Genomic DNA, 72089 nt, shown 5'->3' with positions numbered 1-72089 from the left:
AACAGACATTGTTTAACAAAAAAATTTTTTATTATAAATTCTAAGAAATTTATTTATTTATTTATTGCATTTTAGGAAGATTTACAGTATTTTAACAGAAGGTAAATTATGATTACAATAAAATAAAGTCAGTACTAATTACAAATCTCCACCTATAGATAATCTATATATACCTTAAGGAGATAGGAGGAATAAAGTTAACATTTATGAAATTATAAAGAAGTTTCATAGTGAAACAATTAAAGAGCTTTAGTAAATTAAAAAATTAAGTATGACTATTCTAATGAAAATTCTAATGGAAATACTAATGGAAATAGCTGGATGTGAGTGTGCGTCTCACAGAGTCAATGGAAGAACAGAAAAGATCGATGTCAAACTGGGTTGAATATTGGTTGTAGGTCTGTGCACTTCGAATCATAAATGTATTTTTTCTATAGTTAGTATTAAGTGGAGGAATTTTGAAAAGAGGGCGGTGTCTGAACCATAATAAGTCAGTTTGCAAGTTGAACTTTGCTAACATCTCCGGACAATCAACGAATCCCCTAACAATCTGTAGTAAATAACAGACATCAGAAATATTCCTTCGATTTTCAAGGGGCAAAAAATGGTAACGTTGACAACGGTGATGGTAACCATCAGAACGCTGGTGGGCCTTAAAGTCAAGAAAACGAAGGAAACGTCGCTGGATATTTTCGAGACGAGTCTTGTATTCCTGGTATTGAGGATTCCAGACTTGTGAGGCATACTCTAGGTGACTACACACAAAAGAACAATATAATATTTTAATAGTTTTTAAATGTTTGAATACAGCTGATGTTCTAATGATAAAACCCAAGGATTTAGAGGCTTTGGAAACAACACTATCAATGTGTCTATCAAATAGCAATTTATTGTCATGGATGACCCCAAGATCCTTAACTTCTACTAGTCTAGAAATTGACTGAAATAGAAGGTGAGATTGCCTATCAATGGACTAGGTTTACGGCTAAAACTAATGTGATGACATTTAGACACATTGAGTTCCAACTTGTTTAGGACACAATAATGCTCAAACCTATTCAAATCGGCTTGCAGTAGGTTAATGTCATCCGTGTTATGCACAAACTTAAAGATTTTCATGTCATCGGCAAACAGTAATATTTTAGAATTGAGGAAACAATCACCGACATCCAATGTGAACAGAATAAACATTAAAGGGCCCAAGATCGATCCCTGAGGAACTCCCGAAGGAATGGAGACCCAATTAGACAAGAATCCTTGCAGTACAACAGCCTGACAGCGATTATCTATGTAGGATGCGAACCATCTGAAAAGGTCCCATGGTGACCTTTTCAGATACCTGCAGCCAATAATTTGCATAACAGAACACTATGATCAATTCTATCAAAACATTTAGTATAGTCCGTGTATATCACTTCAACTTGACCACCACTGTCCATTCCCTCAGTAATAAAATCATTAGCTATTATTAGGTTCGAGACGGTTGATCTGCTTCTGAGAAAACCATGTTGTTCCACCCCGAAAGAAGGTTTAAGCGCCGCATATAGATCATTGTGAACAAGTTTTTCAAGAATTTTAGCGAATAAACATAGTTTAGAAATAGGGCGGTAATTCTCAACATTAGATCTATCGCCCTTCTTAAATACATTTGTAATATACGCTCTCTTCCATATCTTCGGTACTATGCCTTCTGAGAGCGAACGCTGAAATATAATGGTCAAGGGTACTACCAAGCCAGACGCACAGTTGACTATAAAGACTGGGGGCAAGAGATCAGGACCACCACCCTTACTTAAATCTAAATTACGAATCAGTTTCTCGACCTTCGCATGTGTACGAAACTAACACAGTAGAGATGCTAACGGCACTAGTACAACGAACAGGACAATTATTAACATTAACAGTGTCATTAGGTTTTAGAAAATTAGACCAGAAATACCTACACCAGAATCTGCAGTAGCACTAGTTGTTTTGTAGCACATAAAATTGGGATAACTATAACTATAGAAGCCTCAATTCTGTCTATATATACCTCAAAGCACTTCTTTTCTACTGTGATTGCCCTTTCACGCAGAGTTGAGAATGACAAGTAATCGGCAATGTTACCATAAATTTTGTACTTACTGTGATATTTATATTTTTCCTTTAGTATTTTGATTAGAGCAGAACTATACCATGGTGGATACAAACATTTTGATACAAATTTGGACGGAATAAACTTATCACGTAGCTCATAAAGTTTATCATATAATAAAGTCAGTGCTTCGTCTACAGTACATTTACACAAACAAGAATGTCAGTCCATCGAATTGAGAACTGATGTTATAGAATTAAAGTCGGCGAGGTTATATAAAAATTTTAAGGTTTTAACTTGGTCTAGAGTATGTATTTCAACAAATTCTATATCTAAAATTAATGATTTATGATGTTCATCTTCTGAAACCAAGGGTGACATACACGCTTGAACATTCACAGGTGAGTTAGAGAATATAAGATCCAGTATTCTTTGATTAATATTTGATTGTGCGTTATATTGACAAAAATTACAAGAATTAATAATATCAAGAAAATTTTTCAGATAATCAGATTTGTATTCGATAGGTATCAATTCAGTAGACCCCTCAGACCTAACCCAATTGATGTCATCCTTGAAATTAAAATCACCTGTTACAAGAAATACGTCCGAGGGGTGGCTCAATACTAGTTCACCTAATTTATTCGAAAAATTTAACAACTGTGTTTTATAAGAATTGCCGCTTCCTTCATTACACAAATAAACCGTACATAAATGTATATTATAGTTTATAGAAGGGTTCCTACGTTTCAAAGTGATTGTCACCCAAATGTCCTCTGCTGAGCTCCTCCACTCCGACCTCTCAACAACCATAAGATCTTTCCGCACCGCTAACAATACTCCTCCACCTAGTTTCTGCGCTGTCCGCGCATAATCACGATCTCGTCTCCATATTATGTAACGAGAATCAAATAATTCACTGTTTAAAATACTGTCAAGAAGCCATGTTTCAGTGATTGCAATAAAATCATAATTATCAACAATAAGTTAGCCAGAAATACGTTCGTTTTAGTGCGCAGCCCCCGAGCATTCTGATAGTAACCAATAAGACTTTTGAACTAAATCATTGAAGAAACAGACAATAAAAACAATATATTTACCTATCCTATATATATACCTATTATCCTATCGAAGCATTCATATAGGATAGACAAAGCAACATAACCAATAAATACACCGACTCGCCATTCAAACAAACTGAAATAAGTACAATTCTATTCAATAAATATTTTTCGTTAGCGAGACAATAGATATACTTAAATGCCGTAAGCAACGTCTTGAAATAATAAATAATCGATCTTATATAAATAGCGTTAGAATCATTACTGGTATGCACTCCATTAGCAAATAAGCAAAAGCAATTGAAACCTGTTTCGATAGTCAACCCACAACACAGTCTAACAATGAATGAGAAAAAAACCGTACCATGCCGTACATCGCACACTCACCGCCAGCTGTTCTCAACATATTAAGTGCAGAGAAAAATAAATGTAATAAGACTTTATGAATTACAATATAAATAATAATGATTATATTATTTTGGAAATGTCTTTTACATTGCGGATATAAATTATTGGTGAGGTGTTGTCCTTCCGTATATGAATTACAGCTCTCTTCACCCAAATGTATTCAAAATTATGATCCTTGGCTACCTTGCGAGCTTTGTTCAGCAGATCTTTGTTTTTGGGAGTGAGGTGGTCGTTTATAAATATTTTATGATTGCCATTAAGGCCCAGATTGGTACATGTTATAGACGATTTTGATCTGGCTAGGTCCTTGGCTTTGGTTCTTGCTGCCGCGATGAAATCTTCCTTGGCGTAACGGATTAAGAAGCACAATATAATTGGCTTTGGTTGAGTACTATCTCGCACTGGCACGCGGGTAACAAATAGTATAAGATCCCGCTATACAACGACCTTCACCGAGATGCTTATTTAATGAAACTTATTTTATATTTAATTTAATATGTCAATAAATATAATCCATATGGGTTGCCTAGCAAATTTCAGTCCAGAGTATGTTTAATTAATATTTTAAAAAAATAATAATTTTATAATTTGCATGTAGTAAATTTTTTGAACTTTTTTCAATCAATATTTTTAATCAGGGTAGTATTATATATGTATCACTATAACCTTCTTTTATACTAAAGATGTATATACACTTTATTGTCACATAAAAAATATACACATAAATAATTAATTGATTAAAAACAACCTAACGTTTGCATATTCTATGGGCTTCATACTTTCGATTGGTATAGAATTTATCTAATAATCATACCGGGGAAATGTTTAAAAAAATATTTTTTTTTTAAATTAATTAAACATACTCTGGACTGAAATTTGCTAGGCAACCCATATGGATTATATTTATTGACATATTAAATTATATATAAAATAAGTTTCATTAAATAAGCATATCGGTGAAGGTCGTTGTATAGCGGGATCTTAGACCAAAAGTTAATTTGATTTTTCTGGACCGTGTAGTTTATTAATTGACCAATAGAATTAACTATATCGTGTAAGTTTTCCTTATCCCTCTGAGGAACTCCTTTAATCTCGACATTATTAATTCGTGACCATTGCTCGTTATCGTCCGCTTCGCTCTCCAGCTTATCCAGCCTAGTTTGGATAGTACCATACTGTTCTACGATGTTCTGATTGTCAGATTCAACCTTGGACAGACGGGATTCAAAATTCTCTATTTTAGTTTTGAACTCACCGACGAATCCATTGATTTCACTGAAAGAGGACTTCAGCTCCGATAATTCCTTTCTGAGTGATTTGACATCTTCTACCAAAGATTCTAAAGGGGCGAGTTTTAAGGAAACAGCTCTGATTTCATCGAGAATAGTCGATTCAACAGGCATCTTCACTAGAGGTGATGTAGAGGCGGATGTCGAGACTGCTTGAGGTTGCGCAGAGATTTTACAATTGGCACAGCACCAAGTGAATCTTCTATCACCTAGTCTCCGATATCTACCTCAGTAATGCCTCCACACTGAAAGTGAAATTCCAACTTGCAGACAGAGCAGGAAGCTCCGTCCCTGATCTCCACACCACAGCTACCACACAAGTTAGACATAGCGTAAAATAGATAGCGATGATTGAGAATCACTGTAACTAGTATTAAATCCGAAAGGTATGATTCACTTGCAATGTGCACGTCCGCACGCCGCAACGCTTGACGAGAACTGAAGAAATGAAGTAAGTGTTATACCACGTTAGAATCCTTATTAAATGCGCAAACTTTTAAAGCTGCTTGCCAAACTGGAGTAGTACATTTTTTTTTCAGGACGATCAATTGAACTAGTGCGAAAATTAATTTTGAAAACTTGGTACGGTATAAAATGAAATTTTCCTACAAGTTGGAGTGATCGGCACAGGATTTAGGATCATAGGTTACATAAAGCACTATTCGGGATGACGTAAGAGAAAAAAAATTAGCAAAAAGTAAATATTTGTAACAACAGGAATGAAAAAACTGTCACATGGTGTACATTTTCTGGAATAAAAAGAAAATTTCCATAACTTCAAAAATACATGACTTAATTTTTTTTTTAATTTTTCTGATAACTGGTGTGGCATTACCTATGAGAATATTTCATCTCGACGTCGACTTTTGGGACACCCTGCATAACTTATTATTCATTACTTATTACTTATTATTTATAACTTATTATTTATTACTTATTATTTATTATTCATTACTTATTATTCATTACATATTATTCATGGCTTATTATTCATAACTTATTATTCAAAACTTATTATTCATGACTTATATATCATAACTTATTATTCATAACTTATTTATCATTACTTATTATTCATTACTTATAATTCAAAACTTATTATTAATTACTTATTACTCATTACTTATTATTCATTACTTAGTATTCATTACTTATTATTTTGTTGGGTTATAAGTGTGCAGCGGTAGTCGCGTGCAGCAGTCCAGTTTATTAATTATTAACAATATAAAAACATAACAAGACCATAGCAACGCCAACTTTAAATAACGAACTATGACGATATAATATGTATGCAAATTACCAAAGAGTTTCCTCTTATACACCCCCTTGATTTGCATACACATTTAACAACAAATATGTACTAAATAGTCATTACAAAAATATACAGACATGCAATCTTAATCTACACCTAACATTGAGATGCAGCGGTAATGTTTCTGTCTTTGTAAAGCTTTTGTTAGCACATCCGCCGCCATCTCCTCGGTAGACACATACGATAATTGTATGTCAGTATTCTCCCTTAAAACACTTCTTATAAAATAATATTGAATATCGAAATGTTTAGTTCGGGCGTGGAAGACTGGATCCTCCGATAGAAATAAGGCACCTTGATTATCGCAGTACAACACTATGTTCCCGAAATCGCGCAACCCTATCTCTTTCATAAGACTATTCAGGTAAACTGCCTCTTTTATCGCCAAATTTAAACTAATATATTCGGCTTCGCACGTTGAAGTTGCTACGCATTTCTGTTTCTGGGATTTCCATGAAATCGCAGCCCCTCCTAACAAAAAAGCATACCCGGAGTATGACTTCCTATCTATAGGACAATTTGCCCAGTCAGCATCCGAATAACCAATTAAGCTCTTACCTGTTTTTCGATAAATCAGTCCATAATCGGCTGTCCTCTTAAGATAACGAAGTAATCTTTTCACCGCATTCCACTGTATCTGTCCAGGATTATCACAAAACGCTGCTAATCTTGTCACGGCGTGTGTGATATCCGGACGAGTTCCTGCTGAAAGATAAATCAAGCTTCCGATTAATTCTCTATATGGACATTCCTTCTCCAGCGGAATTTGTGAACCATCGGGTCTAAAATTCACCTCCATCGGCGTGGTCACTGTTTCTTTACAATTCTCCATGCCGAATTTTATCAACAAATCATTAATATATTTTTGTTGTGACAGTTTCGTGGCATACTCATTTTTGACAATGTCAATGCCTAAAATATATTTCGCCAGTCTTCCTCATGACATAGAGAAGGTGAACCAAGGGGTGAATCAGTCGTCTCCACGATCATTTCTCGAGTTCCTGAATAAGATGTACTTGGTATTACGTCCACCTCTACATATTTCGGCTTCGGTGTATCAACATCAGCAGAAAATTGATCTAGCTGAAAAGGATCATGAGTAATTGCCGATTTCCTGTCATCATTAGTATCGAGCCTCGTCTTGCAGAATTTCACATCCCTAGCTATAATGGTTTTATGGTCTACTGGTATCCATACCTTATATCCCTTTTGGTTCATTGGATATCCAATAAATATTCCATTGACACTTCTGGCAGCAAATTTGTCCTTGGTTGGACTCTTGTCTAGAACATAAACTTCAGCTCCAAACTTCTGAAGATACTCAATCTTCACTGGAGAGCCAAACCACTTCTCGTACGGAATTGTACCACCCAAACTACTCGTGGGACAACGATTCCTAATAAGACATGCCACCAATACAGCATCTCCCCAAAAACCTGCTGAGAGATTAGATGAAAGTAACATACACCTAGCCATTTCAACTAATGTCCTGTTCATTCGTTCTGCTACGCCATTCTGCTGTGGGGTTTGAGGTATAGTCAGTCTTCTTATTATCCCCTCTTGTTTCAGGAATTGATCAAACTTATTATTACAGTATTCTCCACCGTTATCAGTTTGTAAATACTTTATTCTCTTAGCGGTAAGGTTCTCAACATAGCTCTTGTATTCTTTGAAACATTCCAGAACACCACTCTTACTCTTCAGTAAGTAAACTTCGCACCATCTAGTACAATCGTCAATAAACGTGACAAAATATTTTGCACCACCGACAGTTTCATTTCGAATTGGCCCAACTACATCGGAATGGATGATGGACAGTTTTTCGTCACATGGTCCACTCGACTTGGAAAATGGGAAAGAAGTCATCTTACCCTGCACACAATACTTACAGTCGTATAAAATATTTATATTTGACATATCAACTTTAATGCCCACATGACCTAATACTTTTATTAAATCCTTCACATTTAAGTGACCTAAACGTTCGTGCCAGGATAGTAAATCGTTCTTAGTTTCGGAAATCGCAGAAACAGAAGCATGGCCCTCCCGCATATAATAAAGGTTGTTTTTTCGATCTGCTATGAACTTAATATTCCCTTCAGAATCGGTTACATAAGCTGAATCTTTCTTAAAAGTTACATTAAAACCTTTGCTTGTAATTTTAGATACGGAAATTAAGTTGCATCGCAAATCGGGAACATATAAAGTGTCTGATAGTTTTATCGGAACCTCCCCATTCAAACTCACAGTTCCTTTACCTTTTGCAAATGTACTCACATTGGTGGCCAAACTTAACTTACTACTGCAATTTGTCAAGGTGTCAAATTTTCCTTTCGATCTACAAAGGTGCGATGTACACCCACTATCTATGAGCCAGTTTCCTCCACATCCCGAACCAATCACTCCGTTACACTCTGAAACAGATAGAACACATGAGTTAAAATTCTCACTAGCACCTAACTCACTAACACATTTTGAGTCCTGCCTTGTTCCTTTACACGGGCATTCCGAAGCTTTATGCCCAAATTTATGACATCTGTAACATTTAAATTTAAACGCTTGATCCGGTTTATAATTCTGCGGATTTTTAGATGTAGAACTCTTCGTGGTTTTTCTCCTAGCGAACATTGCTGACGACCCCCTCTCTGTCTCCTTCCTTTGCTGTCGCCTAGAGGTATCTTCTTCAAGAATTTTAACTTTCAAAGAATTCGGGTCTGGCAATGAATCTCTAGTCTCCATCGCACATCTAAAGTTCTCATAACTTGGGGGCAGACTATAGAGTAAAATAATAGATGCAAGATCATTATTTATATTTATGTCCATGTCTAGTAACTTTTCTTTGGCTTCAAAGAAGCTTAACAGATATTCACGCATGTCGTCCTCCTCACACATCTTGTGTAATATGAGCTGCTTTAACAGTGTCGCTTTCTTAGCGGGACCCGAAGACGCGAAGATGCTTTCTAATTTGAACCAACATTCTCGCGACGTACTCGTCCCCTTAATGTGTCGTAGCTCACCTGGACTAATTGAGAGAATAATCTCCGCTCTCGCCTTTGCATCCGCCGCTTCCCAAAGCAACGCCTCTGCTGGCTCAGCTGGCTTCTTAATGCTACCATCCACATAGCCCCACACATCGCTCTTAATCAATAGAGCATGAGCCTGGATTCGCCATGAGTCGTAATTATCACGGCTTAATAATTCTATCCGCACACTCGCCATCGTTACTAGGTTAAGCACTCTAGTTCCCCCTTTTTTTTTATTAATTTACTGGACTATGACTGGGCCCATAACCTTTGTTGGGTTATAAGTGTGCAGCGGTAGTCGCGTGCAGCAGTCCAGTTTATTAATAAGTGACAATATAAAAAACATAACAAGACCATAGCAACGCCAACTTTAAATAACGAACTATGACGATATAATATGTATGCAAATTACCAAAGAGTTTCCTCTAATATAATGAGTAATAAATAATGATTATTAAGTTATAAATGATAAGTAATAAATTAATAAGTAATAATAAATAAGTAATGAATAATAAGTAATGATAAATAAGTAAAAAATAATAAGTAATGAATACAAAGTAATGAATAATAAGTAATGAATAATAAATAATTAATAATTAATAATTAATAATTAATAATAAGTAATGATAAATAAGTAAAAAATAATAAGTAATGATAAATAAGTAAAAAGTAATAAGTAATGATAAATAAGTAAAAAATAATAAGTAATGAATACTAAGTAATGAGTAATAAGTAATTAATAATAAGTTTTGAATTAAAAGTAATGAATATTAAGTAATGATAAATAAGTAATGCATAATAAGTAATGAGTAATAAGTAATGAATAATAAGTAATAAATAATAAATAATAAGTAATGAGTAATAAATAATGATTATTAAGTTATAAATGATAAGTTATAAATTAATAAGTAATAATAAATAAGTAATGAATAATAAGTAATGATAAATAAGTAAAAAATAATAAGTAATGAATACAAAGTAATGAATAATAAGTAATGAATAATAAATAATAAATAATAAATAATAAATAATAAATAATAAATAATAAATAATAAATAATAAATAATAAATAATAAATAATAAATAATTAATAATTAATAATTTATTATTAATAATTAATAATAAGTAATGATAAATAAGTAAAAAATAATAAGTAATGAATACTAAGTAATGAATAATAAGTAATGATAAATAAGTAAAAAATAATAAGTAATGAATACTAAGTAATGAGTAATAAGTAATTAATAATAAGTTTTGAATTATAAGTAATGATAAATAAGTTTTGAATTATAAGTAATGAATAATAAGTTTTGAATTATAAGTAATAAATAATAAGTAATGATAAATAAGTTATGAGTAATAAGTAATGAGTAATAAGTAATTAATAATAACTTTTGAATTATAAGTAATGAATAATAAGTAATGAATAATAAGTAATAAATAATAAATAATAAGTAATGAGTAATAAATAATGATTATTAAGTTATAAATGATAAGTAATAAATTAATAAGTAATAATAAATAAGTAATGAATAATAAGTAATGATAAATAAGTAAAAAATAATAAGTAATGAATACAAAGTAATGAATAATAAGTAATGAATAATAAATAATAAATAATTAATAATTAATAATTTATAATTAATAATTAATAATAAGTAATGATAAATAAGTTAAAAATAATAAGTAATGATAAATAAGTAAAAAGTAATAAGTAATGATAAATAAGTAAAAAATAATAAGTAATGAATACTAAGTAATGAATAATAAGTAATGATAAATAAGTAAAAAATAATAAGTAATGAATACTAAGTAATGAGTAATAAGTAATTAATAATAAGTTTTGAATTAAAAGTAATGAATAATAAGTAATGATAAATAAGTAATGCATAATAAGTAATGAGTAATAAGTAATAAGTAATTAATAATAAGTTTTGAATTATAAGTAATGAATTATAAGTAATGAATTATAAGTAATAAATAATAAATAATAAATCATAAATAATAAATCATAAATAATAAATAATAAATAATAAATAATAAATAATAAATAATAAATAATAAATAATAAATAATAAATAATAAATAATAAATAATAAATAATAAATAATAAATAATAAATAATAAATAATAAATAATAAATAATAAATAATAAATAATAAATAATAAATAATAAATAATAAATAATAAATAATAAATAATAAATAATAAATAATAAATAATAAATAATAAATAATAAATAATAAATAATAAATAATAAATAATAAATAATAAATAATAAATAATAAATAATAAATAATAAATAATAAATAATAAATAATAAATAATAAATAATAAATAATAAATAATAAATAATAAATAATAAAATAATAATAATAAATAATAAATAATAAATAATAAATAATAAATAATAAATAATAAATAATAAATAATAAATAATAAATAATAAATAATAAATAATAAATAATAAATAATAAATAATAAATAATAAATATGTTGGGTTATAAGTGTGCAGCGGTAGTCGCGTGCAGCAGTCCAGTTTATTAATAATTGACAATATAAAAAACATAACAAGACCATAGCAACGCCAACTTTAAATAACGAACTATGACGATATAATATGTATGCAAATTACCAAAGAGTTTCCTCTATTACACCCCCTTGATTTGCATACACATTTAACAACAAATATGTACTAAATAGTCATTACAAAAATATACAGACATGCAATCTTAATCTACACCTAACATTGAGATGCAGCGGTAATGTTTCTGTCTTTGTAAAGCTTTTGTTAGCACATCCGCCGCCATCTCCTCGGTAGACACATACGATAATTGTATGTCAGTATTCTCCCTTAAAACACTTCTTATAAAATAATATTGAATATCGAAATGTTTAGTTCGGGCGTGGAAGACTGGATCCTCCGATAGAAATAAGGCACCTTGATTATCGCAGTACAACACTATGTTCCCGAAATCGCGCAACCCTATCTCTTTCATAAGACTATTCAGGTAAACTGCCTCTTTTATCGCCAAATTTAAACTAATATATTCGGCTTCGCACGTTGAAGTTGCTACGCATTTCTGTTTCTGGGATTTCCATGAAATCGCAGCCCCTCCTAACAAAAAAGCATACCCGGAGTATGACTTCCTATCTATAGGACAATTTGCCCAGTCAGCATCCGAATAACCAATTAAGCTCTTACCTGTTTTTCGATAAATCAGTCCATAATCGGCTGTCCTCTTAAGATAACGAAGTAATCTTTTCACCGCATTCCACTGTATCTGTCCAGGATTATCACAAAACGCTGCTAATCTTGTCACGGCGTGTGTGATATCCGGACGAGTTCCTGCTGAAAGATAAATCAAGCTTCCGATTAATTCTCTATATGGACATTCCTTCTCCAGCGGAATTTGTGAACCATCGGGTCTAAAATTCACCTCCATCGGCGTGGTCACTGTTTCTTTACAATTCTCCATGCCGAATTTTATCATCAAATCATTAATATATTTTTGTTGTGACAGTTTCGTGGCATACTCATTTTTGACAATGTCAATGCCTAAAATATATTTCGCCAGTCCATAGTCTTTTAAATCAAACTCTTTGGAAAGTTCATCTTTGAAAGATTGTATGAGACCTTTATTGCGTGAAACTATCAGTAAATCATCAACATAAACCGCTAAGTATATAGACGTATCAATGGAGTTACCGTCCAAATAGTAGAGACACGGTTCCTTCAAAGACTGTTTAAAATGCATTGACTTCAATTTATTGTCAAGTCTTTTGTTCCATTGACGTCCAGCTTGTTTCAAGCCATACAGTGATTTCTTCAATCGACATACATCTCCACCTGTCTTCAGATCATTTAACATCTTACGAGCCTGCTCTTTTAAGCTTTCGTCTCTTTCTTCTTTAATAATTCTACCTAAGCACTCTGTCAACAATTCTGGAACCTCCATATAAATTTCCTCGTCAAGATATCCATTCAGATATGCAGTATTGATATCCAACTGGTGTATCTCCATGTCTAATTCAACCGCGAGCGCTGTAAGCAGTCTTACCGTGTCTAGTCGGACGACAGGTGAAAAAGTGTTTCGGTAATCGATGCCATATCGTTGACTGTAGCCCTTGGCTACCAACCGTGCTTTCTTCTTCTCGGTTTTGTCAACGTTAAGCTTCGTTGTCAATACATATCGGCATCCTACCGCTTTTCGATTTCTCGGCTTTTGAACAATTTCCCATGTTTCATTTTTTACAAGACTTTTGACCTCAGACAATATTGCTTCCTCCCATAGAGCACGTTCAGCGCTACTTAGGGCATCCCTTAAGGAAGTTTCCACAGTCAACGCAACATCCTCAGGTAAAGTTTCTTCTGCACGGCCATTATTATCATTGGGTATCATTTTATAGACCTTCTTAGGTCGGCCAACTTGGCCTTTCTGAAGATTTGGTCTTCCGGGACCTCTCTTATACGTTACCTCTGTATCAGCTTGCGCTATTTCACTATCTTCCTCATGACATAGAGAAGGTGAACCAAGGGGTGAATCAGTCGTCTCCACGATCATTTCTCGAGTTCCTGAATAAGATGTACTTGGTATTACGTCCACCTCTACATATTTCGGCTTCGGTGTATCAACATCAGCAGAAAATTGATCTAGCTGAAAAGGATCATGAGTAATTGCCGATTTCCTGTCATCATTAGTATCGAGCCTCGTCTTGCAGAATTTCACATCCCTAGCTATAATGGTTTTATGGTCTACTGGTATCCATACCTTATATCCCTTTTGGTTCATTGGATATCCAATAAATATTCCATTGACACTTCTGGCAGCAAATTTGTCCTTGGTTGGACTCTTGTCTAGAACATAAACTTCAGCTCCAAACTTCTGAAGATACTCAATCTTCACTGGAGAGCCAAACCACTTCTCGTACGGAATTGTACCACCCAAACTACTCGTGGGACAACGATTCCTAATATGACATGCCACCAATACAGCATCTCCCCAAAAACCTGCTGAGAGATTAGATGAAAGTAACATACACCTAGCCATTTCAACTAATGTCCTGTTCATTCGTTCTGCTACGCCATTCTGCTGTGGGGTTTGAGGTATAGTCAGTCTTCTTATTATCCCCTCTTGTTTCAGGAATTGATCAAACTTATTATTACAGTATTCTCCACCGTTATCAGTTTGTAAATACTTTATTCTCTTAGCGGTAAGGTTCTCAACATAGCTCTTGTATTCTTTGAATCATTCCAGAACACCACTCTTACTCTTCAGTAAGTAAACTTCGCACCATCTAGTACATTTAAGTGACCTAAACGTTCGTGCCAGGATAGTAAATCGTTCTTAGTTTCGGAAATCGCAGAAACAGAAGCATGGCCCTCCCGCATATAATAAAGGTTGTTTTTTCGATCTGCTATGAACTTAATATTCCCTTCAGAATCGGTTACATAAGCTGAATCTTTCTTAAAAGTTACATTAAAACCTTTGCTTGTAATTTTAGATACGGAAATTAAGTTGCATCGCAAATCGGGAACATATAAAGTGTCTGATAGTTTTATCGGAACCTCCCCATTCAAACTCACAGTTCCTTTACCTTTTGCAAATGTACTCACATTGGTGGCCAAACTTAACTTACTACTGCAATTTGTCAAGGTGTCAAATTTTCCTTTCGATCTACAAAGGTGCGATGTACACCCACTATCTATGAGCCAGTTTCCTCCACATCCCGAACCAATCACTCCGTTACACTCTGAAACAGATAGAACACATGAGTTAAAATTCTCACTAGCACCTAACTCACTAACACATTTTGAGTCCTGCCTTGTTCCTTTACACGGGCATTCCGAAGTTTTATGCCCAAATTTATGACATCTGTAACATTTAAATTTAAACGCTTGATCCGGATTATAATTCTGCGGATTTTTAGATGTAGAACTCTTCGTGGTTTTTCTCCTAGCGAACATTGCTGACGACCCCCTCTCTGTCTCCTTCCTTTGCTGTCGCCTAGAGGCATCTTCTTCAAGAATTTTAACTTTCAAAAAATTCGGGTCTGGCAATGAATCTCTAGTCTCCATCGCACATCTAAAGTTCTCATAACTTGGGGGCAGACTACAGAGTAAAATAATAGATGCAAGATCATTATTTATATTTATGTCCATGTCTAGTAACTTTTCTTTGGCTTCAAAGAAGCTTAACAGATATTCACGCATGTCGTCCTCCTCACACATCTTGTGTAATATGAGCTGCTTTAACAGTGTCGCTTTCTTAGCGGGACCCGAAGACGCGAAGATGCTTTCTAATTTGAACCAACATTCTCGCGACGTACTCGTCCCCTTAATGTGTCGTAGCTCACCTGGACTAATTGAGAGAATAATCTCCGCTCTCGCCTTTGCATCCGCCGCTTCCCAAAGCAACGCCTCTGCTGGCTCAGCTGGCTTCTTAATGCTACCATCCACATAGCCCCACACATCGCTCTTAATCAATAGAGCATGAGCCTGGATTCGCCATGAGTCGTAATTATCACGGCTTAATAATTCTATCCGCACACTCGCCATCGTTACTAGGTTAAGCACTCTAGTTCCCCCTTTTTTTTTATTAATTTACTGGACTATGACTGGGCCCATAACCTTTGTTGGGTTATAAGTGTGCAGCGGTAGTCGCGTGCAGCAGTCCAGTTTATTAATCAATTGACAATATATAAACATAACAAGACCATAGCAACGCCAACTTTAAATAACGAACTATGACGATATAACATGTATGCAAATTACCAAAGAGTTTCCTCTAATATAATAAGTAATTAATAATAAGTTTTGAATTATAAGTAATGAATAATCAGTAATGAATAATAAGTAATGATAAATAAGTAAAAAATAATAAGTAATAAATACTAAGTAATGAATAATAAGTTATAAATAATAAGCCATGAATAAAAATAATGAATAATAAGTAATGATAAATAAGTAAAAAATAATAAGTAATGAATACTAAGTAATGAGTAATAAGTAATTAATAATAAGTTTTGAATTAAAAGTAATGAATAATAAGTAATGATAAATAAGTAATGCATAATAAGTAATGAGTAATAAGTAATGAGTAATAAGTAATTAATAATAAGTTTTGAATTATAAGTAATGAATTATAAGTAATGATAAATAAGTAATGAGTAATAAGTAATGAGTAATAAGTAATTAATAATAAGTTTTGAATTATAAGTAATGAATAATAAGTAATGAATAATAAGTAATAAATAATAAGTAATGAGTAATAAATAATGATTATTAAGTTATAAATGATAAGTAATAAATTAATAAGTAATAATTAATAAGTAATGAATAATAAGTAATGACAAATAAGTAAAAAATAATAAGTAATGAATACAAAGTAATGAATAATAAGTAATGAATAATAAATAATAAATAATAAATAATTAATAATTAATCATTTATAATTAATAATTAATAATAAGTAATGAATAATAAATAATTAATAATTAATAATTAATAATTTATAATTAATAATTAATAATAAGTAATGAATAATAAGTAATAATAAATAAGTAATGAATAATAAGTAATGATAAATAAGTAAAAAATAATAAGTAATGAATACAAAGTAATGAATAATAAGTAATGAATAATAAATAATAAATAATAAATAATTAATAATTAATAATTAATAATAAGTAATGATAAATAAGTAAAAAGTAATAAGTAATGATAAATAAGTAAAAAATAATAAGTAATGAATACTAAGTAATGAATAATAAGTAATGAGTAATATGTTGGGTTATAAGTGTGCAGCGGTAGTCGCGTGCAGCAGTCCAGTTTATTAATCAATTGACAATATATAAACATAACAAGACCATAGCAACGCCAACTTTAAATAACGAACTATGACGATATAATATGTATGCAAATTACCAAAGAGTTTCCTCTAATACACCCCCTTGATTTGCATACACATTTAACAACAAATATGTACTAAATAGTCATTACAAAAATATACAGACATGCAATCTTAATCTACACCTAACATTGAGATGCAGCGGTAATGTTTCTGTCTTTGTAAAGCTTTTGTTAGCACATCCGCCGCCATCTCCTCGGTAGACACATACGATAATTGTATGTCAGTATTCTCCCTTAAAACACTTCTTATAAAATAATATTGAATATCGAAATGTTTAGTTCGGGCGTGGAAGACTGGATCCTCCGATAGAAATAAGGCACCTTGATTATCGCAGTACAACACTATGTTCCCGAAATCGCGCAACCCTATCTCTTTCATAAGACTATTCAGGTAAACTGCCTCTTTTATCGCCAAATTTAAACTAATATATTCGGCTTCGCACGTTGAAGTTGCTACGCATTTCTGTTTCTGGGATTTCCATGAAATCGCAGCCCCTCCTAACAAAAAAGCATACCCGGAGTATGACTTCCTATCTATAGGACAATTAGCCCAGTCAGCATCCGAATAACCAATTAAGCTCTTACCTGTTTTTCGATAAATCAGTCCATAATCGGCTGTCCTCTTAAGATAACGAAGTAATCTTTTCACCGCATTCCACTGTATCTGTCCAGGATTATCACAAAACGCTGCTAATCTTGTCACGGCGTGTGTGATATCCGGACGAGTTCCTGCTGAAAGATAAATCAAGCTTCCGATTAATTCTCTATATGGACATTCCTTCTCCAGCGGAATTTGTGAACCATCGGGTCTAAAATTCACCTCCATCGGCGTGGTCACTGTTTCTTTACAATTCTCCATGTCGAATTTTATCATCAAATCATTAATATATTTTTGTTGTGACAGTTTCGTGGCATACTCATTTTTGACAATGTCAATGCCTAAAATATATTTCGCCAGTCCATAGTCTTTTAAATCAAACTCTTTGGAAAGTTCATCTTTGAAAGATTGTATGAGACCTTTATTGCGTGAAACTATCAGTAAATCATCAACATAAACCGCTAAGTATATAGACGTATCAATGGAGTTACCGTCCAAATAGTAGAGACACGGTTCCTTCAAAGACTGTTTAAAATGCATTGACTTCAATTTATTGTCAAGTCTTTTGTTCCATTGACGTCCAGCTTGTTTCAAGCCATACAGTGATTTCTTCAATCGACATACATCTCCACCTGTCTTCAGATCATTTAACATCTTACGAGCCTGCTCTTTTAAGCTTTCGTCTCTTTCTTCTTTAATAATTCTACCTAAGCACTCTGTCAACAATTCTGGAACCTCCATATAAATTTCCTCGTCAAGATATCCATTCAGATATTTAGTATTGATATCCAACTGGTGTATCTCCATGTCTAATTCAACCGCGAGCGCTGTAAGCAGTCTTACCGTGTCTAGTCGGACGACAGGTGAAAAAGTGTTTCGGTAATCGATGCCATATCGTTGACTGTAGCCCTTGGCTACCAACCGTGCTTTCTTCTTCTCGGTTTTGTCAACGTTAAGCTTCGTTGTCAATACATATCGGCATCCTACCGCTTTTCGATTTCTCGGCTTTTGAACAATTTCCCATGTTTCATTTTTTACAAGACTTTTGACCTCAGACAATATTGCTTCCTCCCATAGAGCACGTTCAGCGCTACTTAGGGCATCCCTTAAGGAAGTTTCCACAGTCAACGCAACATCCTCAGGTAAAGTTTCTTCTGCACGGCCATTATTATCATTGGGTATCATTTTATAGACCTTCTTAGGTCGGCCAACTTGGCCTTTCTGAAGATTTGGTCTTCCGGGACCTCTCTTATACGTTACCTCTGTATCAGCTTGCGCTATTTCACTATCTTCCTCATGACATAGAGAAGGTGAACCAAGGGGTGAATCAGTCGTCTCCACGATCATTTCTCGAGTTCCTGAATAAGATGTACTTGGTATTACGTCCACCTCTACATATTTCGGCTTCGGTGTATCAACATCAGCAGAAAATTGATCTAGCTGAAAAGGATCATGAGTAATTGCCGATTTCCTGTCATCATTAGTATCGAGCCTCGTCTTGCAGAATTTCACATCCCTAGCTATAATGGTTTTATGGTCTACTGGTATCCATACCTTATATCCCTTTTGGTTCATTGGATATCCAATAAATATTCCATTGACACTTCTGGCAGCAAATTTGTCCTTGGTTGGACTCTTGTCTAGAACATAAACTTCAGCTCCAAACTTCTGAAGATACTCAATCTTCACTGGAGAGCCAAACCACTTCTCGTACGGAATTGTACCACCCAAACTACTCGTGGGACAACGATTCCTAATATGACATGCCACCAATACAGCATCTCCCCAAAAACCTGCTGAGAGATTAGATGAAAGTAACATACACCTAGCCATTTCAACTAATGTCCTGTTCATTCGTTCTGCTACGCCATTCTGCTGTGGGGTTTGAGGTATTTATTATTTATTACTTATTATTCATTACTTATAATTCATTACTTATAATTCAAAACTTATTATTAATTACTTATTACTCATTACTTATTACTCATTACTTATTATGCATTACTTATTTATCATTACTTATTATTCATTACTTTTAATTCAAAACTTATTATTAATTACTTATTACTCATTACTTAGTATTCATTACTTATTATTTTTTACTTATTTATCATTACTTATTATTCATTACTTATTATTAATTATTAATTATAAATTATTAATTATTTATTATTCATTACTTAGTATTCATTACTTATTATTTTTTACTTATTTATCATTACTTATTATTCATTACTTAGTATTCATTACTTATTATTTTTTACTTATTTATCATTACTTAGTATTATTATTCATTACTTAGTATTCATTACTTATTATTTTTTACTTATTTATCATTACTTATTACTTTTTACTTATTTATCATTACTTATTATTTTTTACTTATTTATCATTACTTATTATTAATTATTAATTATAAATTATTAATTATTAATTATTAATTATTTATTATTTATTATTTATTATTTATTATTTATTATTCATTACTTATTATTCATTACTTTGTATTCATTACTTATTATTTTTTACTTATTTATCATTACTTATTATTCATTACTTATTTATTATTACTTATTAATTTATTACTTATCATTTATAACTTAATAATCATTATTTATTACTCATTACTTATTATTTATTATTTATTACTTATTATTCATTACTTATAATTCAAAAGTTATTATTAATTACTTATTACTCATTACTTATTACTCATAACTTATTTATCATTACTTATTATTCATTACTTATAATTCAAAACTTATTATTAATTACTTATTATTAATTACTTATAATTCAAAACTTATTTATCATTACTTATTATTCATTACTTATAATTCAAAACTTATTTATCATTACTTATTATTCATTACTTATAATTCAAAACTTATTATTAATTACTTATTACTCATTACTTATTATTCATTACTTAGTATTCATTACTTATTATTTTTTACTTATTTATCATTACTTATTATTTTTTACTTATTTATCATTACTTATTATTAATTATTAATAATAAATTATTAATTATTAATTATTAATTATTAATTATTTATTATTTATTATTCATTACTTATTATTCATTACTTTGTATTCATTACTTATTATTTTTTACTTATTACTCATTACTTATTATTCATTACTTATTTATCATTATTTATTATTTATTATTTATTTATCATTATTTATTATTTATTATTGATTATTGATTATTTATTACTTATTATTCATTACTTATTATTCATTACTTTTAATTCAAAACTTATTATTAATTACTTATTACTCATTACTTAGTATTCATTACTTATTATTTTTTACTTATTTATCATTATTTATTTATCATTACTTATTATTCATTATTTTTTATTCATGGCTTATTATTTATAACTTATTATTCATTACTAATTTATCATTACTTATTATTCATTACTTATAATTCAAAACTTATTATTAATTACTTATTACTCATTACTTATTATTCATTACTTATTTATCATTATTTATTATTTATTTATCATTATTTATTATTGATTATTGATTATTTATTACTTATTATTCATTACTTATTATTCATTACTTTTAATTCAAAACTTATTATTAATTACTTATTACTCATTACTTATTATTCATTACTTAGTATTCATTACTTATTATTTTTTACTTATTTATCATTACTTATTTATCATTACTTATTATTCATTATTTTTTATTCATGGCTTATTATTTATAACTTATTATTCATTACTTATTTATCATTACTTATTATTTATTACTTATTATTTATAACTTATTAATCATTACTTATTATTCATTACTTAGTATTCATTACTTATTATTTTTTACTTATTATTCATTACTTATTATTTTTTACTTATTATTCATTACTTAGTATTCATTACTTATTATTCATTATTTATTATTTATTATTTATTATTTATTATTTATTATTTATTATTTATTATTTATTATTTATTATTTATTATTTATTATTTATTATTTATTATTTATTATTTATTATTTATTATTTATTATTTATTATTTATTATTTATTATTTATTATTTATTATTTATTATTTATTATTTATTATTTATTATTTATTATTTATTATTTATTATTTATTATTTATTATTTATTATTTATTATTTATTATTTATTATTTATTATTTATTATTTATTATTTATTATTTATAACTTATTAATCATTATTTATTACTCATTACTTATTATTTATTATTTATTACTTATTATTCATTACTTATAATTCATTACTTATAATTCAAAACTTATTATTAATTACTTATTACTCATTACTTATTACTCATTACTTATTATGCATTACTTATTTATCATTACTTATTATTCATTACTTTTAATTCAAAACTTATTATTAATTACTTATTACTCATTACTTAGTATTCATTACTTATTATTTTTTACTTATTTATCATTACTTATTATTCATTACTTATTATTAATTATTAATTATAAATTTTTAATTATTTATTATTCATTACTTATTATTAATTATTAATTATTAATTATTAATTATTAATTATTAATTATTAATTATTAATTATTAATTATTTATTATTTATTATTTATTATTCATTACTTTGTATTCATTACTTATTATTTTTTACTTATTTATCATTACTTATTATTCATTACTTATTAATTATTACTTATTAATTTATTACTTATCATTTATAACTTAATAATCATTATTTATTACTCATTACTTATTATTTATTTTTTATTACTTATTATTCATTACTTATTATTCATTACTTATAATTCAAAAGTTATTATTAATTACTTATTACTCATAACTTATTACTCATTACTTATTAAGCATTACTTATTTATCATTACTTATTATTCATTACTTTTAATTCAAAACTTATTATTAATTACTTATTACTCATTACTTAGTATTCATTACTTATTATTTTTTACTTATTTATCATTACTTATTTATCATTACTTATTATTCATTATTTTTTATTCATGGCTTATTATTTATAACTTATTATTCATTACTTATTTATCATTACTTATTATTTATTACTTATTATTTATAACTTAATAATCATTATTTATTACTCATTACTTATTATTTATTTTTTATTACTTATTATTCATTACTTATTATTCATTACTTATAATTCAAAAGTTATTATTAATTACTTATTACTCATAACTTATTATTCATTACTTATTAAGCATTACTTATTTATCATTACTTATTATTCATTACTTTTAATTCAAAACTTATTATTAATTACTTATTACTCATTACTTAGTATTCATTACTTATTATTTTTTACTTATTTATCATTACTTATTTATCATTACTTATTATTCATTATTTTTTATTCATGGCTTATTATTTATAACTTATTATACATTACTTATTTATCATTACTTATTATTTATTACTTATTATTTATAACTTATTAATCATTACTTAGTATTCATTACTTATTATTTTTTACTTATTATTCATTACTTAGTATTCATTACTTATTATTCATTACTTATTATTCATTACTTAGTATTTATTACTTATTATTCATTACTTAGTATTCATTACTTATTATTCATTACTTATTATTTTTTACTTATTTATCATTACTTATTTATCATTACTTATTTATCATTACTTATTCTTCATTACTTATTATTTTTTACTTATTTATCATTACTTATTTATCATTACTTATTATTCATTACTTATAATTCAAAACTTTATTATTTATTGTTTATTGTTTATTGTTTATTGTTTATTGTTTATTGTTTATTGTTTATTGTTTATTGTTTATTGTTTATTGTTTATTGTTTATTGTTTATTGTTTATTGTTTATTGTTTATTGTTTATTGTTTATTGTTTATTGTTTATTGTTTATTGTTTATTGTTTATTGTTTATTGTTTATTGTTTATTGTTTATTGTTTATTGTTTATTGTTTATTGTTTATTGTTTATTGTTTATTGTTTATTGTTTATTGTTTATTGTTTATTGTTTATTGTTTATTGTTTATTGTTTATTGTTTATTGTTTATTGTTTATTGTTTATTGTTTATTGTTTATTGTTTATTGTTTATTGTTTATTGTTTATTGTTTATTGTTTATTGTTTATTGTTTATTGTTTATTGTTTATTGTTTATTGTTTATTGTTTATTGTTTATTGTTTATTGTTTATTGTTTATTGTTTATTGTTTATTGTTTATTGTTTATTGTTTATTGTTTATTGTTTATTGTTTATTGTTTATTGTTTATTGTTTATTGTTTATTGTTTATTGTTTATTGTTTATTGTTTATTGTTTATTGTTTATTGTTTATTGTTTATTGTTTATTGTTTATTGTTTATTGTTTATTGTTTATTGTTTATTGTTTATTGTTTATTGTTTATTGTTTATTGTTTATTGTTTATTGTTTATTGTTTATTGTTTATTGTTTATTGTTTATTGTTTATTGTTTATTGTTTATTGTTTATTGTTTATTGTTTATTGTTTATTGTTTATTGTTTATTGTTTATTGTTTATTGTTTATTGTTTATTGTTTATTGTTTATTGTTTATTGTTTATTGTTTATTGTTTATTGTTTATTGTTTATTGTTTATTGTTTATTGTTTATTGTTTATTGTTTATTGTTTATTGTTTATTGTTTATTGTTTATTGTTTATTGTTTATTGTTTATTGTTTATTGTTTATTGTTTATTGTTTATTGTTTATTGTTTGTTACGTAGCCCTATACCATAGTATCTACATTTCGCAATATATAAAGAATAACACGTCCCTAACGTTACATGGTGTCAGCGGAATTCGTATGTCGCAACTTACACGAGTTACACGAGCCTCACGTTGCATAGTGTCAGCAATTGGTGCCTCTTCGAGCCTCGTTATTTCTATATTTTAAGTGCATTCAATTTCCTTACTTCGGGTTGTTTAGCCGTATTTTAATTATAGTTTAAATTGTAATTTTATTTTTAATAAATTAGTTTAAAACATTTGGTTTTTTTTGAAACCTTCGGCTGTGGCCTTCGTAATTGGCGCAGTCGGTAGGATTTGTTCATTAGAGTCAGTGAATCGATCATAGACCGAGCAAATCCAGAAACCTACAAGAGCCTGCAGCCAGAGGGAAATCCAGACATCGATTTATCAAAGAGACCAGATGTGGTGAGTACCTAACCTAGTTTTTATCTAGACTTGCCAAATTATCCTATAATTTTTTTTTAATAATCCTATACCAAGATTTTCCATCCTAGAGAATCACGGACCCCTAGGTTAGGTATTATACGTAGGAATTTAGATTTTGATTTAGGTAGAGATTTAACAGGAAATATGTCGGAGCAATTAGTTGACAACATCTTTAAAGCCTTACGATTAGTTCCCGAGTTTGATGGTAACCCGAATGTCCTCACTAGGTTCATTAATTTATGTGATCAATTGGTGGCGAAATTTATTACAGCGGAACCGGGTTATGAATTAAGTAATTTATCACTTATTAATGGCATTCTCAATAAGGTTACTGGGCCCGCCGCGCGGACTCTAAACTCTAATGGAATTTCTGAAAATTGGATCAGTATACGTAATTCTTTAATAAATAATTTTGCAGACCACCGTGATGAGACCTCTCTTTATAATGATTTATCTCTTATAAGTCAAGATTCAGGGACACCTCAAGAGTTTTATGAGCGTTGCCAAAATCTTTTCAGTATAATAATGACTTATGTTAGTTTGCATGATTCGGTACAGAGTACAATCGAGGCCAAAAGAGCATTATATAAAAAGTTAACTTTACAAGCATACTTGCGTGGCCTTCGTGATCCACTTGGGTCTCGAATTCGATGTATGCGACCCGAATCAATAGAACAAGCCCTCGAATTTGTACATGAGGAACAAAACACTTTGTACATTCAGCAGCGTAATCAAAACTGTCCTGATAGAAAATTAAATAATAACGGTAATAATCAACATAATATGACCAATGCTCAACGTAATTTTAATTTTATGCCTAATTTTAATCCAGGTCCCTCTAGATTTTTAAACCCACAACCTCATAGGCCTATGCCTATGCCTATGGCCGTTTGGAAGCCTCAATTGCCTTTAAATCGTGGCCCTTCTAGAACCCAACAGATGTTTGGTGCTCCTCCACCAAATTACCGTCCACAAAGTAATGTATTTAGAGTGCCTCAACAGAAACCGGTTAATAATGGTCCTCAACCGATGAGTGGCGTTAGTCACTATGTCAGTAAGACCTCTCCACCTAAACCTGTCTTTAGCGGGCATGATTGGTCAAGACATGGGAACCCACCACCTTCAAACTATTTCAAATTTAAGGATGTAAATTTTAATGAGGTCCAAGACCAATCTGACTATGACTATTATTCCTATAACGACTATTACTATGACCCATATTACCAGGAATATTACTATTCTGAGCCAGTTTATGACATGACAGAGTATCAAGACGTTAACGAATACTCACCTCCTAGTGTTGAGGAGACACAAGAGAGTTCAACTTCAAACCAGGATTTTCAGACAACTCACAAATCAGACAAGCAAAAATAGAAATAAATTTACAGACACAAAGACAACTTCCGTACATACAGATTACAAATCCACCCTTAAAATTATTGGTTGATACAGGGGCGAATCAATCATTTATAAGCCCCGAGGCAGTAGAAAAATTCTATCCCAATACTCAGTGTAATTACGACCCTTTTGAGGTTACTAATATTCATGCGACCACTCGAAATAATTACTCCATAACTATACCATGTTTTCGCGAATTTAGTGAAGGTTGTGATATAACCTTATTCATTTATAAATTTCACAATTATTTCGATGGTTTAATTGGACTAGATTTGCTGGAAAAACTGGAATCTAGCATTGACTTAAAAAAATAAGGTCCTAGTTACACGGAGCTCTACAAACCCCCTGCAAATGTATGATTCACGGAACTGTAATCTTTATGAGGAAATAATACCGGCCAATACATCTAAAATAATTCGAGTTCCAATTAACTTTCATGACGGTGACGCATTTGTGACTGAAAAGACTATATCTAACTGCACTATTCATGACTGTCTTACTACTGTAAAGGACAACCGAGGTTTTATTGAAATTACCAACCCGACTATACATGATGTAGTATTTTCGATGGACCGACCAGTTAGTGCGGAGCTATTTAATACCCAGTGCACGCGCACTCAACAACATACCGATCGTACATCCGAAGTACTTTCACGATTACGTACAGACCATCTGAATCCTGAAGAACGAGCCAATCTAGAGTCACTCTGTTCTCGATACGCTGACGTGTTCTATCTTGATGGCGAGCCATTAACTTTCACCAATAAGATAAAGCATAGTATTCGTACTTCAGATGAATTACCTGTTGGTAACAGTTTTGAATACCATCGCACTTTTTTGACGATACTAATTATTTAGGAGTCTCGGAGGACCTTCATTGGAACACCTCCAAGTGAGTTTTGCTCCGGAAAATGTGATCACTTCCTCACTATTCAAGTCACGATTCACAACGGACCCATCGTCCTCAAAATCATTTTCACGAGTAAAACTTGTAGACGCCATCACTATAAATCTGAAAATGATCGCGAGAAATCAGTGTTGATTATGTATGTAAAGCCAAGTTTCAAAAAATGCAAATAAAATAACGCACTTTCACGTGAAAATAAAAAAGAAACGGATTTATAAAGTAAACTTTGCACTGTAAAACTAATTACCGCTAGTCTAGCATAAACCACATTCAAAATGGCCGATTAAGTTTATAAAATTAATAGGGATGTGAAAAATAATCGATTTTTTTTAAAGTGAAAATCGATTTTTGTATTCGATTTTAATATTAAAAATAATTGAAAATTCGGCGACCAAATATTCATATACTAACTTTAACCTAACCAATCTAAATAATATTTGTTTTTGTGGACAGCTCCGATCTAAATAGTAATTGTTTATTCAAGCCTCGGCTTCTCGGCGTGCTGGTCGCCTTCGGCGACCAAATATTCATATACTAACTCTAACCTAACCAATCTAAATAATATTTGTTTTTGTGGACAGCTCCGGTCTAAATAGTAATTGTTTATTCAAGCCTCGGCTTCTCGGCGTCCTGGTCGCCTTCGGCGACCAAATATTCATATACTAACTCTAACCTAACCAATCTAAATAATATTTGTTTTTGTGGACAGCTCCGATCTAAATAGTAATTGTTTATTCAAACCTCGGCTTCTCGGCGTCCTGGTCGCCTTCGGCGACCAAATATTCATATACTAACTCTAACCTAACCAATCTAAATAATATTTTTTTTTGTGGACAGCTCCGATCTAAATAGTAATTGTTTATTCAAACCTCGGCTTCTCGGCGTCCTGGTCGCCTTCGGCGACCAAATATTCATATACTAACTCTAACCTAACCAATCTAAATAATATTTGTTTTTGTGGACAGCTCCGGTCTAAATAGTAATTGTTTATTCAAGCCTCGGCTTCTCGGCGTCCTGGTCGCCTTCGGCGACCAAATATTCATATACTAACTCTAACCTAACCAATCTAAATAATATTTGTTTTTGTGGACAGCTCCGATCTAAATAGTAATTGTTTATTCAAGCCTCGGCTTCTCGGCGTCCTGGTCGCCTTCGGCGACCAAATATTCATATACTAACTCTAACCTAACCAATCTAAATAATATTTGTTTTTGTGGACAGCTCCGATCTAAATAGTAATTGTTTATTCAAGCCTCGGCTTCTCGGCGTCCTGGTCGCCTTCGGCGACCAAATATTCATATACTAACTCTAACCTAACCAATCTAAATAATATTTGTTTTTGTGGACAGCTCCGGTCTAAATAGTAATTGTTTATTCAAGCCTCGGCTTCTCGGCGTCCTGGTCGCCTTCGGCGACCAAATATTCATATACTAACTCTAACCTAACCAATCTAAATAATATTTGTTTTTGTGGACAGCTCCGATCTAAATAGTAATTGTTTATTCAAGCCTCGGCTTCTCGGCGTCCTGGTCGCCTTCGGCGACCAAATATTCATATACTAACTCTAACCTAACCAATCTAAATAATATTTGTTTTTGTGGACAGCTCCGGCGCTACGGGAAATGCAGCCCCTCCACCCTTGCGTACCAAAGCACAGGCATTTTATTCAAGCCTCCGCAACCTCGGCTTTTTGGTCGCCTTCGGCGACCAGCCTCAGCCGCTACAGCTTTCATAATGCCTGTGCTTTGTTACAGCGGGTGGGGGCTGCTCTTCCTCCGCGCCTCCGATTATTTATATACACTCTAGGGGTAAGACAGACAAGACCACGTGGATAGTGGGGTGCTCTGATTCGGTTTTGGGTACTTTTTGGATATTAAAGTAAACACTTTATTCTAGTAAAAATTAAATAATATAGAAAGTTGCAAACAATGAAATACAAGTACTAATTAGAAAATACAGACGAGTAGGTATCGATCATTTCAAAAAATTTCGGAACCCTATAATCTATCAACACGAAATTAGGTTAATTTCAATGTTGATTATTCTATAACTTTAAATTTCAAAAATGAGGAAATAATCGATAAATAAATAAAACGATTATTAACAATCGATAAATTAAAAACACGATTTTTTTAAGTGAACGTCACATCACTTATAACCAATAGAAAAGTAGAAAATGGCGGATTGTTTACAAATTTTAATACATTACACAAAACTTTAAATTTTTTATAAAAATATTAAGACGCGTTTCCGGAGCAAAACTCACTTGGAGGTGTTCCAATGAAGGTCCCCCGGACACTCCTAGATAATTAGTATCGTCAAAAACGTGAGGTGGTATTTAACACCCAACCCTACCTGTTTATACCAAAAGCTACAGATACCCCTTCGTTCACAGACAGGAAGTTCAAGATCAAATCTCGAAAATGCTCGATCAGGGAATTATCCGTCCTTCGCAGTCAGCATGGAGTTCTCCCATATGGGTTGTCCCCAAGAAGGCTGATGCTTCTGGCAAAGTCAAATGGCGAATTGTTATCGATTTTAGGAAAGTTAATGAAAAGACTATTGATGATAAATATCCTATTCCTAATATAAATGATGTATTAGATAAATTAGGTAACTGTCATTATTTCACCACTTTAGATTTGGCCAGTGGATTTTACCAAGTCGAAATGGACCCTCAGGATATCCATAAGACAGCTTTTAATGTAGAACATGGGCACTTTGAATTTTTAAGAATGCCCATGGGTTTAAAGAATAGCCCTTCAACTTTTCAGAGGGTAATGGATAATGTTCTTAGAGATCTTCAAAATGTAGTGTGTTTAGTATACCTTGATGATATAATTGTTTTTAGTGTTTCATTGCAGGAACATATGGTAAATTTAGAAAAAATATTTAAAAGGTTAAGAGAATCGAATTTTAAGATACAAATGGATAAGTCCGAATTTTTAAAACTAGAAACTTCATATTTAGGGCATATAATAAGTAAAGACGGTATTAAGCCTAATTCTGATAAGATAAAAGCTATTCAAAAATTTCCTTTGCCTAAAACCGCCACTGAAATAAAACGTTTCCTTGGTTTAGTAGGTTATTATCGAAAATTTATTCCTGATTTCGCTCGTATAACGAAACCAATGACGCAGTGTTTGAAAAAAGGTTCTAAAATAACTTTTAATGATTCTAATTATGTTAATTGCTTTGAGAAATGTAAATTATTATTAATTAATGATCCTATCTTGCAGTATCCAGATTTTAATAAAGATTTTATTCTTACAACCGATGCATCTAATTTTGCTATTGGCGCCGTACTTTCTCAAGGAACTATAGGTAGTGATAAACCTATAGCATATGCATCGAGAACACTTAACTCGAGTGAAATTAATTATAGTACTATTGAAAAGGAACTTTTAGCAATAGTGTGGGCTACTAAATATTTTAGACCATATCTATTTGGTAGAAAATTTAAGATCGTGACAGATCATAGGCCACTTCAGTGGGTAATGAATCTTAAAGAACCAGGTTCAAGGTTGACGCGTTGGAGGCTAAAACTAAGCGAATATAACTTTACCACCGAATATAAGCAAGGAAAAATGAATACCAATGCCGATGCTTTATCTCGCGTCGAAATCAATAATGAGGACGTGAGTTCCATCGCTGTAAATACATCAGAAAAACCTCCATCTCAGTCTGGTTCTGCCACTGAAACAATTCATACCAGTGATGAGAATCCGATTTTAGAAGTACCTATATCTGACGACCCGCTTAATAGATTTAGTCGACAAATTTGTTTCATTTTAGTAGGTGACATAAAAAAACGACCGACAGTGACAAAACCTTTCGAAACTCATACCAGAACGACTGTACAACTCTCTGAATCTAACTTGACCAATGACGTTATTAACGCAATTAAAGAATATGTTAACCCCAAGGTTAAAACCGGAATTATTATTCATCCCCCTCTTGCAATGTATAAGATTATCCCGATTATACAAGACAATTTTAAAAGTTCGACTATGAATCTTGTTTTAACAAAGACTGAATTAGAAAACGTTAAAGAATATCTACGACAGCAGGAAATTATAAAAAAATATCACGAGGGTAAAACAAACCACCGCGGTATCACTGAATGTTATCTCTCTTTATCTTCAAGATACTACTGGCCTAAAATGAAAGAAAGCATCGCGAAATATATAAATGAATGCAGTATTTGCGGCCAAGCCAAATATGACCGAAATCCGATTAAACAGAGATTTTCAATTGTACCTCCACCTTCAAGGCCTTTCCAAATAGTTCATCTTGATCTTTTTACAGCGCAAAACGAAAAATATCTTACAATAGTAGATGCCTTTTCAAAGTATTCGCAAGCATATCACTTAAGAGATAGTACTGCTTTGAGTGTCGTACAAGCGTTCCTTGTATTCTGTACTCATCATGGCGTCCCTTTGACTATTGTCACCGATGGAGGCCCCGAATTCACAAATCAGATCTTCGCGGAATTTTCTCGAATTCATAAAATTCAACATCATAAAATATTGGCTCATTCTCCAAATGATAATGGTATTGTAGAGAGATTTCATTCCACTATCCTCGAACATCTTAGAATACTAAAGCTCGAGAAGCGAAGTGAACCAGCAATTAATCTAATGCCCTATGCGATTTTAGCTTATAATAGTTCAATTCATAGTTTCACTAAGTGTAGACCTTTAGACTTGATAACTGGACATTTTGACCCACGTGACCCAATAGATATCGACATATCAGAGCATTTACTCCAGCAATATTCACAGGATCACAAGAAACGTATGAACCAAGTATATGACTTAATAAATGAGACTTCTTTACATGACCGAACCCAATTAACTGAAAATAGGAATAAAGACCGTGAGCCTGAAAAAGAATATTGTCCTGACGAGCAAGTGTTTATTCGTAATCCTTTAGCATCCCGACAAAAATTAGCTCCTCGTTTTACCCAGGACACTGTCCTTGCTGACCTTCCTATCCATATTTATACAAAGAAAAAACGAAATCCTATTGCAAAGTCACGCCTTAAGCGAAGTCCTAAAGATCCCACCTTGTTACAGGATTCCAATTTTGTTGACCATCCTTCTACATAAGACTCAAGGACAAGATGTGACAATTGAATCATTGGACAATGGACCCGGACTACTTCCATTCAAATTAGGACCCGCTAAGATTATTTCTCACTATCATTCTTTTTTGAATTACATAAATTTAGATAATATACAATCTCAGATAGAATTAGTTGAAATTCAAATTGGCAATTTGAGTACGCAGTTAAATAATAAGACGTTATCTATGTTTAATCCTCATGTAGAACATTTAAAAGGTAAACTTATGAAAATACATGACCAGCTTCGTACTTTTCAATTTCATCGCAGTAAAAGGGGACTCATTAACGGCCTTGGATCTATAATTAAATCTATATCTGGTAATTTAGATTATACTGATGCAATTAAATATGAAAATGCTATTAATTTGTTACAAGAAAACGATGCAACATTAGAGTCTGAAATTAATACCCGAATAAGTTTAAATAAAGAGTGGATTACGCAAAGTTCCAAAGTTATAGAAGACATTATATTGAATCAAGAATCAATTGATAAATATGTAAAATTAATTTTAGATAAAAATAATCAGTTAGAAGCTGATTTAATTGAGTATGCTCATCTAGCTCAGCATCTCTTTATTCTATCGGATAATATAGAAGATTTATCTGAGGAATTATTTAGCTTAGGAAATACATTATCGTTTATACGTGCATCGAGCACTCCTTATTCGTTAATCGATTTAGAAGAGGTTAAGCATATATTAGATAAGTTAAGGGTTTTATATTCAAAAGATGAAATCCTTGATATAGATTTTAGGAATTTTTATGAAATAATTAAGTTAGGATATTTTTATTTAGACAGGCAAATAGTAATTGTAATAAAAGTCCCAATTATTGTATCCTACACCTATGACCTTTATAAATTAGCCGTTGTCCCAAATAAGAACCATAAAGTCCTTATTCCCACCTCTCCATATTTGGCAATTTCTGGAAAAAACTCTAGGTACATAGAGACAGAATGTCCGAAGTTAAATTCATGGTTTCTCTGCAACTCAAAACCAGATTATAAGAAAGATAAATACGATTGTATCCAGCAGCTGATCACCCAACAGGAGCTCAACCAGTCCTGTCCCTTAACTTCAGTCGTCCTACAAAATGAAGCATTAGAACAACTTGATGATAAGCATTATACAATGAGCTTTCCAACTTTAACGAAAGTTAAATTATTCTGTGGACAAGAACAATATAGGACACTACAAGGCAGCTATGTAGCAGTCATTCCACTTAACTGTTACCTCAAGGCACCAGGATTTACCATTACTAATATGAATAATCGTATAAAAGGTCACATTGTCAAGATATTGGAAATACCGCAATATATCGAATCCAAGAATATTGAACAGCCAACATTAAACCTGGCCTCTACAGACCTCAACAGCTTTCATAGTCTTAACACGAAGATGTCTATGCAGCCTCCAGTACATCTTAATCAAGACAAGGATATAAGTCTATATCATACTACTATACCTTTATATGTAGCATTGATAGTAATGATTATTTTAATTGGCATCGTGACATATAGACGAATGGGAATTAAACCTGAAACAAAAGGACATCCTGAAAAAGAACAAGTTCCTGAAAACCCCAGTCAAGTAAAAGTGAATCCCGGACATATTTCATCAGCAACTCTCTCACACAAAGTTCTCGAATAGTTGCTGATTTTAGGAGGGAGGTGTTACGTAGCCCTATACCATAGTATCTACATTTCGCAATATATAAAGAATAACACGTCCCTAACGTTACATGGTGTCAGCGGAATTCGTATGTCGCAACTTACACGAGTTACACGAGCCTCACGTTGCATAGTGTCAGCAATTGGTGCCTCTTCGAGCCTCGTTATTTCTATATTTTAAGTGCATTCAATTTCCTTACTTCGGGTTGTTTAGCCGTATTTTAATTATAGTTTAAATTGTAATTTTATTTTTAATAAATTAGTTTAAAACATTTGGTTTTTTTTGAAACCTTCGGCTGTGGCCTTCGTAATTTGTTTATTGTTTATTGTTTATTGTTTATTGTTTATTGTTTATTGTTTATTGTTTATTGTTTATTGTTTATTGTTTATTGTTTATTGTTTATTGTTTATTGTTTATTATTTATTATTTATTATTTATTATTTATTATTTATTATTTATTATTTATTATTTATTATTTATTATTTATTATTTATTATTTATTATTTATTATTTATTATTTATTATTTATTATTTATTATTTATTATTTATTATTTATTATTTATTATTTATTATTTATTATTTATTACTTATTATTCATTACTTATTATTCATTACTTATAATTCAAAACTTATTATTAATTACTTATTACTCATTACTTATTACTCATTACTTATTATGCATTACTTATTATTCATTACTTTTAATTCAAAACTTATTATTAATTACTTATTACTCATTACTTAGTATTCATTACTTATTATTTTTTACTTATGGTCTAAGATCCCGCTATACAACGACCTTCACCGAGATGCTTATTTAATGAAACGTATTTTATATTTAATTTAATATGTCAATAAATATAATCCATATGGGTTGTCTAGCAAATTTCAGTCCAGAGTATGTTTAATTAATAATTTAAAAAAAATATTTTTTGAAACATTTCACCGGTATGATTATTAGATAAATTCTATACCAATCGAAAGTATGAAGCCCATAGAATATGCAAACTTTATGCTGCCCATTCTTTTCCGGTCACAACTATCGGGTTGCCAGGTATAAACAGGTAAATCTGTACTAGCATTTGCAACGGTCTGTTTATTGAATGAAATTTAAATGAAATTAAAGATTATTTTATTCTGAACACGGTGGTATAGGGTTGGCTGCGAAAAATCAGTCCAGAATTGCGGTTGTCGAATTTTAAAAAGTAAAATATTGCTCCAAGTGAATGTGTGCGACTTAGAGGTCCCAACCGACCATCCCATGCGATAGAAGAGGACACAGCATAGCAGCTGTTTAAAGTCCACCCACTTAAAGAAAGAGAGTGCGCATGCTATTGGAAAAGAAAAGGATAGCGATGGACTCGTATATACTATGCATCATTTTGGAGTAGTTTATTATTTAAATAGAGAAATAGTTATTTAATTTTTTTTTATCAATTAATTATTTATTTGTATATTTTTTATGTGACACTAAAGTATATTTACATCTTTAGTAAAAAAGAAGGTTATAGTGATTCATATATAATACTAGCCTGATTAAAAATATTGATTGAAAAAAATTAAAAAAATTACTACATGCAAATTATAAATCTATAAATATATGTGAAACTTGAGCCTGAGAACTGCGGATGGTTCTTAGATGAATATTTAAAACCAGTAGGATTCATTGGGGATCATACACCTTTAAAGATAGAAGACATTGTCGAAAAAAGTGAAACAGAGAGTGATGACGAAGAAGATTCAGAAGTTGAAGATCGTAGTTTTATGTCCGATGACTCGGATTCTGAATAATTAAAAAAAAAATTGTATTTTTAATTTTTTACAATAAATAGAAGTAATTTTTTAATTGTTGTTTTTTTATTTTATCTTCTTATAATAAAAATAAAATTTGCAAGATTACCCTGATTAAAAAAATTCACTTTTATGGGTTTTGAATTTTTTCCAATAGTTTCAATTGATTTCAATTTCTCTGTTTACATTTATACATTTATAATTTGCATGTAGTCAATTTTTGAATTTTTTTCAATCAATATTTTTAATCAGGCTAGTATTATATATGAATCACTATAACCTTCTTTTTTACTAAAGATGTATATGTTAACGTAAAATTGTAAATACCGTTAGATTGTAATCTATCTCGCGAGATTATAAACTGTCGAAAGATTGTGAACCTCAGCGTACTGCTTACAATTTAACGTATTATTATTCGGTAGATTGTAATCTATCGAAGTGAAGCCGTCAAATTGTGAAACGGTACGCACCTCGAGCGCTGATTGGTCGGCTTTATAGTAGACCGTTATATGTCCATAGAGTTCCGCGCGCGGGGGGTTCCGCGAGGAACCCCGAGAGGGGTTCCGCGCGCGTCGTCAACCTGTCAACATCGTATTACGCAGCTCCTGTGTTTTTTATTTTAATTATATGGTTGTATACGCGCGATTGTAGTGAAAAGTGTATGTGATTTGGAGAAAACTTTTAACTTGTGCTAGAACTATTGGAAACATAGCTATTGTTGTGTAACACTCTAAAAATTAGTAATTTAAAAGTGCTATAAAAGACCTACCCTCAAAAAACAAAGAAAAAAATAAAATAAATATATTGACATTAAAGAGTCCCATCATGTCTCAATGTTTTAAGTGTCTTGCTAAAATGGACGAGAAAAATGTCAAAGTAACTTGCAAAGGGTGTTGCCGACTCATTTGTAACAAATGCAACGGTCTTTCTGCGACCGAACTGCGTGTCTTTGGACTTCAGACGCACAAACTATCGTATCTTTGTAATGACTGTGAGACCGGTTTAAGACAAGTTCCAGAGTTGCGTAGATTGGTTACTGAGCTCCAACAAGAGGTCGAGGTTCTGAAGACCACTCAACCGTTCATTGTCAACTTGGATACTGTTATAAATGAAATAGAGGAGAGAAAGAAGCGCAGTTGCAATGTTATTGTGTTTGGTATACCGGAATTAAAATCATCTTCTTCAGAGGAAAGAAAGGATTACGACAAAGCTAAGATAGCTGACGCCTTCAATCCAATACCAATCCCTGACCCCAAGATAGTGCATGTGTTTCGCTTAGGTAAACCGGCAGTCGTTAACCCCTCACAGCCACGTCCGATAAAAGTCGTCTTCGAGAATAAACGCGCCGCTACCGATATTTTAAAAAACAAGAGTAAAATTGGTAAACCCGTTAGAGTTTATTCAGATATGACCCCGTACCAAAGAGATCAGCTAAAAGGTCTGCGCGACGAACTTGCCCTAAGGATCGAAAAGGGTGAAAAAGATCTCACTATAAAATATGTAAACAACATACCAAAAATTACAACAATTACAAAAAACTAGCTTTACCTCATATAACCGAACTTATAAACGCAAGAAACAACAATAAAGGAAACTCCAAAAAACTGATGACGTCCAAAGAGAAAATAACTTACCAAATAACCAACAATTACACAGATATTATTTTTACAAAAAAATCTCTGAAATTTTTCTATGCCAACTCTCGCAGTATTGTCAAACCTGGAAAATTCGATGAGCTTAGATGTATTATCGCTTCTTTACAAGTAACCATACATATCATTATACTAACGGAAACTTGGATTAAGAGTGAAGATGAGGCAAAAATGCTCCAGATACCCTCCTATACCCATTACTTTAATTATAGAGAAAATAAAAGGGGCGGTGGAGTGTCAATATTTGTGTACAACAATCTCAAACATCACCTTGTTGAAGAAAAATGCGTCGATGATACTCATTATCTCTGGGTATACGTGAAAAAATTCTCTCTAAATATCGGTGCCATTTATAAGCCTAATAAAATAAAAATGGATAACTTTCTCGAGATATATTCACAACAATTACACAAATTGAAACGAACAATAGTCTTTGGCGATTACAACCTGGACTTACTCAACCCGGACTCAGCGACACGCAAATATAAGAACACCTTAAAAGAGAACAACTACAAAATCCTGAACAAAATAAGCCCAAAACACTGTACCCGCGAAACAACCTCAACCAGGACAATGTTAGACCATGTATCTTGTAATTTAAGTGAAAATAATTTTCATTTTATCACTACGGAATCTTCAATGTCTGACCACAAACAAATACTTTTAGAGATAAAGCAATACCAACCACCAACTATCATAAAACAGCAATACAACGCAGTTGACTTCAGCAAACTTTATCGATGCCTGGATGAATATCCTAAAAATCATGAAGACGTAGAGTATAATGAATTGGCAGGGAAACTGAAATCCTGTTTAAATAAGTGCAGAATCACAAAATTTAAAACATTGAATCCTCCGCGGCAAGACTGGATTAAAAAAGAACTATTAGAAGAGATAAATAGCAAGAACATATCGATACCTCCTAAGTATACTGAGTCATCTAACAAATTTAGGTATTTTGTTTTTTTTATACAAAAGTACATAATAAACCATGATCTTAATGTTAGTGTTATTTTTTTTTTAAAAAGACCTATAATTACCGAGATAATTTCACGTATACTAAATCAATTTCAACATCAGTTAAAATCGTACATTGTATACTGATCCAAATAACATTGTATCAGTATTCGCGGGGCGTGAGGAGGGACGCATTGATACAAGTATATTATGGCTCAGTATACGATAAATGACGGCGAGGGCGCGATTTTTTTTTAATTTTCTCAATAATAAGGTGAATAATACTAATGATACAATTAGCAATATCTCAGAAATCGGTGATATAATGCAAAACAGGGATGAATATGGTAAGTTACATTGATATACTTTATTTATGTTACATATAGTGTGATTTTGCCATTTTTGTTTGATAATTGTTACACGTTGCTTAGTACGCCGTATACTGATACAACTATATTTACACCTGTTTACAACGAACAAACTTTATAAAGAAGACACTTGATTTATCTGGCTATAATAATGTACTAATTCAATTTTTGATATATTTGTTTTAATTGTGGTATAATATATTTTTTTATGTGTTATAAATTTTATAACTTGATATTGGCACGTTAAATATAAAAATATGAATTCTTGTGTTTTTAATTGTTGTTTGTTTTAGAGTCTCCATTGCCACCGGATGCAAATTTTATGGAAGAGGAGTTATCAATACTTGATGATATTGATTAGAATGATAGCAAGGAAGTATCGCAGAATATCCCTTCTAATGCTTACATATTATTCCTAGATTATATTCTTTGCTCTTCGCCTTGGGTATTGAATGTTGATAACTGAACTCAAAAAGGAAATCGATCGCCATCAGTCATAGAGAACACTTCAGGTAATACGCCCATCCAGAATAGCATTATAGAAAATTATTGTGATATTACTCCAGTACCATCGCCGTATAATTCTTTTGACTCATCTCCTGTTAATTTCTGACATTAAAGACATCACATACTCATCGTCCAATAACGCCAAAAGCGCATTTCCATTGCGAAAAAAGATAAAGAAAGGCTAAGAGTTTTCATAAAAAATGTAAGGATAAGGAGAGGAAATATAAACTTAATAGAGGATTGGAATATGTCAGTAGAAACGGAAGAGTACATGCTACGAGAATTATGAAAACTTCTTGCCCCTCAACTTGTCGGAAAAATGCAGTGAGAAATTAACAGAATGTTTTGGATTATTGGACCACCGAAGACAATGGGTTTTTTGGCAAGATATGTTGTAAAAGCTGGAAAAAAAGAGAAAAAATATTGTCGATAAAAAAAAGCAGTGAAGGAGATAATATTATTAAGACCACAAAAATATCGGTTTGCAAAACTATGTTCTTGAGAACCCTTTCTATTAGTTTTGATTTTGCTTATACAGATTTAGAAAAGTCCGATAAAGGTAATGGATTTATTAAATCAGATCAGCGTGGTCTTTGGATGAACATAATATAATCCATCCGATAACGTTCACAGTGTTATAGATCACGTTGAAGCATTTTCTCCTGTAGAGTCACATTACACTCGCCAAAAATCAAGTAAAAATTATCTGGAAGGCTTTTTATCCTTCCCAAAACTGTTCATGAATCGAATGGTTTATGGACTACCGTGAGACAATATCTATACATAGGTTTTATAAACCCAAAAAAGATATTTGTTAACAATGTCACGCTTATGAAAATAACAAGCAAGTTCTGCAGGCAGATAAAGAAAAGCATGAAGAGCATTTAAAAAACAAAATAATGAAATCCTTACATCAGCATTCAGCATCTGATCTTCAAAAGTGTCTTAATGTATGTACCTCACGGAAGCGTGAGTACTTTTTATTATAAACGGAAACATTATTTGTATAATTTCACGATATTAATTCTGGTAAAGGTTGCTTTTGATGGTATCAACAGACAGCAAAGAGAGGTGCAATTGAAATTTCCAGCTATCATTTTAAGTTTATAGAAGATACGGGTGGTGAAGGTGTCAATGATTACCTGTTTTAGTCAGACAACTGTGGAGGCCAAAATAGAAATAGGATTTATTTCTTAATGTAAATGTTAGGTAGTTTAAAGTGTAGTATAGCTATTAGCCATCGCTTTCTAATAGTGGGTCATTCACAAAGTGAAGGCGACAGTATGCACGCTTTAATTGAAAGACAGACAAAGATAAAAAGATTTATATGCCTGATCAATGATATACAGCTTTTAGATACATACACAGTTATTGAAGTGTCTCAGGATTTAATAAAGGACTTCAAATCAAAGTCAAAACTTTTAAACAACTGGACAACTACTAATGATGGATCTATCTATCTATCTAAATAACTCTAATGGAGCAGAAGATAGTGATTCAGACTGATTTTTGATTCGTTCAACCTTTAATATTTTTATTTATTTTGTTTAACCTTATAGCAATTTTTTGAGCGTTAGAATTTCCTAGATTTTTAGATATTTATATTATTCATATCTATTATTTTTATTAATATTGTTTAACGTAAGTTGCCATTTTTAGTTTCTATTATTTTTATTGATGTTTGTTACTTTTCAAGAAACTTTAATGGTACTTAGTATAAACGAAAAATACATCGTGATTCTTTAAATGTGTTGTTTTGTTAATGAGACTACTTCTTCCTAACCTTTATTAATTTCGTGAGGTATTCGAAATACCTAAAATGAGTAATTAAAAAGCCTCGATTAATTATATTAGTCCAGTATACGTTGAGGTTTTAACTACTAACATAGGTAAGTACTTTCCTAGTATAATGAGTCAAGTGATGTAATTTAAACATTTTATTATTAAGTGGGACAAAAAAAAACGAAAATAACCAAAAGTAGTATGATATTAATAAAATGATTATCATATTTCGTAATATTCTCGAGTAAGCCATGGATTTTCATGTACAACGTACATGAATATAACTGGTAGTTAAACCATTTTACTATTGAGTCCCGCCCGTGTATAATGAGTCATGTACATAAAATATCATTTAAAAACAAAATTCAGCAAAATCATGTTATACCAAAGGAAGAGCTTTCAATCTTTATTAAAAAAACATTTAATTTATTCCGAATTAGTTTGATTTCATTAAAATATAAACAATTTGCCTTAAAATGGCTCTCCTGTAAAATTACTAAAATGTCAGTTGACTCAGTATACTTAGGAGGTATCGATATTATGGCAAAAATATAAAACAAATGCGATGGACACGAAATTAAAAGCAGAGTACGAACATATTAAAGCAAGAGTATCACACAATATAAGAAAAGCGAAAAGTGAATATTATCTGAAGAGGTTTGAAGAAAATTCTAGTAAACCACGAAAAATGTGGAGACTTATAAATGACTTAGCTAAAAACAAAGTGCATGACAGACCTGGACCAGACAAACTTGAAACGGCAGCTGGTACTATTACGGACAAAAAAGAAATATGTGAAAGTTTTAACTCATATTTTTCGACCATTGGCTCAACCCTAGCAAATATGATTTCTAAAAAATCAAAAGTACCTCAAATTTTAGAAGAGTGTAGTTTAACTGATAGAACAGAATTGCGATTTCTGAAACCAGTAACCACGAAAGAAGTTATTACCATAATTAAAAATTTGGACTGTAACACTGCATCTGGCATTGATGGTATTAGTACAAAATCAATTAAATGCGTAAAAGACATTATTGCCACGGAACTAACAGTCTGCATTAACTATCATTTGGCACGAGGTATTTTTCCCAACGAGTTAAAGGTTGCAAAAGTTGTACCAATTCATAAAGCCGGAAGTAAGCTTGACCCGTGCAATTATCGCCCTATATCAGTTCTCCCAGTGCTTTCTAAGGTCTTTGAGAAGATTCTTTATAACCAATTAGAGTCATTCCTTAATTCAAAAGGTTTCTTTTACCGAAAACAATATGGCTTTAGAGCTCAATCAAATACTCTCGCTGCCACAATTGACCTCGTAACCAAAATTAAAAATAAAATTGATCAAAAACAAGTTGCCTTAGGTATATTTATCGATCTAAAAAAAGCCTTTGACACCATTAGTCATGAAAAATTATTACAAAAACTAAAACTTACCGGTGTTACAGGCAAAGCACTTGAAATTTTTAAATCATATATGGAGAACCGAAAACAAATAGTAAAAATAGGTGAATATGAAAGCAATTCCTGTATCCTGAATTTTGGCGTTCCCCAGGGATCAATATTAGGCCCCCTCATGTTCCTCATTTATATTAACAGTATCAGTGATTTGGGTCTCAAAGGTGACATCTCCCTTTATGCAGACGACACAAGTCTCTTTTACTTTGGAAACTCGATCGAAGCTCTAATAGTCGACGCTCAAAATGATCTTAATCTGTTAAATGAGTGGTTTCAATCAAATCTTTTAACTATTAATATTACAAAAACAAATTATGTTATTTTTGCAGCAAAAAATAAAAAAATAAATAATAATTTCGAACTTAAAATAGACGGAAAAATACTTGAACGAAAACCTAAAGAAAAATATCTCGGACTTATTTTGGATAGTAACCTAACTTGGAAGCCACATCTAGAAAAAATTAAACTTAAACTAACTCCACTCACAGGGGCACTGCGAAACATAACAAATTGTCTCCCACAAAAAGTGCGGTATCTGATCTATAATTCTCTGGTTAAGCCTCATGTCGACTACCTCATTGAGGTCTGGGGTACTGCAGCAAAGAGTAATTTGGATCCTATCCAGAGAACTCTGAATAGATTGATTAAAAACTTATTTAACTATAAACTTCGGACGCCTACTGAAAGGATATACGAGGAAACAAAATTAATGAATATTAAACAAACGTACACATACTACACTTGTATTCTAGTACGCAAAATATTAAATAGGGAAATTAATTCTAATATAAAATTTTTAACCAAACAACAAACACGAAATATTAACTTAAGACGTGCTAGTTACTTGGTGACCCGCCCTCCTAGAACTAACTATGGCAAAAGAAGTTTGGAGTATGAGGGTGGTACAATTTATAATAAGTTACCATCAGTTATAAAAGCAGAACAAAATTATGCCCGATTTAAAAAGCTTCTAAAAACTTACACATTAATTAAATACAAATAAGTGATTAAAATATAATATGTATATATATATATTGACAGGAATGCGATAACACTTGAAATGTTTAATGTCTAAAGAACTTTAAACTAACACTCCTCACGGTGTTAAAGAATTGTATTTGATATTGACCAAAATCTGCCTAAAAGTGATTTTAGTCTGTAAAAATGTTTTATAAACCTTGTACATGCCCTAAATATATAAATATAGGAATAAACTAAAAATAAAGTAGTGTTATGAAAAAAATTAAAATAATCAATGTAAACTTGTTATATCAGACTATGCCATCAATGCCACATCTAGTAAAAACTCAAATTCGTACATCCGTGTTTTGCTTGGTTGACTGATCAAGTTTATTATGTCTACCCACATTTTTGGTGCTGTTCTGTTTTGTTATTTTATATATGTACCTACATCTGTGCGCTCTAATTTCTAATTTTTAATCTTAGTTTTAAATATGTGTTTCTCAGTAAGTGAATTTTGTATGCAATTCTTATGAGAAATAAAGTTATTCTTAAACCAAAAAAAAAAAAAAAGAGTTAGGAATGAAACAAGGGTATCGGTCAAATATAATTAATGAACTTCAAAAATTAGTATTTATTACTTAGTAGGTAATCAATAATTCTGACATCACATGATAAAAAAAAATATATCAAAATAAAAAAAATCAGAAACGTAACAATATTTTCTCTTCAAACACAAATTAAAATTGAAAAATTAGTTCAATCTTCTTTCATTTCATTTCCAACACTAACTTAGTTATCATTCAAACTTCTTTGGTCAATCACAGATTAATTTTACTTCCCAATAATTTCATATAACTAATTCTAAAGCTGTGAGTTACTTACAACACGACATCAATTTACATTCATCAAAACAATCAATTTACATTCGACAACAAACAAACAAATATGGTGGCGCGGGGCATATTCTGTTCTATTAATCAGCGCGCGAGGTGCGTACCGTTTCACAATTTGACGGCTTCACTTCGATAGATTACAATCTACCGAATAATAATACGTTAAATTGTAAGCAGTACGCTGAGGTTCACAATCTTTCGACAGTTTATAATCTCGCGAGATAGATTACAATCTAACGGTATTTACAATTTTACGTTAACATATACATCTTTAGTAAAAAAGAAGGTTATAGTGATTCATATATAATACTAGCCTGATTAAAAATATTGATTGAAAAAAATTCAAAAATTGACTACATGCAAATTATAAATGTATAAATGTAAACAGAGAAATTGAAATCAATTGAAACTATTGGAAAAAATTCAAAACCCATAAAAGTGAATTTTTTTAATCAGGGTAATCTTGCAAATTTTATTTTTATTATAAGAAGATAAAATAAAAAAACAACAATTAAAAAATTACTTCTATTTATTGTAAAAAATTAAAAATACAATTTTTTTTTTAATTATTCAGAATCCGAGTCATCGGACATAAAACTACGATCTTCAACTTCTGAATCTTCTTCGTCATCACTCTCTGTTTCACTTTTTTCGACAATGTCTTCTATCTTTAAAGGTGTATGATCCCCAATGAATCCTACTGGTTTTAAATATTCATCTAAGAACCATCCGCAGCCCTGCGATTCTGTAACTCACTTCACACACCCTCAGCGCTGATTTTTGCTGTCAAATCGTTCGTTTCGGTGTCATGTTACAATTTGGTATTCTGTTAAACAATAACCGCGACAAAAGCGCCGCTCAAATGAGATTGTTCACATTTGGAACTAAAATTTGGCACTGCTACACTTACGCTCCAAAATTGTTATATATATAAACATTAAGCTTTGTGAAATTGAACTTTGTTATTGTTACAGAAGGCCCGTTTCCACTTTTAAAGTTTAAACCTCTATTTCAAGAAATAAATGATGTAATCCATTAAAAAATACTTAATATAATATCTATAGATGGCGAAGAAAATGTAGGCACGAAACGACCAATTGGTTTCTCGGCGTTGGTTATTATCGCTTTTTTCCAATACTCAAGAAATTATATGGTATTGACGAAACCTAGAACATATGCTGCTGAGATGAACGAAGAGTCTAGTAAATACTAAATAGATGATCTAAGGTAAACATTTTGATTACTTTAGCATTAAAAATATAATTATTATCCTAGAACCAATTTTTCGATGCAGTCTTGATCATGTCTTGTCTCCAGCAGAGATAAGTCGAACAAAAAACGATAAATAAGATAGGTAAATATTGTAATATATTTGTATTTTTCTACTATACTAAAATTATAAATCTAATAATTTCAGAGATCCCCAAATGTTCAAAATTCCTGATAGAAAAATACATTCTGCCTTTGAAGAAGAAGAATATTACATGTGTATCATACAACAAGGCCCCTGGATATAAAAAGACACAATAGTGCAGACATTTTCAAATTATTGAATTTCGACTATCCTTCAATTTATAATAAATGATAACACACACAATACAATACAATTTCGGTTCCTATATTTTTATAAAATATATTGATATAACATTAAGGTTTTGGATAAAAACATTATTCTGCTTTACACAAGTATGAAATACCATCATTACATACATGATGGTTTAAGTACTTATTAAGCTTTTTTAAATTTATCGTTCATAACTATTACTTTTTACAAACTAATTAGAAAATATATTAAAATAAATATATTTGTCTACAAAATAAAGTAGATGTTATTGATTAGCTCTATGTGAGGCTGTGTTTTAATTAGTTTTTATTATACTTAAGTTTGTTTTACTGAAAGTTATTTTGTAGTGTGTTAAAAGTTTACTATAATCATTAAATTAAATGTTTAAGTTATTATATTGTTCTTTTATTCACCTATAAAGTAACATGGCTTATATATTTTTCATTTCGGCTTAGCTATGTATTTAACTCGGTTACTACGTTTTCTATAGGCAGTCACTAAATAAGTGGTAGATTTAATTAATCATTTTATTAATATAATATTATTAGATACAAAAAAAAATATTATGAAGTACACAATTATCTTAAACACGGTAATACAATTTTTCATATAAAAATCATAGTTGTCCAAACTGCATTCAAAATAGATTAGTGGTCTCGGTTTAATATCTCTTCTTAACATTTCAATAATTGGTCATTTTCTTCCTCATTCTTGACAACTACCACTGATGGCTGTAATACAATGATTATCTGTTAAAATTGTAAATAGGGAAATGTGGTAGGTCACTGTACTGACACAATAATATTGCATAGCAATTTAATTATTGTAAAGTTAAGGTAAATAATAAAAAAACTTGCATAAAACACACAAAAACTTATATATGGGATATCTTTGTATTTCTAAGTAAAGTATCTTAAAAACATGTTTGATAATACATATTATAACTAAGCCAAATATTATTAAAAGTTTTATGGTAACAAGGCTTAGTAATTTCGCACAGTATTTGATTCAGTACTATGAATAAAAAAAATCTTGAGCAAACCTATATTTAGACTCAAAAATCCAAATCCAAGTATGTACTTTAAAAACAATTATTTATTAATGAAACAAATCCAAATATGTTTAGTGTTAAAGTGTAGTCAGCAGCAATAACTATCTTTTGATTGCTTCATTAAATAAGTTATGGCAATGTTGTTTCCAACATTTAAAATTAACGTTGATCACTTGAAATGGTATGAATTTGAGCAATTGAAAGCTTATATATTTGATCCAACATACCTAAAATGATTATTTATACTTGTATTCTGAAATCTGAACAATTAAATTAAATTCAACTTGATCAGTTAAAATTAATACTTCTTATATTTCATGAATGGAATTTGAAGTTAGGAAACCTAAAAATATTTTTTATTTGACATTTTTAACCAACAATTTCATTATTCTTTACAATGTCGCTTCGATTTAACCTATTACATTTGACTTCAAATTTGCCATCAAACAAACAAACTTTGTTAACTGTTTTACTAGACACTACTTATTCCTATTTATTTACTATGATAGTTATTATATTTCTAAATTAGTTTTAATAGAATTCAGTTTTTATGAGTGTTAGTAAAAACATAGGTAATATTGTTGTTGTGTGTTTGACCTCTGAATCACTTAAAAAGGTTGCAATAGTAGTTTCATGGCATCTAAAAAGTACCAACACTTGCACTTACACAAATCGTCGCTTAGCTAACAATACCGCACAAGTCATATTTTAGGCATGTGACGTTTTTTACACCAATCGATAGATTACTTTCCCGCGCGTCTAATGAGCTCTCGCTAGAGGTAATATCGTCCAATAAGAGCCCGTTATTCAAAAACTAGTAACACAACACAACTCATTGGCTGCGCTAACACCGCGCAAGTCATCATAACGCCATAGTAATTTGGCCGTGCCACGTCGAACCTCATAAGATCGTTTGTCGTTTTTAAAAAAGCGGATTTTTTGTAACGGACTGGTCCCACTGATGTAGTTTAAAGGTAAGGTAACTTAAATAAAACATAGTATTAATATTTTATCTATTAAAATACTTCATACGATTGCAATTAAAAACATGAATACTTAAGCGGTGTTGGAATGAACAGTTTCGTTGAGTTAGGCGGTTTTCTCTTTACTTGGTTTCGATGTCTGAATGACTTACGCTGTACTTCTGTTTTGGGTTTCTGACCGCTGCGGTATTCATCGATATAATTAGCGATTTTACACTGTTTTTTTAATGATTACTATATCGTAATTATATTAGTAAACATTTATTTTACTTCAGGACACGAAAATGGACAAATTAAGCGATCATGATACCACGCCTGATGACTTTTCAAGAGTTGACTCTCAATGTAAAGTTATTACTTTACGTGACTTACAAAAGAGACGTCAAGTATTACTTGCCCAGAAGATGGTTATATTAAAAAAAAAACAAGTCGGGCAAGAGGTGAATATTGAAAAAGGCTTTTTATCGAGTGTTCCTGAAGCTACAAATTCAACGTCTATAATTAATTCCCATATTTTGCCTCGTGTTTATACAGCTCCTGAACCCACTAGTTCTGATCAAGAAATAGCTCAGTGTGATACTTTCGCTATCAGTAACTCCCAGAAAGAATCATTAGATTTAATCTTTACCAATTTTGAAATGGTTGGAAGTTGTATAGAAAACATTGAAAATCAAGATATTAATAATTTACCGTATATGAATATGATAAATAACCAGTCAATTGTGAACGATAGTAATTGTGATTTGATGAATATTTCTACTAGTGAACTAATAAACATTTCTTCAAATAATTTGATACTGACAGAAAATAATTCCAGAGCTAGTCCATTATTTTTACCTTCTCAGCCTGAAACTCCTATGGATGTATCTCTTAACGAAATGAATAAGGAATTAAACAAAACTTTAAGCCTAACCCCAGACGTTGATACTTGCAATGATCCTGAATATCATGGAGATCTAGCAACAAACAAGAAAAGGAAGAGCACAGTTAATAAAGATACGAGGAAATGGAAAAGAATTGTTAATCGAGATTTAAGAATGAAGGGACAGGAATACCTAGGATATAGACGAGAAAAAAAAGAAAACAATAAAAAAAGCAAAATACACCATGATGTCTTTAAGCCAGCTAGAACCATAAAACCGGCGTGTGATTCAACATTTTGCAGGAAATCAAAACTAAGAAATTGTTATAATATAGAAGAAGACAAAAGGAAATACTTATTTGAAATTTTTTGGAAAACTATGTCTTGGGAGCAACGAAGGCTTTTTATATGCTCTCATGTGACAGCTTATGATAAAAAACAAGTTAAAAATCCTGATTCCAACAGATCCAAAAGTCTTGCGTACTTTCTCACGATTGACAACGAACGTCACCAAGTGTGTAAAAAAATGTTATTAAATACATTGGGTATTAAAGAATGGTTTGTCCGCTACTGGTTAAAAACGACAGATTGTGCTATGCCACCGCCTTCTGAGATTTCTCGGAATGTAGATTGCTCCAAAAAGAACTCTGATGGTCACGAGCGTCTACAGCGATTTTTAGATAGCCTGCCGAAGATGCCATCGCACTACTGTCGAGCAAATTCATCCAGACAATACCTAGAACCAGTATTTCAAACCATGGCACAATTATACAAAGAATATGTCAGTAAATGCGAATTAGATTCCTTAAAATGTCTTAGTCGTAGGGTTTTTGACAATGTATTCTTAAAACAGAATCTTAGTTTGTTTCATCCCAAAAAAGATCAATGCGATGTATGCTGTGGACATAAAGTTGGAAATATAAACGATACTGAAATTGCAATACATCGCGATAGGAAAGACAAAGCTAGAAAAGAAAAAGACACTGACAAAGAATTGGCAAAAGAAGGAAAAACGTGTCATGTATTTACGCAAGATGTTCAATCAGTAAAATTAGCTCCCTACCTTCAGGCTAGTGCCATATACTACAAGACAAAATTATCTGTTCACAACTTTACCATGTACAATTTGTCAACACGTGAAGCTTGCTGCTACTGGTTCGATGAATCAAATGGCTCACTTGAAGCTTCCGTATTCGCATCGTGCATTGTGGATCAACTACAGATAATTTTAAAAAGAAAATTACTACCGGTAATATTGTATTCTGATGGCTGCTGTGCACAAAATCGAAATTCCATCTTAAGCAATGCTCTTCTGCGTTTATCCATCGATAAAAAAGTTATAATAACTCAAAAATTCTTAGAAAAAGGTCACACGCAGATGGAATGCGACTCTGTGCACAGTGCCATCGAATGTAGATTAAAGGGAAAAGAAATTTACCTTCCTTCCCAGTATGCGAATATAACAAAGACCGCTAGAGATAACCCAATGCCATATGAGTCTCGATTATTAGAGTTCTCCTTTTTTACCAATTTCAGTAAGGATTTAATTTACAAAACCATTCGTCCTGGCAGAAAATTCGGAGATCCCACTGTTACCGATTTAAGGGTATTAAAATATAAACCAGATGGAACTATTTGGTATAGCTTAAACTTTGACGAACCTTTGCAGCCGTTGCCTCAGCGTCCAATGAAAATTACCAATATAAAACCTTTAGAAGAGCTACCGAAATTATTTTCTGAAAGACTGCCAATTTCCCAAAGAAAATATAAGGATCTCCAAGATTTAAAGGCAGTGATACCTTCGAACTGCCACTCATATTATGATGAGTTACCTTATAAAAATTAAATATTTTTTCATTATTAAATCCATAAACATTTTTAATTATTTTTAGAAGTAGGTTAAGTATTCGAACTGTTTTTATAGTCTTGAATTGTTTGTGTTAAACGTACCATTTTTATTAAAGTTTTTGAGAGTTTAGAATTATTAGAAGTTATGGAAAAAATTATATAAATTACAAAGCAAACCACCTCTGGTTTCCATTGTAACTTAGATAATTTTATTGATCTCAGTAGGTTAGTAGTTGATCTCGTCAAACAGTAGTCCTAAAAGTCAGTGAGTTCCTATTATAATATATTATAATATTAGCGAACCCGGCAAGGGTTGTCCTGTTGGAATAAGAAAATAAAACGGCAAATAAATGTGAATTTTTTGATAAAAAGCTAATTTAGCAATCCTTTTTTATTTTATTGAAGTTAATAATTAGTTTTATAAAACTGTTTTTGAAAAATGTTCTTATTGCGATAGTTTTTCATAGAAATATTTTTGTTAGAAGCTTAAAAATAAAAGGTAAAAACACTGCGTAAGTCTTTATTTTGTTAGAGTAAAACTGCTCAAGTCTTGAAAATGACCTAATAAGACGATATTTCTTTTATTTGTTTTTATAGTTATCATGCTTAACTAAATACAATATATTAAAATTTTTATCATGCATGTATTGTACAAAATGTTAAAGTAATACAGTTTTTTGTCTCTCCTGAAAACTACGCAAATCTGACTTGTGCGGTATTGTTAGCTAAGCGACGAAATGAATAAATATATAAACACTAATTTTTCTTCTTTATAGATAGGTACCCTTTTATTTTATAATTACTCAACAAAATATTATATGAAAACATTGGTATTAACCTTGGTTACCTTTAGTAACATTTTGAAAATTTAAAACACCTATCCATCCTGTTTACTTTGAATCCGTAGCCCATTTGCTGAGAGAATCACTTTTAGCGTGACATCATCTTTTATCTTTTTGTTAAGATAATATTCTTAAATTTTTTACAATATATCCAGATGTTAGGTATCCCTTGTTTCGTGCTGAAACATAATTAATATTTTTAAGTTTCTGTCGCTCATATACACCACGGCTGGTCAGTTGTCGGGTAAATACGAAATATAAACTCTTAATTGGAAGTTATAAACAAAATACGTAATTTTGTTTTATTAAAAATATTTTGCTTATGTATGATGAAAATTTTGACAATTAACTCTTTTTATAAAATAATAGTTATTCCGTGAGTCCATTACGCAGTAACAGCGCTCCCTTCGTCACTGACGTAATTTTTGGAATCTCATGGTATTCTGTTAAGAAATTTTACATTACGTCTTGATAAGTGGAGGGAGGTAACCTAGTGAGTTGTTGTCTATTAATATCGTGACAATTGACTCATTTTATTTTATAAAAAGAGTTAATTGTCAAAATTTTCATCATACATAAGCAAAATATTTTTAATAAAACAAAATTACGTATTTTGTTTATAACTTCCAATTAAGAGTTTATATTTCGTATTTACCCGACAACTGACCAGCCGTGGTGTATATGAGCGACAGAAACTTAAAAATATTAATTATGTTTCAGCACGAAACAAGGGATACCTAACATCTGGATATATTGTAAAAAATTTAAGAATATTATCTTAACAAAAAGATAAAAGATGATGTCACGCTAAAAGTGATTCTCTCAGCAAATGGGCTACGGATTCAAAGTAAACAGGATGGATAGGTGTTTTAAATTTTCAAAATGTTACTAAAGGTAACCAAGGTTAATACCAATGTTTTCAGATAATATTTTGTTGAGTAATTATAAAATAAAAGGGTACCTATCTATAAAGAAGAAAAATTAGTGTTTATATATTTATTCATTTGTGTAAGTGCAAGTGTTGGTACTTTTTAGATGCCATGAAACTACTATTGCAACCTTTTTAAGTGATTCAGAGGTCAAACACACAACAACAATATTACCTATGTTTTTACTAAAACTCATAAAAACTGAATTCTATTAAAACTATTTTAGAAATATAATAACTATCATAGTAAATAAATAGGAATAAGTAGTGACTAGTAAAACAGTTAACAAAGTTTGTTTGTTTGATGGCAAATTTGAAGTCAAATGTAATAGGTTAAATCGAAGCGACATTGTAAAGAATAATGAAATTGTTGGTTAAAAATGTCAAATAAAAAATATTTTTAGGTTTCCTAACTTCAAATTCCATTCATGAAATATAAGAAGTATTAATTTTAACTGATCAAGTTGAATTTAATTTAATTGTTCAGATTTCAGAATACAAGTATAAATAATCATTTTAGGTATGTTGGATCAAATATATAAGCTTTCAATTGCTCAAATTCATACCATTTCAAGTGATCAACGTTAATTTTAAATGTTGGAAACAACATTGCCATAACTTATTTAATGAAGCAATCAAAAGATAGTTATTGCTGCTGACTACACTTTAACACTAAACATATTTGGATTTGTTTCATTAATAAATAATTGTTTTTAAAGTACATACTTGGATTTGGATTTTTGAGTCTAAATATAGGTTTGCTCAAGATTTTTTTTATTCATAGTACTGAATCAAATACTGTGCGAAATTACTAAGCCTTGTTACCATAAAACTTTTAATAATATTTGGCTTAGTTATAATATGTATTATCAAACATGTTTTTAAGATACTTTACTTAGAAATACAAAGATATCCCATATATAAGTTTTTGTGTGTTTTATGCAAGTTTTTTTATTATTTACCTTAACTTTACAATAATTAAATTGCTATGCAATATTATTGTGTCAGTACAGTGACCTACCACATTTCCCTATTTACAATTTTAACAGATAATCATTGTATTACAGCCATCAGTGGTAGTTGTCAAGAATGAGGAAGAAAATGACCAATTATTGAAATGTTAAGAAGAGATATTAAACCGAGACCACTAATCTATTTTGAATGCAGTTTGGACAACTATGATTTTTATATGAAAAATTGTATTACCGTGTTTAAGATAATTGTGTACTTCATAATATTTTTTTTTGTATCTAATAATATTATATTAATAAAATGATTAATTAAATCTACCACTTATTTAGTGACTGCCTATAGAAAACGTAGTAACCGAGTTAAATACATAGCTAAGCCGAAATGAAAAATATATAAGCCATGTTACTTTATAGGTGAATAAAAGAACAATATAATAACTTTAAACATTTAATTTAATGATTATAGTAAACTTTTAACACACTACAAAATAACTTTCAGTAAAACAAACTTAAGTATAATAAAAACTAATTAAAACACAGCCTCACATAGAGCTAATCAATAACATCTACTTTATTTTGTAGATAAATATATTTATTTTAATATATTTTCTAATTAGTTTGTAAAAAGTAATAGTTATGAACGATAAATTTAAAAAAGCTTAATAAGTACTTAAACCATCATGTATGTAATGATGGTATTTCATACTTGTGTAAAGCAGAATAATGTTTTTATCCAAAACCTTAATGTTATATCAATATATTTTATAAAAATATAGGAACCGAAATTGTACTGTGTTATCATTTATTATAAATTGAAGGATAGTCGAAATTCAATAATTTGAAAATGTCTGCACTATTGTGTCTTTTTATATCCAGGGGCCTTGTTGTATGATACACATGTAATATTCTTCTTCTTCAAAGGCAGAATGTATTTTTCTATCAGGAATTTTGAACATTTGGGGATCTCTGAAATTATTGGATTTATAATTTTAGTATAGTAGAAAAATACAAATATATTACAATATTTACCTATCTTATTTATCGTTTTTTGTTCGACTTATCTCTGCTGGAGACAAGACATGATCAAGACTGCATCGAAAAATTGGTTCTTGGATAAAAATTATATTTTTAATGCTAAAGTAATCAAAATGTTTACCTTAGATCATCTATTTAGTATTTACTAGACTCTTCGTTCATCTCAGCAGCATATGTTCTAGGTTTCGTCAATACCATATAATTTCTTGAGTATTGGAAAAAAGCGATAATAACCAACGCCGAGAAACCAATTGGTCGTTTCGTGCCTACATTTTCTTCGCCATCTATAGATATTATATTAAGTATTTTTTAATGGATTACATCATTTATTTCTTGAAATAGAGGTTTAAACTTTAAAAGTGGAAACGGGCCTTCTGTAACAATAACAAAGTTCAATTTCACGAAGCTTAATGTTTATATATATAATTTTTTTCGTAAAATAATGCTGTATTGATAAATATTATTTTATAAACTTACCCCAAGATACATATAGATTGTCCTATGTTAGAATATTTTCACATAAAAACAAGTTTTAACTTCGCTAAAAATGGCTAACTCACTGGTAAATGACGATTTCAGCGAGGGAAGAGCAACTTTTAATTTGACGTACAAAATGTACATTTAAATGAGATGAGATGTCAAATGGTATGTATCAGAATACCAAATACCAACAATTTTGGAGCGTAAGTGTAGCAGTGCCAAATTTTAGTTCCAAATGTGAACAATCTTATTTGAGCGGCGCTTTTGTCGCGGTTATTGTTTAACAGAATACCAAATTGTAACATGACCAGTGTGACCGTTGTAAAAAATAGCGAGCGAGCCAGTACTAAATAATACCAAAACACATGCTGAATTATACTAAAAATATACTAAAAGAAAAAGAGGATTTTTTTTATTAAAACATATACTTTTTAATTTTACCAATTACACACCTTCATTATACAGACATATTAAAATAATAATAAATATTTACAATAAGTTGTATTACAAATACTAAGTCAGTATTCGCTGCACTGAGCTAACTGAGCAGATTTAGTGCGTTTGCAGGAAAAGCCCTTTGCGATTTCCGAATCATAAAACATTTTGCTGAATATATCGCTGAGATGATCCATGGCCCGAGATGGTATGTTATGTTCTGCCAACGCTGCATAAAATATAAGCTCTGCTTTTCTTACTTCTTCAGATATGGGTTCTTTCCTTTGAAGTAATTTATCATCGTTCTGAAAATAAACAGGATTTGATTAATTTGATGAATTTAAATCAATTCTACATGTGTGTACAACTGTACATGTACTATCCAAGATTCATCGGACATCCTGTAGAAGTAGGACAATTAATTCATGTGCCATACAAAAATAAGGGACACAATAATCTTATAAATATGTTAATGGGGGCATAGCTTTCTTACCTTGGATTGTCCCCTATAACGTATAAGTTTCTATCGTTGTTTTTCAGAATATGCATGACTTTTAATTGTAGCGATTCTGCTTAAAAATGTTGCTACACACGTTTTACACAAGGCGTTCTCATTATTTTTATCTTTTGTCAACCATGACGAAAATTCAGAATTTTGTTCCCACTCAGATCTATATTTCTGATCGTATTTGCGCTTCATTATCTTCACTACACATGCACACAGAGAGAAATAAATAAAGAACAAAAACATCCGTGGTCCCAAAAGGGACCACATGTATAAAAATACAGCTTGTAACGTAGATAGTAATACGTATCTAAAGCACGATTCGCGAATTTGTTAGGATTAACCGTTCGAAAGAGACAAAATGATACATTTGCGGTAAACATCAGACAAAGACAAAAACATGTGAACGAAATACGAACGAATGGAAGTGAGTGTTTCCCGCCCAGCCCAAAAATATATCAAAATGTGTTTTAAAATGTTGAAAGTTTAAATGTACCAAAAAATACCAGAATATAAAAGGATACCAAAAAAATACTAAATTAGTTACACGGAGCCCAAATTATACCAATTTGGTACTGAATATACTAAAAACGGTCACACTGAACATGACACCGAAACGAACGATTTGACAGCAAAACTCAGCGCTGAGAGTGTGTGAAGCGAGTTACAGAATCGCAGGGCAGTTTATCTTTTTTTTAATATTATTAATTTTATTTCAAACGTCGACCATTTTGTTCTCTATTTTGTTTTATTAAAAATATTTTGTTTATGTATGATGAAAATTTTGACAATTTACTCTTTTTATAAAATAAAATGAGTCAATTGTCACGATATTAATAGACAACAACTTACTAGGTTACCTGCCTCCACTTATCAAGACGTAATGTAAAATTTCTTAACAGAATACCATGAGATTCCAAAAATTACGTCAGTGACGAAGGGAGCGCTGTTACTGCGTAGTGGACTCACGGATTAACAGTGAGTTACAGAATCGCAGGGCTGTTCTCAGGCTCAAGTTTCACATATATTTATAGATTTATAATTTGCATGTAGTAATTTTTTTAATTTTTTTCAATCAATATTTTTAATCAGGCTAGTATTATATATGAATCACTATAACCTTCTTTTTTACTAAAGATGTAAATATACTTTAGTGTCACATAAAAAATATACAAATAAATAATTAATTGATAAAAAAAAATTAAATAACTATTTCTCTATTTAAATAATAAACTACTCCAAAATGATGCATAGTATATACGAGTCCATCGCTATCCTTTTCTTTTCCAATAGCATGCGCACTCTCTTTCTTTAAGTGGGTGGACTTTAAACAGCTGCTATGCTGTGTCCTCTTCTATCGCATGGGATGGTCGGTTGGGACCTCTAAGTCGCACACATTCACTTGGAGCAATATTTTACTTTTTAAAATTCGACAACCGCAATTCTGGACTGATTTTTCGCAGCCAACCCTATACCACCGTGTTCAGAATAAAATAATCTTTAATTTCATTTAAATTTCATTCAATAAACAGACCGTTGCAAATGCTAGTACAGATTTACCTGTTTATACCTGGCAACCCGATAGTTGTGACCGGAAAAGAATGGGCAGCATAAAGTTTGCATATTCTATGGGCTTCATACTTTCGATTGGTATAGAATTTATCTAATAATCATACCGGTGAAATGTTTCAAAAAATATTTTTTTTAAATTATTAATTAAACATACTCTGGACTGAAATTTGCTAGACAACCCATATGGATTATATTTATTGACATATTAAATTAAATATAAAATACGTTTCATTAAATAAGCATCTCGGTGAAGGTCGTTGTATAGCGGGATCTTATACTATTATTTATCATTACTTATTATATTAGTGTCAGGATTGCGCCTGATTTGTGTTCTTTCAGGTCAGCATCCATAACACTCTTAAAAGAGCTCCAGCACTAAGGCTGTGTCAGGGACTGCACCTGATTTGTGTTCTTTCAACACATCTTTCAGGTTCGCACCCATAACACTCTCAAAAGAGCTCCAGCACTAAGGCTATGTCAGGGACTGCGCCTGATTTGTGTTCTTTCAGGTCAGCACCCGTAACACTCTCAAAAGAGCTCCAGAACTAAGGCTGTGTCAGGATTGCGCCTGATTTGTGTTCTTTCAGGTTTGCACCCATAACACTCTCAAAAGAGCTCCAGCACTAAGGCTGTTTCAGGGACTGCGCCTGATTTGTGTTCTTTCAGGTCAGCACCCGTAACACTCTCAAAAGAGCTCCAGCACTAAGGCTGTGTCAGGATTGCGCCTGATTTGTATTCTTTCAGGTCAGCATCCATAACACTTTTAAAAGAGCTCCAGCACTAAGGCTGTGTCAGGGACTGCACCTGATTTGTGTTCTTTCAACACATCTTCCAGGTTCGCACCCATAACATTCTCAAAAGAGCTCCAGCACTAAGGCTGTGTCAGGGACTGCGCCTGATTTATGTTATTTCAACATATCTTTCAGGCCAGAACCCGTAACAAACTCTCAAAAGAGCTCCAGCACTAAGGCTGACGGGGCTTCCCCTGATTTATGTTATTTCAACATATCTTTCAGGTAGGCACCCGTAACACACTCTCAAAAGAGCTCCAGCACTAAGGCTGACGGGGCTTCCCCTGATTTATGTTATTTCAACATATCTTTCAGGTAGGCACCCGTAACACACTCTCAAAAGAGCTCCAGCACTAAGGCTGACGGGGCTTCCCCTGATTTATGTTATTTCAACATATCTTTCAGGTAGGCACCCGTAACACACTCTCAAAAGAGCTCCAGCACTAAGGCTGACGGGGCTTCCCCTGATTTATGTTATTTCAACATATCTTTCAGGTAGGCACCCGTAACACACTCTCAAAAGAGCTCCAGCACTAAGGCTGACGGGGCTTCCCCTGATTTGTGTTCTTTCAACACATCTTTCAGGTTCGCACCCATAACACTCTCAAAAGAGCTCCAGCACTAAGGCTGTGTCAGGGACTGCGCCTGATTTGTGTTCTTTCAGGTCAGCATCCATAACACTCTTAAAAGAGCTCCTGCACTAAGGCTGTGTCAGGGACTGCGCCTGATTTGTGTTCTTTCAACACATCTTTCAGGTTTGCACCCATAACACTCTCAAAAGAGCTCCAGCACTAAGGCTGTGTCAGGATTGCGCCTGATTTGTGTTCTTTCAGGTCAGCATCCATAACACTCTTAAAAGAGCTCCAGCACTAAGGCTGTGTCAGGGACTGCACCTGATTTGTGTTCTTTCAACACATCTATCAGGTTTGCACCCATAACACTCTCAAAAGAGCTCCAGCACTAAGACTGACGGGGCTTCCCCTGATTTATGTTATTTCAACATATCTTTCAGGTAGGCACCCGTAACACACTCTCAAAAGAGCTCCAGCACTAAGGCTGTGTCAGGGACTGCGCCTGATTTGTGTTCTTTCAACACATCTTTCAGGTTTGCACCCATAACACTCTCAAAAGAGCTCCAGCACTAAGGCTGTGTCAGGGACTGCGCCTGATTTGTGTTCTTTCAGGTTTGCACCCATAACACTCTCAAAAGAGCTCCAGCACTAAGGCTGTGTCAGGGACTGCGCCTGATTTGTGTTCTTTCAGGTTTGCACCCATAACACTCTCAAAAGAGCTCCAGCTCTAAGGCTGTGTCAGGGACTGCGCCTGATTTGTGTTCTTTCAACACATCTTTCAGGTTTGCACCCATTACACTCTCAAAAGAGCTCCAGCACTAAGGCTGACGGGACTGCGCCTGATTTATGTTATTTCAACATATCTTTCAGGAAGGCACCCGTAACACTCTCAAAAGAGCTCCAGCACTAAGGCTGTGTCAGGGACTGCGCCTGATTTGTGTTCTTTCAGGTTTGCACCCATAACACTCTCAAAAGAGCTCCAGCTCTAAGGCTGTGTCAGGGACTGCGCCTGATTTGTGTTCTTTCAACACATCTTTCAGGTTCGCACCCATAACACTCTCAAAAGAGCTCCAGCACTAAGGCTGTGTCAGTGACTGCGCCTGATTTGTGTTCTTTCAGGTTTGCACCCATAACACTCTCAAAAGAGCTCCAGCACTAAGGCTGTGTCAGGGACTGCGCCCGATTTGTGTTCTTTCAGGTCAGCACCCGTAACACTCTCAAAAGAGCTCCAGCACTAAGGCTGTGTCAGGATTGCGCCTGATTTGTGTTCTTTCAGGTCAGCATCCATAACACTCTTAAAAGAGCTCCAGCACTAAGGCTGTGTCAGGGACTGCACCTGATTTGTGTTCTTTCAACACATCTTTCAGGTTCGCACCCATAACACTCTCAAAAGAGCTCCAGCACTAAGGCTGTGTCAGGGACTGCGCCTGATTTGTGTTCTTTCAGGTTTGCACCCATAACACTCTCAAAAGAGCTCCAGCACGAAGGCTGTGTCAGGGACAGCGCCCGATTTGTGTTCTTTCAGGTCAGCACCCGTAACACTCTCAAAAGAGCTCCAGCACTAAGGCTGTGTCAGGATTGCGCCTGATTTGTGTTCTTTCAGGTCAGCATACATAACACTCTTAAAAGAGCTCCAGCACTAAGGCTGTGTCAGGATTGCGCCTGATTTGTGTTCTTTCAGGTCAGCATCCATAACACTCTTAAAAGAGCTCCAGCACTAAGGCTGTGTCAGGGACTGCACCTGATTTGTGTTCTTTCAACACATCTTTCAGGTTCGCACCCATAACACTCTTAAAAGAGCTCCAGCACTAAGGCTGTGTCAGGGACTGCACCTGATTTGTGTTCTTTCAGGTCAGCATCCATAACACTCTTAAAAGAGCTCCAGCACTAAGGCTGTGTCAGGGACTGCACCTGATTTGTGTTCTTTCAACACATCTTTCAGGTTTGCACCCATAACACTCTCAAAAGAGCTCCAGCACTAAGGCTGTGTCAGTGACTGCGCCTGATTTGTGTTCTTTCAGGTTTGCACCCATAACACTCTCAAAAGAGCTCCAGCACGAAGGCTGTGTCAGGGACTGCGCCCGATTTGTGTTCTTTCAGGTCAGCACCCGTAACACTCTCAAAAGAGCTCCAGCACTAAGGCTGTGTCAGGATTGCGCCTGATTTGTGTTCTTTCAGGTCAGCATCCATAACACTCATAAAAGAGCTCCAGCACTAAGGCTGTGTCAGGGACTGCACCTGATTTGTGTTCTTTCAACACATCTTTCAGGTTCGCACCCATAACACTCTCAAAAGAGCTCCAGCACTAAGGCTGTGTCAGGGACTGCGCCTGATTTGTGTTCTTTCAGGTTTGCACCCATAACACTCTCAAAAGAGCTCCAGCACGAAGGCTATGTCAGGGACTGCGCCCGATTTGTGTTCTTTCAGGTCAGCACCCGTTACACTCTCAAAAGAGCTCCAGCACTAAGGCTGTGTCAGGATTGCGCCTGATTTGTGTTCTTTCAGGTCAGCATACATAACACTCTTAAAAGAGCTCCAGCACTAAGGCTGTGTCAGGGACTGCACCTGATTTGTGTTCTTTCAACACATCTTTCAGTTTCGCACCCATAACACTCTCAAAAGAGCTCCAGCACTAAGGCTGTGTCAGGGACTGCACCTGATTTGTGTTCTTTCAACACATCTTTCAGGTTCGCACCCATAACACTCTCAAAAGAGCTCCAGCACTAAGGCTGTGTCAGGGACTGCGCCTGATTTGTGTTCTTTCAGGTTTGCACCCATAACACTCTCAAAAGAGCTCCAGCACGAAGGCTGTGTCAGGGACAGCGCCCGATTTGTGTTCTTTCAGGTCAGCACCCGTAACACTCTCAAAAGAGCTCCAGCACTAAGGCTGTGTCAGGATTGCGCCTGATTTGTGTTCTTTCAGGTCAGCATACATAACACTCTTAAAAGAGCTCCAGCACTAAGGCTGTGTCAGGATTGCGCCTGATTTGTGTTCTTTCAGGTCAGCATCCATAACACTCTTAAAAGAGCTCCAGCACTAAGGCTGTGTCAGGGACTGCACCTGATTTGTGTTCTTTCAACACATCTTTCAGGTTCGCACCCATAACACTCTTAAAAGAGCTCCAGCACTAAGGCTGTGTCAGGGACTGCACCTGATTTGTGTTCTTTCAGGTCAGCATCCATAACACTCTTAAAAGAGCTCCAGCACTAAGGCTGTGTCAGGGACTGCACCTGATTTGTGTTCTTTCAACACATCTTTCAGGTTTGCACCCATAACACTCTCAAAAGAGCTCCAGCACTAAGGCTGTGTCAGTGACTGCGCCTGATTTGTGTTCTTTCAGGTTTGCACCCATAACACTCTCAAAAGAGCTCCAGCACGAAGGCTGTGTCAGGGACTGCGCCCGATTTGTGTTCTTTCAGGTCAGCACCCGTAACACTCTCAAAAGAGCTCCAGCACTAAGGCTGTGTCAGGATTGCGCCTGATTTGTGTTCTTTCAGGTCAGCATCCATAACACTCATAAAAGAGCTCCAGCACTAAGGCTGTGTCAGGGACTGCACCTGATTTGTGTTCTTTCAACACATCTTTCAGGTTCGCACCCATAACACTCTCAAAAGAGCTCCAGCACTAAGGCTGTGTCAGGGACTGCGCCTGATTTGTGTTCTTTCAGGTTTGCACCCATAACACTCTCAAAAGAGCTCCAGCACGAAGGCTATGTCAGGGACTGCGCCCGATTTGTGTTCTTTCAGGTCAGCACCCGTTACACTCTCAAAAGAGCTCCAGCACTAAGGCTGTGTCAGGATTGCGCCTGATTTGTGTTCTTTCAGGTCAGCATCCATAACACTCTTAAAAGAGCTCCAGCACTAAGGCTGTGTCAGGGACTGCACCTGATTTGTGTTCTTTCAACACATCTTTCAGGTTCGCACCCATAACACTCTCAAAAGAGCTCCAGCACTAAGGCTGTGTCAGGGACTGCGCCTGATTTGTGTTCTTTCAGGTTTGCACCCATAACACTCTCAAAAGAGCTCCAGCACGAAGGCTGTGTCAGGGACAGCGCCCGATTTGTGTTCTTTCAGGTCAGCACCCGTAACACTCTCAAAAGAGCTCCAGCACTAAGGCTGTGTCAGGATTGCGCCTGATTTGTGTTCTTTCAGGTCAGCATACATAACACTCCTAAAAGAGCTTCAGCACTAAGGCTGTGTCAGGATTGCGCCTGATTTGTGTTCTTTCAGGTCAGCATCCATAACACTCTTAAAAGAGCTCCAGCACTAAGGCTGTGTCAGGGACTGCACCTGATTTGTGTTCTTTCAACACATCTTTCAGGTTCGCACCCATAACACTCTTAAAAGAGCTCCAGCACTAAGGCTGTGTCAGGGACTGCACCTGATTTGTGTTCTTTCAGGTCAGCATCCATAACACTCTTAAAAGAGCTCCAGCACTAAGGCTGTGTCAGGGACTGCACCTGATTTGTGTTCTTTCAACACATCTTTCAGGTTTGCACCCATAACACTCTCAAAAGAGCTCCAGCACTAAGGCTGTGTCAGTGACTGCGCCTGATTTGTGTTCTTTCAGGTTTGCACCCATAACACTCTCAAAAGAGCTCCAGCACGAAGGCTGTGTCAGGGACTGCGCCCGATTTGTGTTCTTTCAGGTCAGCACCCGTAACACTCTCAAAAGAGCTCCAGCACTAAGGCTGTGTCAGGATTGCGCCTGATTTGTGTTCTTTCAGGTCAGCATCCATAACACTCATAAAAGAGCTCCAGCACTAAGGCTGTGTCAGGGACTGCACCTGATTTGTGTTCTTTCAACACATCTTTCAGGTTCGCACCCATAACACTCTCAAAAGAGCTCCAGCACTAAGGCTGTGTCAGGGACTGCGCCTGATTTGTGTTCTTTCAGGTTTGCACCCATAACACTCTCAAAAGAGCTCCAGCACGAAGGCTATGTCAGGGACTGCGCCCGATTTGTGTTCTTTCAGGTCAGCACCCGTTACACTCTCAAAAGAGCTCCAGCACTAAGGCTGTGTCAGGATTGCGCCTGATTTGTGTTCTTTCAGGTCAGCATACATAACACTCTTAAAAGAGCTCCAGCACTAAGGCTGTGTCAGGGACTGCACCTGATTTGTGTTCTTTCAACACATCTTTCAGTTTCGCACCCATAACACTCTCAAAAGAGCTCCAGCACTAAGGCTGTGTCAGGGACTGCACCTGATTTGTGTTCTTTCAACACATCTTTCAGGTTCGCACCCATAACACTCTCAAAAGAGCTCCAGCACTAAGGCTGTGTCAGGGACTGCGCCTGATTTGTGTTCTTTCAGGTCAGCACCCGTAACACTCTCAAAAGAGCTCCAGCACTAAGGCTGTGTCAGGGACTGCGCCTGATTTGTGTTCTTTCAGGTCAGCATCCATAACACTCTCAAAAGAGCTCCAGCACTAAGGCTGTGTCAGGGACTGCGCCTGATTTGTGTTCTTTCAGGTTTGCACCCATAACACTCTCAAAAGAGCTCCAGCACTAAGGCTGTGTCAGGATTGCGCCTGATTTGTGTTCTTTCAGGTCAGCATCCATAACACTCTTAAAAGAGCTCCAGCACTAAGGCTGTGTCAGGGACTGCACCTGATTTGTGTTCTTTCAACACATCTTTCAGGTTCGCACCCATAACACTCTCAAAAGAGCTCCAGCACTAAGGCTGTGTCAGGGACTGCGCCTGATTTGTGTTCTTTCAGGTTTGCACCCATAACACTCTCAAAAGAGCTCCAGCACGAAGGCTATGTCAGGGACTGCGCCCGATTTGTGTTCTTTCAGGTCAGCACCCGTTACACTCTCAAAAGAGCTCCAGCACTAAGGCTGTGTCAGGATTGCGCCTGATTTGTGTTCTTTCAGGTCAGCATCCATAACACTCTTAAAAGAGCTCCAGCACTAAGGCTGTGTCAGGGACTTCACCTGATTTGTGTTCTTTCAACACATCTTTCAGGTTCGCACCCATAACACTCTCAAAAGAGCTCCAGCACTAAGGCTGTGTCAGGGACTGCGCCTGATTTGTGTTCTTTCAGGTTTGCACCCATAACACTCTCAAAAGAGCTCCAGCACGAAGGCTGTGTCAGGGACAGCGCCCGATTTGTGTTCTTTCAGGTCAGCACCCGTAACACTCTCAAAAGAGCTCCAGCACTAAGGCTGTGTCAGGATTGCGCCTGATTTGTGTTCTTTCAGGTCAGCATACATAACACTCTTAAAAGAGCTTCAGCACTAAGGCTGTGTCAGGATTGCGCCTGATTTGTGTTCTTTCAGGTCAGCATCCATAACACTCTTAAAAGAGCTCCAGCACTAAGGCTGTGTCAGGGACTGCACCTGATTTGTGTTCTTTCAACACATCTTTCAGGTTCGCACCCATAACACTCTTAAAAGAGCTCCAGCACTAAGGCTGTGTCAGGGACTGCACCTGATTTGTGTTCTTTCAGGTCAGCATCCATAACACTCTTAAAAGAGCTCCAGCACTAAGGCTGTGTCAGGGACTGCACCTGATTTGTGTTCTTTCAACACATCTTTCAGGTTTGCACCCATAACACTCTCAAAAGAGCTCCAGCACTAAGGCTGTGTCAGTGACTGCGCCTGATTTGTGTTCTTTCAGGTTTGCACCCATAACACTCTCAAAAGAGCTCCAGCACGAAGGCTGTGTCAGGGACTGCGCCCGATTTGTGTTCTTTCAGGTCAGCACCCGTAACACTCTCAAAAGAGCTCCAGCACTAAGGCTGTGTCAGGATTGCGCCTGATTTGTGTTCTTTCAGGTCAGCATCCATAACACTCATAAAAGAGCTCCAGCACTAAGGCTGTGTCAGGGACTGCACCTGATTTGTGTTCTTTCAACACATCTTTCAGGTTCGCACCCATAACACTCTCAAAAGAGCTCCAGCACTAAGGCTGTGTCAGGGACTGCGCCTGATTTGTGTTCTTTCAGGTTTGCACCCATAACACTCTCAAAAGAGCTCCAGCACGAAGGCTATGTCAGGGACTGCGCCCGATTTGTGTTCTTTCAGGTCAGCACCCGTTACACTCTCAAAAGAGCTCCAGCACTAAGGCTGTGTCAGGATTGCGCCTGATTTGTGTTCTTTCAGGTCAGCATACATAACACTCTTAAAAGAGCTCCAGCACTAAGGCTGTGTCAGGGACTGCACCTGATTTGTGTTCTTTCAACACATCTTTCAGTTTCGCACCCATAACACTCTCAAAAGAGCTCCAGCACTAAGGCTGTGTCAGGGACTGCACCTGATTTGTGTTCTTTCAACACATCTTTCAGGTTCGCACCCATAACACTCTCAAAAGAGCTCCAGCACTAAGGCTGTGTCAGGGACTGCGCCTGATTTGTGTTCTTTCAGGTCAGCACCCGTAACACTCTCAAAAGAGCTCCAGCACTAAGGCTGTGTCAGGGACTGCGCCTGATTTGTGTTCTTTCAGGTCAGCATCCATAACACTCTCAAAAGAGCTCCAGCACTAAGGCTGTGTCAGGGACTGCGCCTGATTTGTGTTCTTTCAGGTTTGCACCCATAACACTCTCAAAAGAGCTCCAGCACTAAGGCTGTGTCAGGATTGCGCCTGATTTGTGTTCTTTCAGGTCAGCATCCATAACACTCTTAAAAGAGCTCCAGCACTAAGGCTGTGTCAGGGACTGCACCTGATTTGTGTTCTTTCAACACATCTTTCAGGTTCGCACCCATTACACTCTCAAAAGAGCTCCAGCACTAAGGCTGTGTCAGGGACTGCGCCTGATTTGTGTTCTTTCAGGTCAGCACCCATAACACTCTCAAAAGAGCTCCAGCACTAAGGCTGTGTCAGGGACTGCGCCTGATTTGTGTTCTTTCAGGTCGGCACCCGTAACACTCTCAAAAGAGCTCCAGCACTAAGGCTGTGTCAGGGACTGCGCCTGATTTGTGTTCTTTCAGGTCAGCACCCGTAACACTCTCAAAAGAGCTCCAGCACTAAGGCTGTGTCAGGATTGCGCCTGATTTGTGTTTTTTCAGGTCAGCATCCATAACACTCTTAAAAGAGCTCCAGCACTAAGGCTGTGTCAGGGACTGCACCTGATTTGTGTTCTTTCAACACATCTTTCAGGTTCGCACCCATAACACTCTTAAAAGAGCTCCAGCACTAAGGCTGTGTCAGGGACTGCGCCTGATTTGTGTTCTTTCAGGTCAGCATCCATAACACTCTTAAAAGAGCTCCAGCACTAAGGCTGTGTCAGGGACTGCACCTGATTTGTGTTCTTTCAACACATCTTTCAGGTTCGCACCCATAACCCTCTTAAAAGAGCTCCAGCACTAAGGCTGTGTCAGGGACTGCACCTGATTTGTGTTCTTTCAACACATCTTTCAGGTTTGCACCCATAACACTCTCAAAAGAGCTCCAGCACTAAGGCTGTGTCAGGGACTGCGCCCGATTTGTGTTCTTTCAGGTCAGCACCCGTAACACTCTCAAAAGAGCTCCAGCACTAAGGCTGTGTCAGGATTGCGCCTGATTTGTGTTCTTTCAGGTCAGCATCCATAACACTCTTAAAAGAGCTCCAGCACTAAGGCTGTGTCAGGGACTGCACCTGATTTGTGTTCTCTCAACACATCTTTCAGGTTCGCACCCATAACACTCTCAAAAGAGCTCCAGCACTAAGGCTGTGTCAGGGACTGCGCCTGATTTGTGTTCTTTCAGGTTCGCACCCATAACACTCTCAAAAGAGCTCCAGCACTAAGGCTGTGTCAGGGACTGCGCCTGATTTGTGTTCTTTCAGGTCAGCACCCGTAACACTCTCAAAAGAGCTCCAGCACTAAGGCTGTGTCAGGGACTGCGCCTGATTTGTGTTCTTTCAGGTCAGCATCCATAACACTCTCAAAAGAGCTCCAGCACTAAGGCTGTGTCAGGGACTTCGCCTGATTTGTGTTCTTTCAGGTCAGCACCCGTAACACTCTCAAAAGAGCTCCAGCACTAAGGCTGTGTCAGGATTGCGCCTGATTTGTGTTCTTTCAGGTCAGCATCCATAACACTCTTAAAAGAGCTCCAGCACTAAGGCTGTGTCAGGGACTGCACCTAATTGTGTTCTTTCAACACATCTTTCAGGTTTGCACCCATAACACTCTCAAAAGAGCTCCAGCACTAAGGCTGTGTCAGGGACTGCGCCCGATTTGTATTCTTTCAGGTCAGCATCCATAACACTCTTAAAAGAGCTCCAGCACTAAGGCTGTGTCAGGGACTGCACCTGATTTGTGTTCTTTCAACACATCTTTTAGGTTCGCACCCATAACACTCTCAAAAGAGCTCCAGCACTAAGGCTGTGTCAGGGACTACGCCTGATTTGTGTTCTTTCAGGTTTGCACCCATAACACTCTCAAAAGAGCTCCAGCACTAAGGCTATGTCAGGGACTGCGCCTGATTTGTGTTCTTTCAGGTTTGCACCCATAACACTCTCAAAAGAGCTCCAGCACGAAGGCTGTGTCAGGGACTGCGCCCGATTTGTGTTCTTTCAGGTCAGCACACGTTACACTCTCAAAAGAGCTCCAGCACTAAGGCTGTGTCAGGATTACGCCTGATTTGTGTTCTTTCAGGTCAGCATACATAACACTCTTAAAAGAGCTCCAGCACTAAGGCTGTGTCAGGGACTGCACCTGATTTGTGTTCTTTCAACACATCTTTCAGGTTCGCACCCATAACACTCTCAAAAGAGCTCCAGCACTAAGGCTGTGTCAGGGACTGCACCTGATTTGTGTTCTTTCAACACATCTTTCAGGTTCGCACCCATAACACTCTCAAAAGAGCTCCAGCACTAAGGCTGTGTCAGGGACTGCGCCTGATTTGTGTTCTTTCAGGTCAGCACCCGTAACACTCTCAAAAGAGCTCCAGCACTAAGGCTGTGTCAGGGACTGCGCCTGATTTGTGTTCTTTCAGGTCAGCATCCATAACACTCTCAAAAGAGCTCCAGCACTAAGGCTGTGTCAGGGTCTGCGCCTGATTTGTGTTCTTTCAGGTTTGCACCCATAACACTCTCAAAAGAGCTCCAGCACTAAGGCTGTGTCAGGATTGCGCCTGATTTGTGTTCTTTCAGGTCAGCATCCATAACACTCTTAAAAGAGCTCCAGCACTAAGGCTGTGTCAGGGACTGCACCTGATTTGTGTTCTTTCAGGTTTGCACCCATAACACTCTCAAAAGAGCTCCAGCACTAAGGCTGTGTCAGGGACTGCGCCTGATTTGTGTTCTTTCAGGTTTGCACCCGTAACACTCTCAAAAGAGCTCCAGCACTAAGGCTGTGTCAGGGACTGCGCCTGATTTGTGTTCTTTCAGGTCAGCATCCATAACACTCTCAAAAGAGCTCCAGCACTAAGGCTGTGTCAGGGACTGCGCCTGATTTGTGTTCTTTCAGGTTTGCACCCATAACACTCTCAAAAGAGCTCCAGCACTAAGGCTGTGTCAGGATTGCGCCTGATTTGTGTTCTTTCAGGTCAGCATCCATAACACTCTTAAAAGAGCTCCAGCACTAAGGCTGTGTCAGGGACTGCACCTGATTTGTGTTCTTTCAACACATCTTTCAGGTTCGCACCCATAACACTCTCAAAAGAGCTCCAGCACTAAGGCTGTGTCAGGGACTGCGCCTGATTTGTGTTCTTTCAGGTTTGCACCCATAACACTCTCAAAAGAGCTCCAGCACTAAGGCTGTGTCAGGGACTGCGCCTGATTTGTGTTCTTTCAGGTCGGCACCCGTAACACTCTCAAAAGAGCTCCAGCACTAAGGCTGTGTCAGGGACTGCGCCTGATTTGTGTTCTTTCAGGTCAGCACCCGTAACACTCTCAAAAGAGCTCCAGCACTAAGGCTGTGTCAGGATTGCGCCTGATTTGTGTTCTTTCAGGTCAGCATCCATAACACTCTTAAAAGAGCTCCAGCACTAAGGCTGTGTCAGGGACTGCACCTGATTTGTGTTCTTTCAGGTCAGCATCCATAACACTCTCAAAAGAGCTCCAGCACTAAGGCTGTGTCAGGGACTGCGCCTGATTTGTGTTCTTTCAGGTTTGCACCCATAACACTCTCAAAAGAGCTCCAGCACTAAGGCTGTGTCAGGATTGCGCCTGATTTGTGTTCTTTCAGGTCAGCATCCATAACACTCTCAAAAGAGCTCCAGCACGAAGGCTGTGTCAGGGACTGCGCCCGATTTGTGTTCTTTCAGGTCAGCACACGTTACACTCTCAAAAGAGCTCCAGCACTAAGGCTGTGTCAGGATTACGCCTGATTTGTGTTCTTTCAGGTCAGCATACATAACACTCTTAAAAGAGCTCCAGCACTAAGGCTGTGTCAGGGACTGCACCTGATTTGTGTTCTTTCAACACATCTTTCAGGTTCGCACCCATAACACTCTCAAAAGAGCTCCAGCACTAAGGCTGTGTCAGGGACTGCACCTGATTTGTGTTCTTTCAACACATCTTTCAGGTTCGCACCCATAACACTCTCAAAAGAGCTCCAGCACTAAGGCTGTGTCAGGGACTGCGCCTGATTTGTGTTCTTTCAGGTCAGCACCCGTAACACTCTCAAAAGAGCTCCAGCACTAAGGCTGTGTCAGGGACTGCGCCTGATTTGTGTTCTTTCAGGTCAGCATCCATAACACTCTCAAAAGAGCTCCAGCACTAAGGCTGTGTCAGGGTCTGCGCCTGATTTGTGTTCTTTCAGGTTTGCACCCATAACACTCTCAAAAGAGCTCCAGCACTAAGGCTGTGTCAGGATTGCGCCTGATTTGTGTTCTTTCAGGTCAGCATCCATAACACTCTTAAAAGAGCTCCAGCACTAAGGCTGTGTCAGGGACTGCACCTGATTTGTGTTCTTTCAGGTTTGCACCCATAACACTCTCAAAAGAGCTCCAGCACTAAGGCTGTGTCAGGGACTGCGCCTGATTTGTGTTCTTTCAGGTTTGCACCCGTAACACTCTCAAAAGAGCTCCAGCACTAAGGCTGTGTCAGGGACTGCGCCTGATTTGTGTTCTTTCAGGTCAGCATCCATAACACTCTCAAAAGAGCTCCAGCACTAAGGCTGTGTCAGGGACTGCGCCTGATTTGTGTTCTTTCAGGTTTGCACCCATAACACTCTCAAAAGAGCTCCAGCACTAAGGCTGTGTCAGGATTGCGCCTGATTTGTGTTCTTTCAGGTCAGCATCCATAACACTCTTAAAAGAGCTCCAGCACTAAGGCTGTGTCAGGGACTGCACCTGATTTGTGTTCTTTCAACACATCTTTCAGGTTCGCACCCATAACACTCTCAAAAGAGCTCCAGCACTAAGGCTGTGTCAGGGACTGCGCCTGATTTGTGTTCTTTCAGGTTTGCACCCATAAGACTCTCAAAAGAGCTCCAGCACGAAGGCTGTGTCAGGGACTGCGCCCGATTTGTGTTCTTTCAGGTCAGCACCCGTAACACACTCAAAAGAGCTCCAGCACTAAGGCTGTGTCAGGATTGCGCCTGATTTGTGTTCTTTCAGGTCAGCATCCATAACACTCTTAAAAGAGCTCCAGCACTAAGGCTGTGTCAGGGACTGCACCTGATTTGTGTTCTTTCAACACATCTTTCAGGTTCGCACCCATAACACTCTCAAAAGAGCTCCAGCACTAAGGCTGTGTCAGGGACTGCACCTGATTTGTGTTCTTTCAACACATCTTTCAGGTTCGCACCCATAACACTCGCAAAAGAGCTCCAGCACTAAGGCTGTGTCAGGGACTGCGCCTGATTTGTGTTTTTTCAGGTCAGCACCCGTAACACTCTCAAAAGAGCTCCAGCACTAAGGCTGTGTCAGGGACTGCGCCTGATTTGTGTTCTTTCAGGTCAGCATCCATAACACTCTCAAAAGAGCTCCAGCACTAAGGCTGTGTCAGGGACTGCGCCTGATTTGTGTTCTTTCAGGTTTGCACCCATAACACTCTCAAAAGAGCTCCAGCACTAAGGCTGTGTCAGGATTGCGCCTGATTTGTGTTCTTTCAGGTCAGCATCCATAACACTCTTAAAAGAGCTCCAGCACTAAGGCTGTGTCAGGGACTGCACCTGATTTGTGTTCTTTCAACACATCTTTCAGGTTCGCACCCATAACACTCTCAAAAGAGCTCCAGCACTAAGGCTGTGTCAGGGACTGCGCCTGATTTGTGTTCTTTCAGGTTTGCACCCATAACACTCTCAAAAGAGCTCCAGCACTAAGGCTGTGTCAGGGACTGCGCCTGATTTGTGTTCTTTCAGGTCAGCACCCGTAACACTCTCAAAAGAGCTCCAGCACTAAGGCTGTGTCAGGATTGCGCCTGATATGTTC

General features: G+C 34.2%; 1 protein-coding gene and 4 long non-coding RNA genes across 7 annotated transcripts; 2 read left to right on the top strand and 3 right to left on the bottom strand.

The window, feature by feature from the left end:
• Positions 1 to 6702: 6702 nt before the first annotated feature.
• LOC125054188 lies at positions 6703 to 7066 on the bottom strand. The gene is made up of 2 exons (XR_007117673.1): positions 6938 to 7066; positions 6703 to 6849 (listed from the first exon to the last, which is right to left on the bottom strand). It is a non-coding gene; the product is annotated as an uncharacterized LOC125054188 (long non-coding RNA).
• A 20015-nt stretch (positions 7067 to 27081) lies between these two features.
• On the bottom strand, positions 27082 to 27585 carry LOC125053983. The gene is made up of 2 exons (XR_007117645.1): positions 27367 to 27585; positions 27082 to 27288 (listed from the first exon to the last, which is right to left on the bottom strand). It is a non-coding gene; the product is annotated as an uncharacterized LOC125053983 (long non-coding RNA).
• Positions 27586 to 46612: 19027 nt separating this feature from the next.
• Positions 46613 to 51642, bottom strand: LOC125053924. 2 transcript variants are annotated; one of them, XR_007117640.1, is made up of 2 exons: positions 51503 to 51642; positions 46613 to 46642 (listed from the first exon to the last, which is right to left on the bottom strand). It is a non-coding gene; the product is annotated as an uncharacterized LOC125053924 (long non-coding RNA). The 2 variants fall into 2 exon arrangements; XR_007117639.1 differs by having other exon boundaries at positions 51494 to 51632.
• On the top strand, positions 47640 to 51285 carry LOC125053922. 2 transcript variants are annotated; one of them, XM_047655546.1, is made up of 3 exons: positions 47640 to 47936; positions 48221 to 49317; positions 50307 to 51285. In XM_047655546.1, exons 2-3 carry the CDS (start codon positions 48230 to 48232, stop codon positions 50344 to 50346), a joined length of 1128 nt encoding a protein of 375 aa, XP_047511502.1. In that variant the 5' UTR covers positions 47640 to 47936; positions 48221 to 48229; the 3' UTR covers positions 50347 to 51285. The 2 variants fall into 2 exon arrangements, with proteins under 2 accessions (XP_047511502.1, XP_047511501.1); XM_047655545.1 differs by having other exon boundaries at positions 48221 to 51285.
• Positions 51643 to 52261: 619 nt separating the features above from the next.
• LOC125053923 lies at positions 52262 to 53522 on the top strand. The gene is made up of 2 exons (XR_007117638.1): positions 52262 to 52400; positions 53493 to 53522. It is a non-coding gene; the product is annotated as an uncharacterized LOC125053923 (long non-coding RNA).
• Positions 53523 to 72089: the final 18567 nt, after the last annotated feature.

Source organism: Pieris napi, chromosome 11, assembly GCF_905475465.1.
Source record: "Pieris napi chromosome 11, ilPieNapi1.2, whole genome shotgun sequence".
In the NCBI taxonomy this organism is placed as follows: Eukaryota; Metazoa; Arthropoda; class Insecta; order Lepidoptera; family Pieridae; genus Pieris; species Pieris napi.
The sequence above is the reverse complement of the archived record's forward strand: the minus strand, read 5'-3'. Positions and strand labels throughout refer to the sequence as shown.

What these genes read in the sequence shown, in the direction of transcription:
- LOC125053922 (XM_047655545.1), top strand. Translation starts at nt 48,230, where the DNA reads ATGGACAAATTAAGCGATCATGATACCACGCCTGATGACTTTTCAAGA.